The following is a 72,089-nucleotide window of genomic DNA, read 5'->3' on the forward strand; positions in this document are numbered from 1 at the left end:
TGTGATCATCAATCATCATCAAATGTGATCAAGGCAAGTTTAAAACGTTTGTAAAGCAGTGCATGTTTGTTATCAATTACAGCGTTTTCTTTTTTTTCTTTTTCTTTTATTTTTTTACCATCTTTATCACCAAAGGCACATGTCAGCAAAATTATAAAAGAAGGTGCTGCAATCCCAGTTTGTGGATGTCACATCAGGTTTATTTTGTACATTAACATGTATCCTGTCACATTTGCAGTGCAAAGTTAAATGTGTGCGCTGTGTGTGTTTGCATGAACTTTGTAATAACATTGTGAATCATCACAGAAAGGCTTGAATTAACTCCACAACAAATACATCAAATAATCATTGGGAAAGTTCTTACTGTAGTTTTTTGTTCTCACAAACGTTATGTGAGATCTGCTTCTATCATGTCTGTCAGCCGATGCAGCTGAGGTGGAGAGGCACCTACAGCTACAAGCTGAAAATTACAAGCTTTTAAAAGCTATAATAAAAAATCTGATGAGTGTTTTGAGCTGAAACTTTACAGACACACTCTGGAGACTCAAAAGACTTATTAAATCTTGAAAAAGGTTTTTTTAGATTCAACATTTTAGGAATTATTTTTTATTTTAATTATTAATATTAAATTTGGAAATATGTTTAAATGCTATTAATTCTTATACAGGCGATGTTGAATGTCCATCCCTTTATGACCACAGTGTACCCAGCATCTGATGGCTACTTCCAGCAGGTAAACGTCCCATATCATAAAGCGTGAATAATCTCAGACTGGTTTCTTGAACATGACAATGAGTTCACTGTACTTAAATGGCCTCCACAGTCACCAGATCTCAATTCAATAGAGCACCTTTGGGATGTGGTGGAACGGGAGAGTCGCATCATGGATGTGCAGCTGACAAATCTCAAACTCTCAAATCGCAACTGCGTGATGCTATCATGTCAATATGAACCAAAATCTCTGAGGAATATTTTCAGTACCTTGTTGAATCTATGCCATGAAGGATTAAGGCAGTTCTGAAGGCAAATGGGGTCCAACCCGGTACTAGTAAGGTGTACCTAATAAATTGGCCGGTGGTGAGTGTACATTATAAGGGCCAAAAAAGTATTTTGTTTTAAAAATATTCCAATAAAGTGTATACTGATATTCATAACCTCCAGACTGAGTTTGATTAACTAATGAAACGACCGGAAACCTCAATCACACTTATGAACGATAAAATAGGCTAATATTACAAAAGTGTGTGCAAAACTTCAGTCTGAAAATATGAAATTTTAAAGTAAAAAATCTTTAAACGACTAAACATTTTCTGCAATATTAAATTCCCAGCTGGTCTCTGGTGAGTTAATTTTGGAGGCTTCCTGAAGGAATGGGCGGTCGCGCGCATATCATGCAGGTCACGCGCTATATTTATAACAACCTGCGGGCGCTCTTACATGCCAACTCTCGCGCTGTCTGTCAGTGTCAAACCAGACACTTTTACACCACGTTTACCCGGATTCGTACAGGCAGCGGCATCCTAAAATAAGCAGTCTTCTCTTCGCTTTGTCTGCCAGTCGCTGTAGCGTCGCGTCTTAAATAACCGACCTCAATTGATCCTAATATAGCGCGGGGGCAGCGAGCATGCGCAGCAAGACGCGGAGATGCGCACGGAGGAGCTCGACCGTGCACACGCACAAATGGACACTGGCACGCAGGTAAGAGTCAGTAGGTACATATAACCTCTAGCGAGTGTAAACAAGCGTCTGATGCGTGGGTTAAAATAAATACGTAAGGGAATAAAACTGGCTAAAACGACTGAGCTCAACGTAAACACAGTGCTGAAGTGCTCTCAGGGTAATACCATGGTTTTGTTTTCGCATTATTTACTAAAAAGTGCGTTGGTGTTACTGTGTTATAACCTTGTTTTTATTGGTGAGAGGATTTACTTCAAGAAATCTAAGCAAAAAATAGCGCTTTTAAATTACACTGATAGGTAAGTATTAGTACTACGACATATATCTAATACCAATTATAATTTAATTACATAATATTTGTATGGATCATATGATTCCCAGTAATTTTTGCAAGGCATATGAGATAGCAATACAGTTTTTTATATGTTTATTCTGTTTACTGACACTGTTTTGAGAAGATGATGCTAGCATAGGTAGCTACATTAGAAATATGCCGATATTCATCAATGCAATGTTGTGATAATGAACGTATCAATTTGTTATTGTGGGGATTTTAAAGTGCTTTTAATAATTATTTATTACTTAAATGTTTAGACTAACTATCAAAAATATTCAGTGGTGTTTACAACTGCACCAAATATGTTGAAAAACTTTTTTTTTTTTCAAATAATAAAGATTTCCACATGTTAATCTAATCTGGCCTATGGCATGCTAGAAATATTGATTAGAAATATTCAGATTCTTTACAGACCAAATGTTGATGAACACCAGGCCTGTAGCCAGCCTGGTGTAAGGGATGGTTCTTTTTATTAAAAAGTGTACCTTTTTTTAGTTATTCGTCTAATTTTCTATTTAATTATGAGGTTTAAATAGGTTGCATTTTAGTGACATTTTAAGCACTATTTTGTTTTTTGTTGCTGGATTAGCTTGTTGGATTGTCACTTTTTGATGTACCAAAAACATTTCCTAAAGGTTTACATCAATTACACTTACATCATATACATCATATGAGCAATTCCAGCGTTATGGATGTGACATTTGCAGTTCAGTTACATTTTTAATTAATATTGTCTTAAAATATATCTTTTTTGTTGTTACAGTTGATGAAAGTTGATGGCTACTAATGAGGCTAATGATGTCTATTACTTTTTTTTTTTTACTTTATTGTTTTTTTTTTTTTTTTACATTTTCCTACAAACATTTGTTTACTGTAACCATTATTGTCACAATCACCAGTGATCTAATCCTGGCAGATTGCTGGTAAACACACAGTTCGCTAACAGACTACAAATCCACCATTTTGGACTACAAGTTCTAGTCATGCACTACTCACACACACGCTTGCCTGACCATTCTGTTTAATAAAGCTGCCTTTGGATCCGCAGCGTCCACTTCACATTATAATGTATATGGTTGTATATACAATATACAACCCTTTTTTTCGTAACTTGTCAATTTCAGTAAATTTCATCATAAAATATTCAGTGACTATTGCAACACACACACACACACACACAGGTAACACAATAAATAATGTGATAATAAAATAATGTGACACAATAATGTGACATCAAAATTGATTTGATTTGACACACACACACATACACACACGTCCATTATTAATCTGTTTTGTTTCTGACAGGACGATTGCCATGAGGACTGTTTAGTGAACATCACAGGTATGTCAATTCACATTTCCTAAATCATTATTATTTAGATACCCTAGGTTGATATCCTAAAAAAACAATCTTCAATCTAATTTGGTGTGTTTTATGTCCTCCAGACCTGGATCCAAATGCCGAAACTTATATGAACTTTATGAAGAAGCACTGCTGTTATGATGCAATTCCTACCAGCTGCAAACTGGTCATTTTTGACACAACACTGCAGGTTGGGACTTAACATAATTTTAATATTTAAAATAATTTAAATGTGATTTTTATAGAGTTTTATTTTTTTATTTTTTTCTAAAATAGTTTTACATTTATCCAAGTTCTGAAACACTTAAAATGTCTCTGTAATTCCGGTTGCAGCGTCAGCCCCTATTGCATTGCATCTGAAATGGTTGGTTAAGGAGTCTAGTCTCTTAAATCCTGCCTTTCCTTGAGTCTTTACTCTGATCTGATTGATCAGATGGCCCAGTCTGTGGTGATTGGTTGAAAATAAAACGTTCATTAGCATGTAGACTATTTCAATGTGGTCATGTCATTGGCCCATGCACATTTCCTGCTTGTTATCAAACTATTTCATAACCGTAAAAAGAGGCAATTCAATCACAACCTAATGTTAAAACAGCTACAATACCATTATTTATCAATATGTGGCTCTTTTTTGGATTCTCAAAAGCTATAGAAAGTAAAAAATATAAAACGTTGGGACTATTGTTTTTGTTTACATGCCTTAAAATGGTCTATTTCAGCTGTTTCACAGCTCTTGTAAACAATAATACGAAAAGTATACAATGGTGTCAATTTCACCGAATTAATTTGACTATTTATTATTTGCAAGTGCAGCCAAGTGGATTTGATTTACAGCAGAAATTTAAGATATCGATTACAGAAATTTAACTCTTGAGGGTCAAAGTTGATGTTATTTACCAGCAACCAATGAAAGTCTATTATGCAAATGTGTTATAAACCTGTGTAGGATGTATAAACAGTGATTTAAGGTAATATCTGAATAACTTTAATTACTGTTATTAATTTATGCATACAGTATACAGTTGAAGTCAGATTCATTCGCCTTCCTGAATTATTATCAAATATTTTTCCCCCAATTTCTGTTTTAACAGAAAGAAGACTTCTTCAACACATTTCTTAACATAATAGTTTTAATTACTCACTTCTAATAACTGATTTATTTCATCTTTGCCATGATGACAGTAAATAATATTTGACTAGATATTTTTCAAGACACCAGTGTTCAGCTTAAAGTGACATTTTAAGGCTTAACTAGGTTAATTAGGCAAGTTAGGGTAATTAGGCAAGTCATTGTAAAACTGGTTTGTTCTGTAGACTATCGTAAAAATATATAGCTTAAAGTAGCTAATAATTTTGACCTTAAAATGGTTTAAAAAAAAAATTAAAACTGCTTTTATTCTAGGCAAAATAAAACATTTAAGACTTTCTCCAGAAGAAAAAATATTATAGGAAATACTGTGAAAAGTTCCTTGCTCTGTTAAACATCATTTGGAAAATATTTGAAACTGAAAAAAAGCTAATAATCTTGACTTCAGCTGTGTTTGTATTTTATGCACACAGGTGAAGAAGGCCTTCTTTGCATTGGTGGCCAACGGTTTAAGAGCGGCTCCTCTCTGGGACCACAAACTGCAGAGATTTGTGGGTAGGAATGACCCCTTGGATATGTGCGTATTACATTGTGCATACTTGCTCGATTTCACTTTATTTCACTTCATATGTTCGTAGGTATGCTGACGATCACAGATTTCATTAATATTCTGCATCGGTACTACAGATCTCCTATGGTGGGTGGCTGTCTCTTGTTTTCCTCTAATGATATTCTTGTGTTGCCCTTCATAGTTGGAATCTTATTGATTTCGCATTGACTGTCCACATAATGCCGCATGAAACTGATATTGGTATTTTAGTAGATCATAAGACGAGGTGTCTAAAAATAGCATTTGGCCACACTCTTATTGTACACAATTCATTTTCTTACACTAATATTTTAAGTACGGTAATATTGTAAGTTTAAGTATCTCAGGGTTTTGTTCATGAGTGAGGGAAGGATGGAACGTGAGATTGACAGGCGGCTTGGTGCAGCGGCAGCAGTAATGGCAGTGGTAAAGGAGCTGACCCGAAAGGCAAAGCTCTCGATTTACCGGTCAAGCTACGGTTCTACTCTCACCTATGGTCATGAGCTTTGGGTCATGACCCAAAGGACAAGATCTCGGATACAAGTGGCCGAAATTAGTTTCCTTCGAAGGGTGGCAGGGCGCACCCTTATAGATAGGGGGAGGAGCTCTGACACCCGGGAGGAGCTCAGAGTCGAGCCGCTGCTCCTCCACATCGAGAGAAGTCAGCTAAGGTGGATCGGGCATCTGTTTCGGATGCCTCCTGGACACCTACCTAGGGAGGAATTCCAGGCATGTCCCACCAGGAGGAGGCCTCGGGAAGACCCAGGACACGCTGGAGGGACTATGTCTCTCGGCTGGCCTGGGAACACCTTGAGATCCCCCCGGAGGAGCTGAAGAAACTGTCTGGGGAGAGGGAAGTCTGGGGTTCTCTCCGGCACCCGGAAAAGTGACAGAAAATGAATGAATCATTTTTTAAACTTGTATTTGTAAAGTCAACTTACTATTAAGCAAAGTAGGGTATCTATTATGCACAAATCACTTTTCTAAGGGGTTTAAACACAGTTGTGTGGCAGCAGTGTGTGAATATAGCCAACCTCTAATGGTAAAAATTGATTAATTAAATTTTCTATAATCACACTGCAGAAACACTTTGATTGACATTCACCTTTGCACGTCATCAGAGGGAAAGCCCCGCCCATTACTGGTGATCTCTTACTCATTAGCATAAACAGCCCTGAGTGAGAAGCAGCGTCGCCATTAAAGTTTTAAATCTGCTGCATAGCTCCGCCCTCTTTTAAAAAAAAACTGGGAGGACAATCTCATCTGAATTTAAAGCGACATTCACCAAAACGGCACAATTAGCATTAAAGCCCAAAAGGGGCAGTTTCAAAGAGTTATAAAAAAATTTGTGTGTATTAATTGCAGCTAAAACTTCACATACACACTTTAGACTTGTGAAAAGGAACTAAAAAATAAATACTACTATTTACTACTGCACTAAAATAATTAAATAAACAAACCTTTAAGTGTATGCATGCAAGCACAACATATTATAAGTACAAGACCTTTATATTTTATAGGTTTTTGTTTTGTCTTGCAGGTTCAGATCTATGAACTGGAGGAGCACAAGATTGAGACATGGAGAGGTGATTCATTTCAAAGTAAATAATCTGAACTCCACAGGTGATGTTGGGATGTTTACTTCCTAAATGAAAAGACACTGCCAATATTAAATTGTATAATGATTACACCTCATTTATTTACAAATGATTTAATTTAAAGATTACATAAAGTAATAATTTATTTCCATCATAAATGACTGTGGTTTTAATTTGCTATCGCATTTAGTCAGTAAACTACATTAAATAAAAGACAACATCATGTTCAGATTTACTAAAGTCCTAGACAAATATGATAATCAGTGTCAGAAAAAGACAGAAAAAAACACTGTTGACTTCAGCTGTATATAGTATTGAAACACTACCAAAATGATAGTATGTACAAAGGGCTCAATATATCTCACCCAGCTGTCATTGACTGTCATTGTGTAATTCTACAGTAAATTTACTGCATAGTGTTGACTTGCGTTTGATTTTTCCAATGTTTTTATGTCTTTCTCTAGATGTTTATCTGCAGTATCAAGACCAGTGTCTCATCAGTATCACTCCTGATGCCAGGTATTCAAACTGTGCTTTGCTTATGCAAACATTACTGGCACAATTGAGTTTTATAGGTGGATATTTGGCGGCATATAACTGGTGTAAGATGCAAGACAGATATTCTTAATCACATGATGTTTTTCCCCCCAACTTTATATAAAGAAATGACAATATATCCAGGAAAAGTGTGTTGTGAACACTTACGATATCATAGATCTGCCGCTTTGAGACTGTCGAATGAATATTTTCCCTGCATAAGCTCATTAGCGCTGTTATGTATTTACAATGGTGCGAACCGTTATAGGGGTGGTCAAATGTATAATTATATCATCTATTATTTTAATGATTCATAATATTATTTAGGATACAGATCACAGAAAACTACTTCTCATTATTAAAGGGCTGACACCCCTAGCCCTTGTTTTGAAATCCTTCAGGAGGGATCAAACATTAATTAGGGGGGTTGATCCCCCCCAACCCCCCTGTAATTCTCACCCTGGATATATCAGACATTTATTATTGTATGTTTTGACATGTAGAGAGATAAAGAAAATAAACAGGGATCCAAAATGATTGTAAATACACACACACACACACACACACACACACAGACACACACACACACACACACACACACACACACACACACACATATATATATATATATATATATATATATATATATATATATATATATATATATATATATATATATATATTATATTTATACAACTGTTCTGTCTGTTTCTGCAATAGCAGCATATATATATATATATATATATATATATATATATATATATATATATATATATATATATTATAAAACAATTGTAATAATTTACATGATGTTTTTGAACAATGTCTTTTTTTTTAAATGTGTTTATAGATTTTATTTTAAGTTATTTTAGTACATTAAGTTATAATATTTCAGTGGAAATATTTCATTGGTAAATAGATTAAATAAGACAAGTTTACATTTTTTATATATATTATTTGAGTCAATATGAATTTTATTTATTGTATATTTAATTTAAAGGAGCAAATTGTTTAAATTTGTCAACTATAATAACAATGATTAAACGTAAAAGCTCATCTTTCTCATGTCTGTACTTTAGCTACAATTATTATATATAATAATTAGTAAATTATTATTGCTTTGTTTTTAAATTAGTACATTTATTTATTTGTTTTGTTGGTCTTGTTTTGAGTGGTGGTGTATGTATTTATAATATACTGTATATTAAAATATATTCATAATTCTTTTGTGTGTGTGTGTGTGTGTGTGTGTGTGTGTGTGTGTGTGTGTGTGTGTGTGTGTGTGTGTGTGTGTGTGTGTGTGTGTGTGTGTGTGTGTGTCTATAAACAGCCTCTTTGACGCCGTCTACTCTTTACTGAAGCACAAAATCCACAGGCTGCCGGTCATTGACCCAGAGTCTGGAAATGTCCTTCACATACTGACCCATAAGAGGATCCTCAAGTTCCTTCATATATTCGTAAGACTGATAAACTCATTGAAATACACAATTTCACAGTTCATTTTTTTTTTTTTTTTTTAGCACATTCGTTAGTTATTGTCTCCATCACATTACAATTACAAAAGTGATTTTATTTATGGGGAAGCTCAGTGGCTAGCACTGTCGCCTCACAGCAAGAAGGTCGCTGTTTGAGTTCTGGTGGGGTCAGTTGGCATTTCTGTGTGGAGTTTGCATGTTCTCCCTGTGTCAGCATAGGTTTCTTCCTGGTGCTCCGGTTTCCCCCTTAGTCCAAAGACATGCGCTATAGGTGAATTGAATAAACTAAATTGGCCGTAGTGCATGAGTGCATGTAATTGTGTATGGGTGTTTCCCAATACTGGGTTGCAGCTGGAAGGGCATCCACTGTGTAAAAATTTGCTGGAATAGTTGGTGGTTCATTTTTTTGTGGCAACCCCAGAAAAATGAAAGTAAGCTGAAGGAAAATGAAGGAATGAATAAACAGGACACATTTGAGTGTTAATGTACAACAAGCTGCATTACACTTGCATTGTTTTGAGACTTAAAAACCTCTTTCTGTGTTTAATTCATAAATCTCCAGGGAACCACTGTGCCAAAGCCTCGCTTCTTGAAGATGCAGATTAAAGAAGCAGGAATCGGGACGTTCAGAGACGTGGCCACAGTCTCTCAGACGGCCACTGTGTACGACGCTCTGTCTGTGTTTGTGGAGCGACGCGTGTCTGCTCTGCCTGTGGTGGATGATGATGGTACTCTTAAATCAGAGGAAACAAATCACTCATTTGGGTTCATTTCAAACAGTTTTCATTCATTTTCCTTTAATTAGAATGATATATACAGTTGAAGTCCGTCCTGAATTATTAGCCCCCCTGTATGTATAGCGGAGTGAAGAATTTTTTCAACACATTTCTAAACATGATAGTTTTAATAACTCATTTGTAATACAAAACAAATAAGAATTTATTTAAACCAGTGTTTCTCAACCACGTTCCTGAAGGACCACCAGCACTGCATGTTTTGGATGTCTCCCTCATCTGTCACACCCATTACAGGTCTTTCAGTCTCTTCTAATGAGCTGATGATCTGAATCAGGTGTGTTTGGTTAAGGAGACATGGAAAATGTGCAGAGCCGGTGGTCCTCCAGGTTGAGAAACACTCATTTAGAGTAATGATGGCAGTAATAATAATAATAATTATAATTTCTTAATTTTCACATGCTTTTGCTTGACTATTGACTCATGCTCATTTATTTTGAATAAATAATGCCATAATTATAAAATATTATTATTATTTATAATAATAATACATTTGAATGTGTGCATTATCTCTAATATTTTTTATATTCATTTTTAAATCATTTATATTCAATTTAATTTGTTCCTTTTATTAGTAGTATTATTCATGTAATATGCATATTATTAAATTATAATATTTTACATTTCACATAATATAATAATTTATTATTAGTAATATATATTTTAATTGTTTTATCAATAATGTTATTATTAGCAGTACCTGCTAATACATTATTTATTATTATTATTGGTAGTAATAGTAGTATATATTATATTCAAAATTAATGTCATGTCATCATTAACATTTATGTAAATTATTAGCAATATTTCATTATTAACTATATATGGCGATTAGGATTGTTATTATTAGTAGTATAGTTATTATATGCATGCATATTATTATTATTATTATTTATTAACAATTAAATTATAATAATCATCATACATAACAATAAGACTTTCTCCAGAAGAAAAAATATTATCAGACATGTTCAATTCAATTCAGCTTTATTTGTATAGCGCTTTTACAATGTAGATTGTGTCAAAGCAGCTTCACATAAATGGTCATACTATGAAAATTTCTTTGCTCTGTTTACCATCATTTGGGAAATATTTAAAAAAAGAAAAAAATACACAGTAGGGCGAATAATTGTGAATTTAGCTGTAAGTTCAGATTTTTGAACCCGACTTCATGCAGTCTTTAGAATGTTGCAAATATATCAAAATGAGTGCTATCATTTAATTAAATAATGCATCATTTGCACAAGCAAGCAACATTTTATAAAACAGTTTATACACAAAAATATTTAGCTATTTTAATCTAATGATTCAGCATGTCTGTTTACTAATATCTTTTAAATAATTGTATGTAGACATGGGATGATAACAAGTTTCAACGTTTACCGCGGTTTGGAAAAGTCAAAGTTTTAAAAACACCACCATTTTCTGTTATACCGTTCATACAGTATACAGCTTTATTGTTTACATGTTTCTTGCAAATATTTTATTCAGTTTTTTAGGGCAACAATATCTCCAGCAAAAAATAAAACACTCTCCACATCAAAAGCTACTGTTCCAACATAATTTAAATGTTTCTTAAAATGAAATATATTGTGTTGGATAAGGGCAAAAGTTTTAGTTTATACCCAGACATTTAAAAAGAATATATTTTAAAGCATTAATCACAATACTGTGAAACCGTGATATTTTTATCCAGGTTATCATGCCATCAGAAACATACTCTGGCCCATGCCTAAGTAACTTAAGAATAAGTATTTGTCAGGGTTCTGCCACTTTGGTCTTGTAAATTCTTGTTTTGGTGGCAGAGCTCTGACACTACTCATGTCTGGTCCTGTTTCTGTCTCTGTGTGCGCGCGCGCCGTCGCTTGATGTGGCCGCGCACGCTCTGCGTCCCTCAGACGCCTGCGCTCTTGTACTAGTGTTTGTGTTTGTTCTGTCAGCAGCGCGCTGCTTTATTCTCAGCGCCTCCGTCTAGTTGGTTTCAGTTTTGGTTGGCGCTGAGATGTAGCATGCGTGTTGCTTATGTGTGAGCGCACGGTAAGGTGTTTATCTATCGTGTGCTCGTGTCTTGCGTCTCTTTTCAAAGCACGTGGCTTGGTGTTTACATTGTGGTCACGTGCTTTGTCGTGTGCTTCAGTGTTGTGTTTGTTGTCATGAACATGCGGTTAATGAGTTCTCTCATTGGCTGCATGTTCTTGTTCTGTTAAGTGAGCGCATGGCTTGTGTTGTCTACACTCCCCGTGTTCCTGCTCCAGTCTTGCCTTGTCTTGTCAGCCCAGCTAAGTTTGTGTGTTTTGTTAATGTTTTCCCCCTCGGGGTAGTTTTGTTTTGCCTTTTATTTTTAATAAATACCCATTGTTTCTTTGCACTTGAGTCCTCGCTCCTTTTTCCCCTCACTGACCGTGACAGTATTAGTACTTAATGGAAAAGACACTAGTAGGCACAGTACTAGTAGAATAAAAATAGATGCTCAGATGATTTATAGATTAAATGTTTAAATAGCTTGCCTATCTTATGTTAATGGACAACACAAAATAATAACATTTTTACTAGCTTTTCTGCTTTTTTCAGGTAAGGTGGTCGCCCTGTATTCCAGATTTGATGTGATCGTAAGACTTTTATTTTGTTATTTTTAGACATTAGAATCAGCACTGACTGATAATAGCCTGATGATTTTTGTGTGGTGTGCCTCTGCTTGTTTTGTCAGAATCTTGCGGCCCAGAAGACCTATAATAACCTGAGCATGAGCATGCAGGAGGCGGTGCGCAGGAGACGCTGCTATGTGGAAGGAGTCATTAAATGTTACCCTGACGAGACTTTAGAGACTGTTATTGACAGAATAGTCAAGGCAGAGGTGAGGATGGGGTTTCTGAAATGAAAGTCTGTTCTCAGATAATATTTCCATTCATTCATTCATTTTCTTTTCGGCTTAGTCCATTTACTAATTAGGGGTCACCACAATGGAATGACCCGCCAACTTATCCAGTGTATGTTTTACGTAGCGGAAACACCCATACACTCTCATTCATACACATAAACACTACGGCCAATTTAGCTTATTCAATTCACCTATAGCGCATGTTTTTGAACTTGTGGGGGAAACCAGAGCACCCGGAGGAAACCCACACCAACATGGGGAGAACATGCAAACTCTACACAGAAATGCCAACTGACCCAGCTGGGACTCAAATCAGTGACCTTCTTGGTGTGAGGCGACAGTGCTAACCACTGAGCCACCAATCCGTTTTTTTCCCTTTTCATATATAAATTTAAATAATATTTAATGAAGTACAATGATAAAACAATATAATATAAATATTTATATATATATATATATTTTTTTTAATATATGTTTCTTTTTGTTTCATGTTCAATTCAAGCAACGAGTGGTTTTAGCAATTACATTAAATAGTTCATTTAGTTGTTTCTATTTGTCTATGTCTGTGATGTTGAATATGTGTGTGTGTGTGTGTGTGTGTGTGTGTTCAGGTCCATAGGCTGGTGCTTGTGGACAGAGAAGACGTGGTTCGGGGAATAATCTCTCTGTCAGACCTGCTGCAGGCCATAGTTTTATCCCCAGCAGGTATTGACGCTCTTTTTTCCTAAGCTGAGAGGAAATGTTTGCTCCTGTTTCCTCATCTAACCAGCACTAGTGTCCAGGTAGGCTTTACTTTGCCTTCCTAGTCCTGCTTTGCCAACACATGCATTGCTTCTGCTGATAAATCCAGTCAAATGATTGAACACAGAGACCGGCTTATTCTGCCTTAGTTATTTTACACATTTTTGAAATACAAGTACATCAACAAAAATATATACAAAATATGTCAACGGGAGTGTGAAATATACATGATTAAATTTAATTATTATTATTATTATATTTTATTTTTATATTATTATTGTTGTTATTATTATTTATTATTATTATTATTATTAATATTAATAATACTATTATTATTATTATTATTATATTTTATTATTATTCGTATTATTTTTATTTATTATTATTATTATTTTATTATTATTATTATTATTGCTATTATTATTATTATTATTATTATTATTATTATTATAGTAGTAGAGAAATGATGATGACTAATAATGATAATAGTAATAATAATTCCTTGACTTACTTATGCTTGTCCCTGACTATTGACTCAAGCTTATTTATTTAGAACAAATAATACATTCATAATATTAATAATAATAATATAAATGTTGTTATTATTATTAATACATTTAAATGTGTGCATTATCTTTAAAATCTTGTTATACTCATTTATAAATCATTTATAAATTTGATTTAATTTGTTTGTTATTTTTATTATTAGTATTATTAATGTAATATGCATATTATTACAATATAATTTTTTCACATCTCAGATAATATAATAATTTATTATAAGTACTATTATTTTTTATAGTTTTATAACATTTGAATAATTTAAATGTTAATTTCATTATTATTATTAGCAGGACTGGCTAAATCATTATTATTTTATTATTAATATTATTATTAATAATACATACGCAATACACACATCATACATAGATACACACACACATACTGCGGTATGTTTTAATTAATGTTAAAATGTCATAATATTTATGTAAATATTGTTAACAATATTCTTTATTATTAACCACACTGTAAAGCTATTATTATTGTTATTATTATTACTATAGTTATTAAATTTATTCATATTATTAATGTTATTATTATTATTATTGTATTGCTATTGTTATTATTATTATCATTCATTCATTTCCCTTCGGCTTAGTCCCTTATTTATCAGAGGTCGCCACAGTGGAATGATCTGCCAACCATTCCGGTATATATTTTACACAGTGGATACCCTTCCAGCTGCAACCCAGTACTGGGAAACACCCATACACACTCACATTTACACTGTGGCTAATTTTGTTTACCCAATTCACCTATAGCGCATGTCTTTAGACTGTGGGGGAAACCGGAGCCCCCGAAGGAAACCCACGCCAACACAGGGAGAACATACAAACTCTACACAGAACTTGGCCTAACCGGGACTCGAACCAGCAACCTTCTTGCTGTGAGGCGACAGTGCTAACTACTGAGCCACCGTGCCGCCATTATATCATCAGTTTTAATAACAACAGTAACGAAATAACAACAGTATTATATTTGTCAACAAAACACACTTCCAGCATTTAAGCATTCAACCATGAGTAACATGTAGTCAGCGGTGTTCAAATGTTTGACTGGTACTGTGAATTATCTTACACAAATAACCTGTTTTAATAAAATATCCACTAGTAATTATTAAATATGATATCATTTGATTATGGTTGTTTTATTTATTTTTTCTCCATTGTGTTACTGCTCAACTAGTGAGCAATGAAGATAACTGAAAATCTCTCTGTGCAGCATTAATCATAGTAAGCAGCCGATGAATAAAGTACTCCCAGCATGCTTTGTGAACCCATTGTTGTCTGTTTGAGCACTGAATGAGGGAGAATGGACTGGTGGGTTCGGGATGGGAACAGAAAGCTCAGTCATGTCATTCTACGGTTTGTCAGTGTTTTCTCTTATCCTGTTTCAGGTTTGTAAAAGTGGATGAAATATGACTGCCAGCGAGATTAAAGGAAGGATCTCTTTTTTTTTTTTTTGTACACAATTACATTGTAAAATTCATGGATTATGTAGAGTGTGTAATATATTAATCAACAAATTTCTCATTTAAATGAGAGATGCTTTATTATGATAAAGTACTGACGAAACCTTGCTTTGTTTTAATGTATGGGCGAGCACACACGGGCTGAGATTTTGATCAAATTGATCATGGAGTTTCCTCTTTGTGCTATCTTATGAAATGTACAGTCAGATAATCATGTTTTTTTTTTAATAAACTGTTCCTCGTGCTCTTTTTTTGTTTGATTGGTTTGTCTTCTCGACAATTAACATTATATAGGAACCAGAGAGAACATCTGTAAGCATCTGTTGTGCTTTATTTACTGTATATGTATATATAAATATAATATGTCAGTACACCATGCAATTTATTTACATGTGTATAGTTAAACATAAATGAAATGTAATTTAATTATACACACACACATCATATTAACATTATACATATTAATATACAATATTAATATGTGTGAATATAATTAAATTACATTTCAATTATATATTAATAATATATATTTATATATTAAATTATATATTTATGCACAAGACAGAAGTTCATGTACAGTTGAAGTCAGAATTATAAAATTATTAAAATGGTTTTTAAAAAAATAAAAACTGCTTTTATTCTAGACGAAATAAAACAAATAAGACTTTCTCCAGAAGAAAAAATATTATCAGACATACTGTGAAAATTTCCTTGCTCTGATAAACATCATTTGAGAAATATTTTAAAAAGAAGGTTTTCTAATATACTTACATAAATACATTTTTTGTTGTAAACAAATGTATACCCATGGAACATACCTATATGTGTGTGTGTGTTTGTGTGTGTGTGTATATACACACACACACACTCACACTTACCGGCCACTTTATTAGGTACCCCTGACCAACTGCGCATTAACACAAATTTTAATCAGCCAATCACGTGACAGCAACTCAGTGCATTTAGGCATGTAGACATGGTCAAGACGATCTGCTGCAGTTCAAACAGAGCATCAGAATTTGGAAGAAAGGTGATTTAACTTACTTTGAATGTGGCATAGTTGTTGGTGCCAGACTGGCTGGTCTGAGTATTTTAAGAAACTGCTCATCTACTGGGATTTTACACACAGCCATCTCTAGGGTTTAGAGAGAACGGTCCTTCATATAAAAAATATCCAGTGAGTGACAGTTCTGTGGCTGCACATGCCTTGTTGATGCCAGAGGTCAGAGGAGAATGGCCAGACTGGTTTGAGCTGATAGAAAGGCAACAGTAACTCAAATAACCACTCGTTACAGCCAAGGTATGCAGAAGAGCATCTCTGAACACACAACACATCCAACCTTGAGACGGATGGGCTACAGCAGCAGAAGACCACACCGGGTGCCACTCCTGTCATCTAAGAACAGGAAACTGAGGCTACAATTCACACAGGCTCACCAAAACTGGACAATAGAAGATTAGAAAAACCTTGCCTGGTCTGAAGAGTCTAGATTTCTGCTGCGTCATTTGGATGGTCGGGTCAGAATTTGGTGTCAACATGAAAGCATTGATCCATCCTGCCTTGTATCAACAGTTCAGGTTGGTGGAGGTGGTGTAATGATGTGGCGGATATTTTCTTGGTACACTTTGTGCTCATTAGCACCAATTGAGCATTGTGTCAACCCTACAGCCTACCTGAGTATTTTTGCTGACCATGTCCATCCCTTTATGACCACAGACTGTGTACCCATCTTCTGATGGCTACTTCCAGCAGGATAACACGTTATGTCATAAAGCGTGAATCATCTCAGACTGGTATCTTGAACGTGACAATGAGTTCACTGTACACAAACGGCCTCCACAGTCACCAGATCTCAAGCTAATAGAGCACCTTTGGGATATGGTGGAACGGGAGACTTGCATCATAGATGTGCAGCTGACAAATCTGCTGCAACTGCTAGATGCTATCATGTATGGACTAACATCTCTTATGAGTATTTCCAGTACCTTGTTGAATCTTTGCCACAAAGGATAAGGCAGTTCTAAAGGCAAAAGGGGGTCCAACAGAGTTAATACTAGTAAGTTGTACCAAATAATGTGGCCAGAGAATGTATATGTATATAGTAGCCACGCTACTGAGAAATGTAGTTAAGCTAATAGCGTCACTGCTTCTAGCGACGCAACTGCCCAACACTGTAAACCGAAGGATGCTAATAGGACTTTTAATTTGCCAGTAATCTGGGTTAAGCGCTTCCGGTGAACTTTATGGCAAAGGAAAAATCTGCGCGTTTAAGGTCTGTTTTCTTTAAAAATCAGCGCTCTCCACTGGCTGAGTGATATCCGATATAAAGTGGGTCTCAGATTGTACAAGAAGCACTGCATTAAATTACATTTCCCCCCGCCATGTATTTATAATATGAGCATTTATTTTACCCCAATATATTCAATGGAGCTGCGCTACCCTGCCGATTCTGACGGGCGAGTGCGAGTAAAAGGCCTTTTGTCTCGTTTTACGCTTGAACAACTAAATGAATGCCAAAGTTTATTTAACTGGATGTATTTTTATTAACATTACAACATCAATGCTGTAAAAGGAACCGTATAAAATGACAGAAAAACTCACAATAACAGGTCACCGGAAGATTATAAGTATGGGAACAACACTAGCTCGGCATATACCCTATTATATTAATCTGTCTCCATATTCTACTGCATCCCAGAATATTACACAGCACCAAAAATGTAAAAAATATATAGTGAATATATTTAATATGTTTTTGTCCACAGCAGACCGCAACATGCGTGACGCAGCTTCCCGACTCTGTGTGCTCCAATCAGGTGAGCCCTCTTCAGTGCTCACCATGACAACGAGACAGCAGTGACGTGTCTTTTAAAAATTTGCATCTGCATTCCTATAAAGCTCTTCGGTTCTCATTCGGTGTAGTCAGTTCGCTAGGTGTTGCTGTTTGAACTTGACCAAGGTGAGTTCAATACTGACGGTACGAGTGGAGCCACGCCAATCTCACAATGTCTGCTTCGTGAAGCTTCACTCGGGCCCAACTGTGCTGTAGTTCCTTGCGGTTTGCGTACATAAACCCAATATCGCAAAGAATATTACGTGTTTGTTGCTCGAAATGTGCCGCCGAGCCACATCCAGTGAACACTGGCACGGCCTGGCGCCCGGTTTACTCGTGCACTTCCTGAAGCGAGGCGCCCTTTGAGCCCTAGGCAGGGAACAAACAAGCCCTGAGGACCCCCAGGGAAACACGGGAGGCCGGTAGTGGGACCTTGCTGCGAGGGTTATGGTGGGTGGGAGCAGCAGGGCCCACTCATCGTCTATTTTAAACTATAGTTTCAAACTTTAGTTTACTATAGTTTGAAATAGAAACCATGGTAACTGTTATGATTTAACTTTATGCAAAGAGCTTAGAATGACCCATGACCAAGAGGTGAGCGCCCAGCAACAGCCCCGTATTCCGCCATTTTGAAATGAAAGCGATCTCATTGCTGTCGCGATGGAAAGCAGCTGCTTTGTTTTTAATTTATTTATTCAAAAAGCGTGTTAACGCTGTGATACAACCTGAGAGATGGCAATACAACACTTACTATCAAAAGTGTTGATAGTGTTGACAAAATGGTCGCCGCGCCATCTAGTTTCCCTTTCCCAAATTGCTCTAGAATGTCGCCTCTTGGTGATTCTATGCTCTTTGCTCTATGTCTGACTGTTGTAATATTTTGCTTTGTTTTTCAGCTTAGTTGTCGTGCAAAGGACAACCGTTAAAGACAACAGTTGAAGACACCGCGGATAATATAAACAAGCGCGTATATTATAATGTTTCCAGGCTGTTTTCTGAAAGTTTATCTTGTTTAGATAAGTTTGCAGGTCAAACAAAATAAACTATACTCTTTCTAAACACCTGCCTCGTGTTTTATTTGTCCTCTACAGCAATACACTGGCATATAAGTCTGTTGAATGCATTTGTATGCAACATGGTTTGACAATACAGTAGTCTAACAAAAAGTAGTTGTTATAAATGTCCCTTCATTAGTCAACATTTGGTGTAACTTAAGTAATAAAAGTTAACCAAATATGTCCTAAGATATAACGGCAATGTTATAGTTGTTACATAACTGTATTTATTATTATTCTGTATGTATTAAACCAGCAGATTTACTATATATTTAACATGTCATGAACTTAATGTTATTCAAAAAATTGCTTAATAATGTTGTTTTGGTTTTATATCAACCTACTGTAGGTTTTAGGATGAATACAGCAGATATAGGCTACCCATATCATAATATTGTTAGTCAAAGTTTTTTAATGACCCAAATCAAGTAAAACGTCTCTTACTCAAGTACTTATAGCATGCAAAAGTCACATTTGAGTGTATAAAATACAGTTTCCAACAACAAAATTTTGTCTTGTGAAAATGACCAGTGTGGTGGTGAGGAAAAAGTCAGTGTCAAGTTATATATATATATATATATATATATATATATATATATATATATATATATATATATATATATAATCTGTTTAACCCAAATCAATGAATAATTTAATGTTTGTGAAACAAAATGTTAAGTTCATGCTGCGGCCAGCAGGGGTCACTGACGGGTGCGGTAAACAACAGTAAGCACGTGATACCGGGAGAGCCTGTTAGATCCTCCGTGTGTTTCTGTTTTTTCTAATAATCCATGACGAGCCTCTCCTGACCAAACCCGTCATCATCAACACACACACAAACAACACTGGACGAGCTACAATGGCGAGCAGACGGGCCTCGGTGTCCTCCTGCTCGGCGGGTCTGGAGGCCTGGTTCCCGGCGCCCGGTGGCGCGGAGGAGGAACCGGAGCTGCGGCGGCTGCGGGAACGTCTGCGCGGGTGTCTGTCGCAGTGCGAGCCCGCGGTGGTGCTCCTTCAGCGGCTGCTGGTCTGGGAGAGGCCGCTGCACAGCATCATCGCCGCGCTCGCCCTAAACACACTCTTCTGGTGAGAGAAAGAAAGCTGTTAGTTTGTTAGTGTTGAGTAGTTAGTAAACGGGTTAATCTGCTAGTTAGTCGATGCCTCTGGTCGAAGTTTACCGTATTTGTGTTGTGGCAGCAGCTTATTAGCGCTACTCTTACCGTGGTATTACTGCTGTCGTTCTTTTGACATGTGCTGTGGTGTGGAGGGATAATAACATTAGAGGACTGCCATACTGTAGTTTACATAAATATACAGTAGATTATTTACATTTTATTACAAGCATTGTAAGTGATTATAGATGTCATTACGCATGTGCTAACATTAACGTTAGAAGAATACCATGGTAAAATTAGTTTACCGTAGTATACATAAATATACAGTAACGTTAGTACATTTTATCGTAAATATTGTATCGTGAATATAGATGTCATTCTGTATGTGCTATTGTTTAGTATAACGGTAAAAGAATACCATGTTTACCATAGTGTGCATAAGTAAACGGTACATTTTATGGTGAATGTTACTGTGGTTTAGAATAACATTAGAATTAATATATATTAGAATAGTATACATAAACATATACAGTAGATTATTTGCATTTTGTTATGAACATCGTATGTGAATATAGTTTATGAGAATAACATTAGAAGAATACTATGTTTACCATAGTATGTGCTTTAGTGTACAGTAGATTTTACAGGGAGTGTTGCTGTGGTTTAGGATAATAACAGAAGAATACCATGTTTACCGTAGTATTCAAACATTTACAATAGATTATTAACATGTTGTTATGAACATTGTATGTGAATATAGTAGGCATTCTGTATAGGCTGGGGTTTAGGATAATAACATTAGAATTATACCATGTTTACCGTAGTATACATAAATATATACAGTAGATTATTTGAATTTTATTATGAACATCGTATGTGAATATAGTTTATTACAACAACACTAGAAGAATACCATGTTTACCATAGTGTGCATAAGTATACAGTACATTTAATAGGGAGTATTGCTGTGGTTTAGCATAATAACATAAGCCACGAGTGATTGAGTGAGCAAACTTTCGTTCTGCCCAATCCGAAGTGCACAACCAAACTATGCAAAACGCCCACAATAGAAAAAACAAACAAACAGGAAAGCACGGACAAGTGGGATGATGGCATCTGCCACTTCAGAAGCATTAATAGACTAATTAATATTAAAGAAAAACAGCCCGTTGGTAATACGGGCATATCTTGGTTTCAAAGTCACAGACCAGGTAATTTGTAAGAGCTGTCGCAGAATTGTTGCTATAGCACCAAAGGCAGCTTACGAGGAGCATCTTGCTAAAAAGTCTAGCCAGTTGACACATTGTTGTTCTTCATTGTTTCCTGTTCCTCATCTTGGTTGTTGTTGTCATCTTTGTCCTGATCTTCATTGTCTCCTTGGTCTTCGTCATCATCTTCTTTGTTGTCTTGATTTTAATCGGTTTTCTTCATGGTCTTTGTCGTCTTAGGTTGTCATTTTCTTGGTCTTTATGGTTTTCTTCTTGGTCTTTATCATCATCGTTGCTTTTCATCTTCATTTTCTTGGCTGTTATCTTCTTTGTCTTGGTCTTCTTCGTTATCTACTTGGTCTTCATGCTCTGTCCTCTTGGTTCTCATCTTCTTGGTCTTTGTCTTGATCTGGAACTTTGACGTTTCCTTGGTTTTGTTCTTCATCGTCAGCTTGGTCTTTATCTTCTGGGTCTGCTAATTGTTCCTCTTGGTTGTCATCTTCTTGGTCTTTGTCCTCATCTTGGTCTTCTTACTGTTCCTCCTCATGGACATCGTTGGCTTGGTCTTCTTACACTTCATCTTGGTATTTATGGTCTTCCATCTCAGTCTTCATCTGTTGTTTCCTTGGTTTTGGTTTTCCTTCCTCTTGGTTGTCATCTTGGTCTTTATGGTCTGCATCCTCATTTTGGTCTTCTTACACTTGGACTTGGTCATTTTGTCAACTTGGGCTTTATGATCTTCTTACTCTTCCTCTTGGTCTTTATGGTCCTCGCCTTATTCTGCCTCTTGGTCTTCTTACTTTTTCTCTTGGTCTTTATGGTCCTCGTCTTCTTACTCTGCCTCTTGGTCTTCAGGGTCCTCGTCTGCTTAGTTTTCCTCTTGGTCTTCTTACTCTTCATGGTCTTCATTTGCTTACTCTTCCTCTTGGGCTTTATGATCTTCTTACTCTTCCTCTTGGTTTTCTTACTATTCCTCTTGGTCTTTATGGTCCTCGTCTGCTTACTTTTCCTCTTGGCCTTTATGGTCTTAATTGTCGTCTTTGTCTTGATCTTCATCTCCATCTGGGTCTTCATCTGTCGTTTTCTTGGTCTTGGTCTTCTTCGTTGTCTTCATCTTCTTCATCTGTCAGAGTCAGGGATAGAACCCGGGTCTCTGGCATGAAAGGTGAGCCAGTTACCACTGAGCTACTGGGAGTCATATCTGCCTGACATTTTGAGGAGTTACAAATGGTTACCTGTGTTTACTATGGTGAAAATGACACCACAGTTATTTTATTATTATCCAGAATTGAATGCGATGAATAAAGCTAATGTGTGAATAAATGCAGCATGTGATTGACATACATGTTGTGTTTTTGTGATTGGATTAGCCTGTAATGCTCTAACATAAGTGTGTGTCTTGTTGTGTTTGTTTTTCAGGCTCCTGTCCTCCACATCCCTGAGGCCTCTGTTTCTCCTGAGTGTTTTTCTCATTGGTTTGACTCTACTGGAGAGATGGAAAGACAAGCTGCCACAGATCACCGGTAATGCATTAATACAATAGATTAATAGCCACACATATTATGCATAAAGACACACACTGCATAGTCAATTAAGATGGCATGCTGTATTTAAAGGGATAATTCACCCTAAAATGAAAATTTCCGTCATTTACTTTCACTTGTTGCAAATCTGTTTGTGTGTCTTTCTTCTGTTGAACACAAAAGAAGATGTTTTGAAGAAAACTAAAACCTGCACCCATTGACTTCCATAGCAGAGAAAACGTTACTATGGAAGTCAATGCAGGGTTTAAAGTGTTTTAGGCTATTGGTGATTTAGTGTACAACCAACAAACTAGCCTTTTTTCCATTTGGCAAAGTACAGTATTAATAGTTCTTATGTAATATCAGCTTTTAAAATAGCCTACATAATCTACGAATCAAACAAATCTGAAGATTTTCTTGATTTTTGTGTAATGATAACTCCCAACAAGCTGAGGCTTTCATTTTACAGCTTATAAAACGTGTATGCAAATGTCAGCACCAATAGTCGAGTGGTACTGTGTCCTGTCATATAGCACCAATGTGTTCACAGAGACCCGAGTTCGATTCCCGCCTCGAGTTCTTTTGCAAACCCTTTCCCTCTCTCTGCTCCCAATGCTTTTCGGTCTGAAATCTCTACTGTCCTATCATAATAAAGGTGAAAACCCCCTAAAAATATACAAAAAATAAAAAACATGTATGTACACACAGTAACCCGTGCAAACACACATGTCTACAGATTTATTTTGCCAAAGAAGCAAAAATAAAGAAGGATATTTCTGGTCACAGTTTGACACAGATGAGTTGACATAAACCAGCGCTGATGTTGATGCTGATGTCCTCTGTGCTGCATGGAGCAGCGTTATAAACTTAACAAGCAGGCTGTTGATGATTTAGTGTACAACCAACAAACCAACCTTTTTTCCATTTGGAAAAGTACACTTATTAATAGTTCTTATATAATATCAGCCTTTAAAATAGCCTACATAATCGATGAATCAAATAAGTCCAAAGATTTTCTTGCTTTTTGTATAATTATAACTCCGCACCAAGCTGAGGCTTTCATTTTACAGCTTATAAAACATGTATGCAAATGTCAGCACCAATAGTCGAGTGGTACTGTGCGCTGTCATATAGCACCAATGTGTTCATGGCGACCTGAGTTTGAATCACACCTCGAGGTCTTTTGCAGATCCTTTCCCTCTCTCTGCTCCCAATGCTTTTCGGTCTGAAATCTCTACTGTCCTATCATAATAAAGGTGAAAATCCCCTAAAAATATTATTAAAAAAACATGTATGCAAATTAATGCAATATCATATCTAAACAACAAAGTTGTTATAAAAAAGTCAACATATGAGCCTCGAGGTTCATTGCTATTTTCTTTCATCACACTCAGGGTGCGCACACATGAACCGCGAGTAAGACGGATAAAATAAGTCATAATCATAAGACATAATCTTTAATCTAAATACTTTTATTAAAAATGTTGACAGAGGTTTTCGTGAAATAATAATGACAGCAAAGCATTAATTAAATGCATATTTTCTGTGGAGGGATCGATTTGAGGTAGTCTGATATTTTTATTTGAAGGAAGAAAAAACATGATTGGACAAACAGCAGATCCTCAGCCTCCTCCACTGAACCAGCTCCATCTTCTGGTCCAAATGTCTAAAAAAGAAAGAGTTTGCAATGAAATGACTCAGGAAAAAAGTATTGACACATGAAGAAAGGAAGGTGTAGAAAGGCAGTGAAAACCTCGATAGCAGCTGAAATCTCTCAGTAGTTCTTCAGCAACCCTCTGCCCTTCCTCATTGTAAATGAATATTCACTGCTTCAGTCCAACATCTACATAAGCAGGAGGATGAAGATGAAACCAGAGTGGACATTTCAGCAAGATAACGATACAAAACACAGCCAAGGAGACTCTCAAATGCTTTCAGAGAAAGAAAATCAAGCTGTGGAATGGCCCAGCCAATCACCTGACTTGAATCCAATAGAAAATACAAAATAAAGATCAGATTTGATAGACGAGACCCACAGAAGCATCAAGATTTTTACACTCTGTTCAAGTCTGTGAAAAACTCACACCTGAGCAATGCAAGTGACTTTATTCTCAGTATGAGAGGAGTCTTTAAGCTGTGATTTTATATAAAGTATTAAATGCATTTCAGTTTTAATTCATTATTATTCCTAAGAAAAAACATGATTTGTTTAATACATATTTTCCCCGCTTTGTGTAAATACAGTGTATAAATATATATATATATATATATATATGATGTAAGAATAAAAAAAATAAATATTAAAATATAAAAGAAAGACAAAGCGTTACACTATATTTAAATATAAATAATAATGAATAAATATAAAATATTTAACAGCTCAACATATTACAACTTTGATAATAATAAATATGTCTCCATTAAAAATTCTATATTATGTCGGCACCAACAGCCTAGTGGTTAAGTGTGCTGACGTGTAGCCTGATGGTGCTCATGGCGACCCGAGTTCGATTCCCTGCTTGAGGTCCTTTGCTGACCCCTCCTTTTTCTTTCTCTCCTTTCGCTCCCAATACTTTCCTGTCTGTAACATCCATTGTCTTATCCAAAGTAAGGGTGAAAAAAACCTAAAAATAATCTTTAAAATTTATATATATATATATATATATATATATATATATATATATATATATATATATATATATATATATATATATATATATATATTTATTTATTTATTTTTTTTTTTTTTTTTATTAATTAAAAATCTATATTATAATAAGTTTTGAGAATACAGATTTGCATGACAGGGACATTTGCATATTCAAATGTATTTAAAAAAAAAAAGAACTAATATTTGTTTGTATAATATTTCACAATTAATTTTTAGTATTTTAATTCAATTAAATAAACTTAAAAAAAACACACAAAAATCCTCCCAGAAGCGCTTGAACTGAACAAAATGTGTTGTCAAAAATAATCCAGTGACACAATGTTTTTTCAGCCAATTAAAATGCACAAATTACAGTGCAGCGTACATGTATATACCCTGCAGAATCACCATGATGCAATTTCTTTTGAGAATTGCACAAACATGCTATCATTAGGAGCCTTGTGCATTCACAGTGTGTGGCTCTTGTATTTTATTCTCACTGATTGTTTGCTCTATTCTCTGCAGCGTGGCGTCCAGAAGCGTCTGTCATTGAGCGGTATGTGTCTTCAGTCATCTCTACATATCTCAGCAGCACCCTGTTCTCCTTTAAGTGTTTGCATCACTTACATTCATCATTTAGCCTTTGCTGTGGCCTCAGATTGTTTCCTTATCTTAGTTAAAACACAAGTTATTTTCATCACCCTTGCCATAGAAAATGCGTAGTTGTATATCAGTGCTGTTTTTAATGTTATAACCATGTTAGTAAAGGTTTTTAAAATGTTTTTCACTTATTTTTCAAGTGCCTTGGACTTAGTGTTTTGTTTTGTATACTTTAAAGCGGTAGCTCTCAACCACATTCCTGGAGGACCACCAGCACTGCATGTTTTGGATGCTATCTATGTCTGTCAAAAACCCATTACAGGTCTTTCAGTCTCTGCTAATGAGCTGATGATCTGAATCGGGTGTGTTTGGTTTAGGAGGCATAGAAAATGTGCAGAGGTGGTGGTCCTTCAGGAACGTGGTTGAGAAACACTGCTTTAAGGACTCTCTTATCCAAAGAGCACAGATACATATAATAAATACTGTAATTACCAATACATTAATTATGCAATTCTGAGTCTGCCTCATACAGATGAGTGGGCTTGACAAACCACTTGTAGAAAACACCCTACATCCCTTTGAGGTGTACACAAGTTTTGCACATTTGCACTAGACACTTTCTTATGGGATGTTCATACCAGATGCAGCTTGCGCAGATAGGACGTGCTGTTCATGTGACTAATCACACCCCTACTAGAGCAAGCTCCTGATTGGTTAACGCAGCACAAATGTCTGCCAAAGTTACAATTGATCAATTTGAGTTTACTCTACAAGTGGATTCGCATCATAGGAGGGGCATCTGTCTGCCCGGTGACTAATCACACCCCTACTAGAGCAAGCTCCTGATTGGTTAATGTGGCCCGAATGTCTGCCAAAGTTTATATTTTTCAACTCGGCTATTCACACGTAATTAGGCAATTGAACACTTGAGTTTACTCATGTGCACGTCAAATTCACTTGATTCGCTTGTGAAATTTACTTCACAATAGACGTGGATTTACACGTGGTTTACATTTTGCAACTTGGTTATTCACACGTAATGGGACGATTGAATATTTTGAGTTTACTCGATGTTTGCATGTCAAATTCGCACCATTTGCACATGAAATTTACTTCATGAAAGATGTGGATTTACGTCATGGGTGGGGCATCTGTCTGCCTGGTGACTAATCACACCCCTACTAGAGCAGCTAGAGTAGTCTGTCGGCCAAAGTTAGAGCATTTCCCGCATATCGCGAACTAAGCGCGTCAAACACCCGAAGCGCTCAATTCACACAGTGTTATTTAAGCAAGTAGTCTAATTGCGTCTTTGCATTAATTTAAAATGAAATCACTCACGCTTGACATTTCATCCGTGTCTGGTGTGAACATATCATTACAATCATGCCAAATCTCAAAATCTAAGAATACTGTGCAATTATTTATTTATATTAAGAATATATTTTCATTGAATGTTTTTAGTGCAAAACATATCAGAAATTTACATCGAGTTATAAGATATTAGACATCATTCATATCATTTGAATCCTGACCCCCACATGACATTTATAATAAAAATAATAAAATACAATTAGGTTGTAATTAAAAAAATCAAATAAACAATAAAAAAAAGCCAGATTACATATTTTTTTTTTACCAAGCTGAGTCTAACTGTGCATTCACATCGAAAGCGGTGAGAGCGTCCAAGGTTGCTCTAGGCGTCAACGCTGTCTGCCTTCAGCTCCGGCATTGATCTCATATTTAAAGGGGCCGTTGCAGCATATCAGTTACATTCCTGCATAAAAATGCTTTCTAGCGTGAAAATGTTGCACAATTCTTATCAAATTCATATAACAATGCAAGATCAAGTTGAGTGTGATCTGGCTTTGCTCCGCTTAATTATCCAAAGTGTCTATACAATATGTCTGAAATATCCTGAAGCAGCAATACTGTTTTGTACTGTCGTGTGAGATTTCCGCTTTTTTAAAGATAAATGTAAATAACATTAATGCACATCAATAACTCGCCAGTAACTTATTAAATGCATGTTCCTGTAAGAAAACACTGTAAATAATGAAAATCTGGCAATCGCAATAATCAAACCCTTGGGAGCAACTGCGATCGGAACCAAAGATCGCAGGTCTGTGTTCTCTGAACTTCTCTCAAGCGGTGGACTTCTTCATTCTGATTGCTTGCCACCGAACTGCGTCATAGCTCATTACCATGAAGTTGACTTGATTTCTGCTCTCCTCGACGCCCATAGCGATGAAGACATGCCGCGCTGCTCCTCGCCGCTTATCGCCGCCAGCTCTTATTGAAAATGAGACGCTCTTGCAGCTTTCGGTGTGAACGTACGGTAACAGACAAGCTTTTAGTCTTAAAGACTTTAAATAAATAAATAATCCTAGGTCAGATAATGAAGGAAAGGTTTGTTCTTCAAAGCTGTGAACACTTATGAAGTGTACCTCACACAGGTAAGTGGGCTTGACAAACCACCTGTAGAAACACTCTTCTCTCTCTAAAATACATCTCTCTCCTTACTCTAGCTCTTAATTCTCTGAGCACTAACAGTTCCTTTGTATAATTAGCTCTTCTTGTGTGTATTGCCTTTTCTTGTTGAATCGCTGAATGCCTCCTCAATTGTCATTTGTTTTGGTCAGAAACGTCTGATTTAAATGTAAATGTTCAAATGTACTCCTGAAATACCTAAAGTTGATATGCAAGTTAATTTGTGTGTGCTTTTACAGAGAAGCGCTGAGCGATCAGCTTCGTCTGCTGAGTGTGGAGGAGCTCAGCCATCATCTTGCAGAGAGTTACCTCACCTTCAGCCTTTACATCCAGGAGATGCTGCAGTACAAGCGGCAAAACCACGGCAAGGTGGGGCGAGATTTTAGACTTTATAACCATAGCGAGGGCTCTGCAATATGACAGGAACACTCTTTTTCCATTCAACGGGTCTCCTGGTCTGATGGTAGCATTTTTAGCTTAGCTTAGTCCAGTATCAGAATTCTGCAGATTTTTAGCCCATCATTGCTTCTGTTTATTTACTTGTGTAAATGTGTGTATGTTTAAATTTTATTCAGTTTTTAAATAAATTTCAGTATAATTATTGACTAATATGAAAATGTTCATATAATTTATGCACAAATAGATCGTGCTATTCATGTGACTAATCACACCCCTACTAGAGCAGGCTCCTGATTGGTTAACGCAGAACGAGGAATGTCTGCCAAAGTTACAATTACAACTCGGCTATTCACACATGATTACAATTTGGCGATTAAACATTTTGAGTTTACTTCACAATAGACGTGGATTCACATCATAGGAGGGGCATCCGTCTGCCCGGTGACTAATCACACCCCTACTAGAGCAAGCTCCTGATTGGTTAATGTAGCCCGAATGGTCACATTATAATGGTCAAAGGTAGGTTTTTAAATAAATTAAAAATCTATATTATAATGAGTTTTAAGAATACAGATTTGCATGACAGGGAAATTTGCATATTCAAATGTATTTTAATAAAAAATAAAGCTAATAATTGCTTGTTTAATATTTCACAATTTATTTTTAGTATTTTAATTCAATTAAATTAATAAAAAAAAACACACAAAAATCCTCCCAGAAGCGCTTGAACTTAACAAAATGTGTTTTTAAAACTAATACAGTGACACAATGTTTTTTCAGCCAATTAAAATGCACAAATTACAGTGCAGCGTACATGTAAGCTCCTGATTGGTTAGTGTGGCCCGAATGGTCACATTATAATGGTCAAAGGGAGGCCCACACGAAATCTGCTCGCGCATAATTCCGTAGATTTTTAGCCCATCATTGTTTCTGTTTATTTACTTGTGTAAATGTGTGTATATTTAAATTGCAATACAATACAGTTTGCAAAGTAATATTTTTTTTCTTTTAGTAGATATCTTGGTCCCACTTTGTATTAAATGTCCTTAACTACTACGTACTTGCATCAAAAAATAAATACAATGTACTTACTGTGTTCATAATGTATTTGAGAACACCTGTGGTGCTCTTGAGTTGGGATAGGGGTTGGGTTATGGACATTTTTGGTGGTGTGGGTAGGTTTAAGGGTGGGTTAAAGTGTAAGGGATGGCCAACAGTGTATTTACAAATGTAATTACAGAAGATAATAACAGATGTAATTACATACATGTATTTAATCAAGCATAAGTACACAATAAATACACGTATTTACACAATAGGTACATTGTAACAAACTATTAATTCCTGTGTAAGTACATATTAGTTAAGGCCACTTAATATAAAGTGGGACCAATATCTTAAATAGAGGACTTTGTTTACCAAGTAATGTGGATCTAATTGGCTTTGCATTGTAAACATTAAATACAAGTTAAAAAAGTATTACTTTTTAGTTCTTATATTAAGGTTTTAGTTATGATAATCACAAAATCATTTCGCACGAATCTACAGATTTTTAACAAAATTCTCCGCATAAATAGCAAAAAATATCCGCAGATTGCGTCTGGTCCTAGTCATAGGTTTGTGTTCAACTGTGTATCACTCAGGTCTTCCGCATGCTTTTAAAAAGTATTAAAAGTTGATAAATAAATTTAGAGAAATTTAAGACCTTTAAAGTGTTAAAAAGTCTGGTATAATTTTTGATTATACAATTTATAGTTGCTAAAGTTTGCCTGAATTTATCTTCTTTGAATTTTGAGAAGCTGTGTAGTCTGCGATATCGCTGAAATCCTGTTAGATTTGATATCATCGTAAGGGGCTGTTTACACAGAATGCGTGTTTTTGTCTGCAATGCACTACTTTTCTATTGTTTTTCAATGTGAACATGCGTTGGACAGACGTGTGTGACTGTTAAGCTCGCTGTGTTTTTTTAGACGGCTGGAATGATTTGTTCTTACCGCTGTTTAGACTCCTGATGAATAAGGGACTAAAGGAAAATGGATGAATAAATGAATTCACTCATTAGTGATTGTTGTATTTACCCTGTCACTGGTTATTTGTTGCCTATAATATGATTGGCATTGATTTAGTCTCAACACTAAGGTGTTACATTCTGATATCGTACTGAATTCAAAATGATGGAATCTAGACGTCCTCATATTGTCAACCCAAGCTCATTCTGGAAACGTAGCCCCGCAGACGTTTCTGGAGACCGCGATTTACGTGGCCGGAGGTACGTAAAGGCTGCGTTTGGTTTTTTTTCGAGCGAACGCTGCGGGGCGGTGTGGCGCCGCTCCGCCCCTCCTCTTCGCGCTCGCCTCCGAGTGGAGGGCTTTCCCGACGCAATCAGTTTGTCCGCCTAGCTCACAGCGTTGCGTCGGCGGGGCGGAGCGGAGGCCCCGGACGAGGAGGAGGAGGAGGAGGAGCCGACCGCGGTGGACGACGACCGGGATCAAGTCCGGGTAACAGCAGGTTCCGGAAATCAGGTGAGACGAAAAACGGAATCCGAAAAATGAGGGCTAGAACGCGGCAGGATCCGAAAACGCGGTCGAAATCGAAGACGAGGGCTTTTGCTTTTTTTTTTTTTTTTTTTTCCGATCCGGCGGCTTTTCGCGCGAGAACGGCTTGGGCGCGAACATATTGTATGTTCGCAATATGTTTGGCGGGGTTGCATATTGTAATCATATTTTATATCCATAAATTGTTTACTGATCAATCGTTTTGTTTCTCCTCACCAGTTCTGCATCATGATGTGTTCAGGATGTTTCACGATGGCTGTAGTTGGACATTACATTCCCGGGGTTATGATCACCTACATCATATGTGAGCAGACGTCCTTCGGTTGCATTTGTTTCTTTATTTCTATATGTTACTTTTACACAATGCACTGCTGCCTTCTTGCACTAGCAACTCAAATTACACAGCACTGAGCTGTTCAAGTCCACCACTGCACTTCCATACTATATAACATGTTGCATTGCTGTATATTAAAGGGGTGGTCCACTACGCTATCATATTTTAAACTTTAGTTGATGTGTATTGTTGCTGTGTGAACATAAACAACATCTCTGAATGTAATACACTCAAAGTTTAATGCTAAGGAAGACATTGGCCTACAGCAAATGATGTTTTGGGACAACATCTGGGTTAATGATGTCATAAACCCTTCAGGTTACGCACATACACCTCGCGCACCCAAGGGGCGTGGTCAGAGGTGGTGTAATATTTTAAAAGAGACGCTTCCTAGTGATATGGAGCTGATCTGCGATTCACAGCACACTATGTTAGCTGACCAATCAGAGCCTCTTGAGGGCGGGTCTTTAGAGGAACTAGGAAATATTACAGTCGTTTTCATGTTAGCCAAGTAGCTGTATGTAAACAAAGTAGGATATGTGAAAAGATAACATGAATTTCTACAAATAAAACATGAGCACACATTGCTTTGCACCCCATAAACACAACCAAGCCTTAAAATACACTCTGGATCACCCCTTTAAAGACTCAAAATAAAAATACTACTTAAGGAAAATACATTAGCAGCATTTCTATTCTAAAAAAATAGTCAAATTATACTACAGTGGCTTAAACGATATTTTTCATGAAGCTAAAAAGTGTATTTTAGGATTATAAAAATGTTTTTTTTATTAATTATTATTTTATTGGATTTTATGGTCAGCAATGCTGAATTTATATTCTCAAAAAGACATTTACAACAAATTAAATTGTTTCTGTTTGAAATTAAATGTATTCCTGTGATATAAAACTGAATTTTCTGCATCATTAATCCTCAGTGTCACTTTTCTTCAACAGTCATTCAATTTTTGCTCATTTGCTTTTTGAAGAGACAATCATTTATCAGTAAAACTATTATTTTTTTCAATGATTCATTGATCGAAATGTTTATGTAAAGTATTTAATTGAAATAGAAATCTGCTCAGTCTTTTACTGTCACTTTGGCTCAATTGAACATATTCTTGCCTAATAAAAGTATAAATGTTTTCTGAGCGGTATTGCACATCAAGGTTACCTCTGTGTTTTCTGTGTCCTGCATTAGTGCTGAGTGTGCTGCTGTGGCCGCTGGTGGTTTACCATGAGCTGATCCAGAAAATGTACACCAGACTGGAGCCCATACTGATGAAACTCGACTACAGCATGAAAGGAGACACACAGCGCCGCAAATACGACAAGAGAAGTGAGAGTGCTGCCTTTATTTTGTGTCCTAGGTTGCTGACCAATTTTGTTTAAATCCTTAAATACACATACTTCAACAAAATATTAAGTACTTAATTGTTTTATTTGATTAAATAAAATTATTTAATAAAACGCAGCTAAGTGTTTTTGTGCTTGTACTTTGGCTAGTTTTGACCATAAGACTAAAAGCACAAAGAGTGCTGTAGGATTATTCAGTGATTGACTCTTTCATTCAAATGATTCATTCAAGACAACTGATTCATTTATAAATGAAGAAAGTGACTTTCTATATGAAAGCGACTCACTTGATTCGTTCAAAAACAGATTCATTCAGGAATGAAAACCTGCGGTGCAGCTCTGAGATGCTCAGATGTCCTGCAGATTATTCTGACCATAAATAATATGTCTAAAGTTTAACTCTATATTCATTTCATTCATTTTCCTTCAGCTTACTCTTTATTTCAGAGGTTGCCACAGCGGAATGAACCGTCAACTATTCCAGCATGTTTTACGCAGCCAATGTCCTTACAGCAACCCAGTACTGGGAACACCCATACACTTATCGGGTTCTTCAACCGCTGAGATCATAGTTACAGGCTCTTTGTACAAAAGCGTGTTGCTGTTGTTAGCATGTCACTTCTTGCTAGACTTTGCTTAGAAAAATTGTGTGTGTGTGTGCAGAGATGAAGAAGGAGCAGGAAGATGGTGATGAACCGAGGGCAGAGACGGAGAGCGAGAGCGAGGAGGAGTTGTCCTGCTTCGCCCCTACTGTGAGTATCCTCTGATACAGGCTATGTTTCAGGAGCTGGAACAGACCAAGCTGATGCCAAACAACTAGCTTTGACGAAACAAACCTTGTTGCCGTCTTGTGTCGGCCATGTCTGGTCCTTTCTGGTCCAAAAAGCTGCATGTGAACACAATAAACAGATGGGGGCCGACTGAAACAAAAGCTTGTTCTGCGCAGGGATGAGAGTTTGTGTCTTTCTGCGCCTGTTAGGGACAGTAGTTTTCTCATTGCACAAAGGGAAAACAGAAGATTAAGGGCTCTATTTTAACAATCTAGGTGCAAAGTCTAAAGCACAGGGCGCAAAGGCATTAAAGGTGTGTCTGAATCCACTTTTGCTTTTTTAAGGACGTAAAAATATGCCCTGCGGCGCGGAACATGGTCTAACATGGTTGTGCTTATTCTCTTAATGAGTTATAGGTGTGTTTTGACAATAAACCAATCAGAGTCTCATCTCCCATTCCTTTTAAGAGTCAGCTGCGTCGCGCCACAGTGCATTGGCTATTTACATGGCGGACTTTGTAAGTGGAAAAACTGAACACTTCACTACCGAGAAAACAGTTAAACAGACCATCTGCAGCACAAGGATAAAGAACGAGCCTCCTCCATTCGGCCTTTACTTTCACTTTCTCTTTTTCTCTGTCATGGATAAGAAAACGGTACACACTCCACTGAAGACTTCCATTACTTACATATTTAATTTAGTTTATTAAGCTCAAAGATTTATTTCAAAACTATTTCTAAATTCAGTTCTAATTTCCAGCAAAGGAATAAATGAACAATAATAACAAAGTTTGTTCAAAAAACTGAGTTATATCCAAACACACGTGTTATTCTTATGCCCCATATGATCGAAAACCATAGGTGGACAAATCTAAGCTTGTTTTTAATAAAACTAATAATAAATATGCATATAAATAATAACAATAACTTTATATAAAAGCAAATTGTCATGAATAAACTAAAAAATGCCCTCGAGATGAGGCATGGGGGCAGTGGTTTTTATTTTTACGTAGAAAATAATATTTTTTGTAACATTTTATTCCTTTAATTTTTTTTCCTATGTAAAGATATTTGTGTTTTGCTGAAATCCTGTGTGTATTAAGCAATGTGTTAGTGTTTAAAGCACATAACTAATGTGCTCTGGGCTAGACTTTAGACCACTTTCAGCTGTTCTATTGCACAGTCTACAATGCGCTTTAACCAGGGCTTAATTTGTGCCGGAACACGCCTGATCCGGATCCGACACCTCTAAAATCTGATCCGGCACCTTATTTTATCCATCCCCCTCCTCAACTCTCCTTCTGCCCTGTCCGCTGTTCACTTTCACTTTCTTCCGCGACTCCCCATCCCTCTTTACTTTCGTCTGCAACAACCCCCTGCTCTTCACTTTCATCCACGACCCCCCTCTCCACCATCCAATGCCCCACCATTCCACCCCTAACCTATCCTCAGTTACATTGCCAGATCCGTTACCCCGATCTGTTTCGGGACTTCGCAATTCACAAATTAAGCACTGGCCTTAACACACCTCTTTTCTAGACCGGGACACCCATGAGTCCACAAAGTGGCGCAAATGGATTTACTATTTTAACAACCAGGCGCAAAGCGGGAAAATTAGGGTTGCGTTGGTCTTAAAATAGCAACACGTTGCGGCAAACACGTCTTGCGCCTTATTGCGCCTGGTGTACAATAGGGTCCTAAATGTGCAAAGTGTAAACAAAGCAGAATTCAGTACCATTATCACAGTAATTGTCACTCCCCATGGAGGAATTTGCTTGTACAAAAATGTCTGATAATCTAATGGTGGATTCCCGCCAGACGTGGATGAAATGTTAATCGCGAGTGATTTACATGTTAAGTCAAAGCAAAGACGTGATAGACATCCTGCTGTGCAGTTGGAGCAATTGAGATGCTGTGAGTGATGCGATTTTATTTATTTTATTGTGATTAGTATTATTATTATTTTTTCAAAATGTTAGCATAAAACAGCAAGAATAGCATTACAGGTATTTAAAGGAAAAACAAATAAATCAAATTTAATGACGCAATTTAAACAAATGACGCGGTGCGAATTAAGTGTTTTGGGCACATTGGATGTGAACGCCCCGTCATAAGTTATATTGTTTGCAAATTTTTGGGAAACGTAGCAAAATTACAGCTACTTTGTGTTTTTTTTTAATTTGAATTGTTTACTTGGTTACATCACTGCAGTGTTTGTTGCTGAGTAACCAATCAGAGCGCTCTCTTTAGCTGGCAAATGACTTGTTAAACACGGCAAAATAACACTAACCAATGGCCTGAAATAGCCCAACGGCCAACTGTCAGCTTGATGCGTCCCCGCCCTTATGACCACAAGTCAAACCTGTAGCCCTTAAAGTCCTAGTAGTCTGTTTTTTTGTCTTTCTACTATGGAAGCAACACAGCTTCAGTCAGGTGAAAATGAACGTGTGATTTTGTTAGGTAAATAAACGATATCTACAAAGGTACACTATACAGCCACATTTGTTTATTATACAGTATATTATAGGTACCCTCATTTGCGTTGAGTTGTAAATGTCCACACCGCACATACGGTAGAACAAAGCATCTGTGAATGTTATTCATGCAACTCATTGAGCCATCAAATCACTTGTGGATTTTTACAGATTTTTTTCAGAACTTAAAAAAAAAATAAAAAATTTTAAGCATTTATATGTGTTCTTACTGAGTAAATGTATTAATTTATTGATTTGGACTGTGGTGTAACTGATAGCTGTGTGTTGGCACAGGTGGATGTGAAGACCACGGCTCTGGCGATGGCCATCACTGACTCGGAGCTGTCCGATGAGGAGGCGTCCATACTGGAAAGTGGAGGATTCTCAGTGTCCAGAGCCACCACACCACAACTCACAGACCTCTCTGAAGGTACTCTTACAACTAGACATCTTTATTGCCTGTAAAATAGATTGTGCTGATACATTTAGTAGCCTTAATGGAATGTTTTGCGGAGTCAGGCTGATTCAAATAAGTGGCTCCAGAGTCAAGAGCTGCATTTATTTTCATTGATTGTACTTTTTTTTTTGTAATGCACTTTTTTATTTCATTATGTAGCTTTAGAAGAATATTAAGTTATTAAATAATAGAATTACGTTTAATAAATTGGAAACCTTTTGTAGCATTATTTTATTCTGAATTATTTCCTGAGAATTGTGTGTGTGTGTGTGTCTGTGTGTCTATGTGTCTGTGTGTATAAATATATAATCTTTTGCTTTGTTTTTACGTAAAATGAAAACTGGAGCGTGCTCATGGCATGATCTGCCTCTCTTTTTTATGTTTGCCCTTTGATTAAGCAGTGAGAGAAGAAAAAATGCACTGAGATAACTGCCTTATCACTCATAATGATGATGCATAAAATTAAAATGAATATAAATTTAAGATGAAAGATGATGTGAGAAAATGACATTTAAGAGAGTAAATGACAGTAAATTAAAGTTTGACTTGGTCCAAACATCCAATATTTTTCTTGGATAAAGTGATGAAGTATTTATGTACGTATATATACAGGTATGTAGATATGTAATTTGTCACTTAGGAAATTCCTTTAGCAATTAAATGATGTTTACATTGTTTTGAAATCTCCCCTCTCCATCTCAGTCAACCTAATGCTGTGTTCACACCAGACGCGGAACGCATGGATAAATCCTACTAATTGCACGTAAATTGCACGTAAATTAACTTCTAAATAAACTTGGATTTGCGTCATGGAAAGGGCTTCTGTCTGCCTGCTGACTCTAGCTTTGTTGCTAAATGGCCGACATGGGTTTTATTGAGACAGTAGCTGTGCTTTATGTGCTTTAGGAAGACTGAAAAACAGTGTAGATTTGTTTGGGATCCTGATTTCTGAGGTGCACCCAGCTCTGTGAGTCAGAGTACGCACTGGGGTCTTAAAAGCATTGAAAAGTCTTAAATTTGATAATCTCAAATTAAGGCCTTAATAGCCTTAAATTTGGTATACAAATTCTTGAATTTCTTAACAAAGGTCTTATTTTATTTATTTATTTTTGCCTTTCCGAGAAATAAAGTTCATACAATTACAAAATTAACTGTTATTAATGTAGGCTAATTAAAAAATTCATGCAGCGTAACGTTGAGTGCATCTCGGGCTCCACGTCATAGTAGAAAATGCGTCGCCATAGCTTACTACGGTGAGGGAGGCGTGCGCGAGTATTTACAGCGCTCCAACTACTTAAAAACGCAGAAACTGATCAATTTCTCTCTCTCTCTCTCTCTCTCTCTCTCTCTCTCTCTCTCTCTCTCTCTCTCTCTCTCTCTCTCTGTGGCCCATTTGACTTGATGGCGTGACTTTTCCTTTCCTCTCGGCTGTTACAGCGATACTTCTGGTATAGAGGTCGGTAAATCGCTCCCGAGCGAGCAAGCGCACACGCGTGTATGTGTGCGTTCGGTAAATCGCTCCTGAGCGAGCAAGTCCGTGTGTGTGGGAATGAGAGAGAGCGTAATGCTGTGTGTTGCTTGCTTGGTGCTTTGTGTCTATGTGTGTGTATGTTTATACAGACAGCTTGTTACAGGTGTGTGTTTATACATCTGTCGGAATGGGTACGAATTTGCTATTGAATTTCATTTGAAATGGTACAAAGGTCTTTAAAAGCCCTGAATTTCATTTAGAGGATCCGGAGGGATACCCTGGTGAGTTCATCAACATCTCCAGAAACTATACCTGGATGATGGAGGCTTTCGGTGGGGATTCTGACTGAGCCGAGCCCAGTTTGATAAACTGTTGTCTGGTGTCGGCAGGAGGATTTCCCCTCGGCACACCAACAACAGGCGCTACATCATAATTAGGCCCACACGGAATCTGCGCGCGCAGAATTCCGCAGATTTCTGCAGATTTTTAGCCCATTATTAATTCTGTTTTTTAACTTGAGTAAATGTGTAAATCTGATTTTTTTTAGTTTTTATTCAGTAATTTATTACTTTTTATTTAATATATTAAGGGTTTAGTTATAATTCTCTTCTGGATACTCCCAAAATAATTCCGCAGAAATCCGCAGATTTTTACCAAAATTCTCCGCAGAAATAGCAAAAAACGTCCGCAGATTCCGTCTGGCCCTGGTCATAATCACGCCCCTACAAGAGCAAGCTCCTAATTGGTTAACGCTGCGCGAATGTCTGCTGAAGTTCAGATTTTCCAACTCAAGCGTCAAACGTGCAAAACGCTCAACTTGCACTGCCTTATTCGCACGGATAATACCACAACATATCTATTCGCGTCTTTGAATCGGCTTAACATGTAAATTACTCGTGTTTGATGCTCATCCGCGTCTGGTGTGAACGCAGCATAAGAATGCCTCTGTAATCATTACCTTACGTTTCCTCAGCAGATCTTGACCAACAGAGTGTGCACAGTGAACCAGAAGAGGCCTTCACTAGAGACCTAGCAGAGTTTCCATCAGTAGATGAACTTCCCTCCATTGAACCGGGCCTGTTTCACTTCCCACTGGGCGTTCTTGGGTCTGATCCGACAGGAGCATCCGGCTCCGGGGAGGAAGCACTATCCCCTGCTAGCCTCCTTATTCAACACTTAGCATCACCGCTACACTTCGTCAACACGCACTTCAATGGACACGGACAAGCAGCGGCGGGGACGGTGCCACACCAAAGCATTGTGGGTACTCAGCGAGAGAGTGTTTCCAGACCCGCTCGCTCACTGGAAGCCCTCAGCGAGGAAATCGTAAGCACGGCTATATCCACCGTAGTACAAAACACTCTTTCTGCCCTCCTTCGGTCAACGGAGGCAAGCGAAGGTTCGTCGATGGATTCGTTTCTTCCGTCTGAAACGCCTCCGTGTCCAATGGAATCACCGATTGAGTCACCGTCCCAAGAAAACGAGGAAGAAGCAAGCACCGAGGAGCAGCCGGACGTTACGCTTGTACCCCAGGAAGAAGAGGACTTTGAGCTTCTGGACCAAAGCGAACTGGAACAGATGGATGAGGGGGAGGGGCTCGGATTGGACGTGGGTGGGGCTTCCACGGACACTCCCCCAAGCAGTCAGCAGCATGCAGAGCGGCAGGATTCCTAGCTTCCCGTATTGGAAACTGTTTCTTTTATTTATAGTCCCTTGTAGATAGCATATACTGACACACATGATTCGTGGAAGGGAATGTTGCCTTTTTTCGTTGTCATTTTGTTTTTCGGGAGTGAGATCACTGTGATTGTTTTGGTGAATGTCGCGTTTCGTTAAATCAAACCAAAACCGCCTTCAGCCTCAAATCAGGCCAGTCAGATTTCAAAAGCGACCTAAAAGGTGTTTATTTTGATGAGGAATATATAAAAAGAGCCCTCTGGTTTATCAATCCCACACTGACTGAAGTCATTGGGTTTAATGGGAACACCATGGGAACAAACCATATGGGCCGAGTTTTATTTGCTTGCCAGTGCTGTTTTTTATGTGGAAGAAGAGAACGAGCAGGATATGATTGCAAATTCTCAATGAAAATTCGGTTATGTTATAGATTTTTTTTTATATATATAATTATAGCTGAACTAATATATTCTATAATATATACCTATGAAGTGGATGGTCTTATTTATTCAGATTGGTTAGAGGGAAGAATAGTTTGCTATTAAATAGGTTTCAAATAAATAATAAAGTTGCAAAGCTTAAATTCTGGAAGATATATTTTTTAAAATGTGGCTGCGTTCAAATTAGGTTTTGAAAGTTGTTAATAAAATTAATATTGCATTGTGCCATTTTTATTTACAGTGCATCCGGCAAGTACTCATAGCGCTTCACTTTTTCCACATTTTTATTCTTATTCCAAAATGGATTAAATTCATTTATTTCCTCAAAATTCTACACGCAATACCCCATAATGACACTGTAAAAGAAGACTTTTTTGAAATTGCAAATTTATTAAAAATAAAAAAGCTCAAAAATCACATGTATATAAGTATTTACAGCCTTTGCTCAATACTTTGTACCTCAATACCTTTGGCAGGCTCAAGTGTTTTTAAATATGATGCCACAAGCTATTTATATACCACAGCCATTTTCAGATCTCTCCAGAGATGTTCAATAGGATTTAGGTCTGGGCTCTGGCTGGGCCACTCAATGACATTCACTGAGTTGTTGTAAAGCCACTCCATTGAAATTTTGGCGGTGTGCTTTGGATCATTGTGGAAGATGAACTATTGCCCCAGTCTGAGGTCAAGAGCACTCTGAAGCAGGTTTTCATTCAGGATGTCTCTGTACATTGCTGCATTCATCTTTCCCTCTATCCTGACTAGTCTTCTAGTTCCTGCTGCTGAAAAACATCCCCACAGCATAATGCTGCCACCACCATGCTTCACTGTAAGGATGGTAAAAGCCTGGTGATGAGTGCTGCCTGGTTCTCTCCAAATGTAAGGTCTGGCATTCACTCTAAAGAGTTCAATTTTAGTCTCATCAGAGCAGAGAATTTCGTTTGCTATGGTCTGAGAGTCCTTCAGATGCATTTTGGCAGATTCCAGGTGGGGAGTAGTTTCCATCTGGCCACTCTACCATACAGGCCTGATTGGAGGATTGCTGCACAGGTGGTTGTCCTTCTGTAAGGTTCTCCTCTCTCCGCAGAAAAAAAGCTAGAGCTCGGACAGAGTGACCATCAGGTTATTGATCACCTCCCTGACTTAGGCCCTTGTCCCCCGATCACTCAGCTTAGATGGCCCCCAGCTCTAGGAAGAGTCCTGGTGGTTCCAAACATCTTCCACTTATGGATATTGGAGGCCACTGTCAGAGCAGCAGAAATAAATTAATTTATTCCATTTCTTAATAAAACTAACATAAAAAATGTGGAAAAAAGTGAAGCGCTATGAATACTTTCCGGATCCACTGTGTATGTGTGCATATATACATACATACATATATATATATATATATATATATATATATATATATATATATATATATATATATATATATATATATATATATATATATATATATATATATATATATATATATATATATATATATATAGAATTTTACCAGATGACTTGAAAACTGATATTTGGAAAGAAGTTAATAAATTGGATCGATTGGGATAATTCTGTAGAAAAGGTAATTAAGCACAAAATGCAATAAACAAATATAGATAAAGACAAAAGAACAAAGACAAAAAGTGCGATTTAATAGTGTTTTTTGGGTTTCAGGGCAGTCAAAACGGATTCAGGTACAGAATGTGAATAATCAATTGCAAAATAACACTGCAAAATTATTTTTATCAAATGTCAAATGCCTGAATACTCTGAACTCTGTCAGGCATTGAAAACATGTTCAACTGAAAAACTTCCACTCCATTTGGTTAAACATGAGACTATATACAACTCTCATGTGTTCTGAACAGTTTCTCCTGGTCAAATATAAGCATAACTCAAAATTGCATTTCCTGCGATGTGACTAATGCAGATGAGCACATTGTGATATCCATACTCAAACGACATACAGTATTGTGCAGCCCTAATATATATATATATATATTCTTTAAAGTACTTTTTTCACATAAAGATGATTTTGAATGCACACATTAGCAGTCAATGTTTTTTCTATTTTTAGGATTTTTCCCTCCACACCATGTAGAACACAAGAGTTTAACCCTAATAACCATATTTTCATGTTCACAATATTGAATGCACTTTTGAGCTATTGTTTGTGTGCAAATTCACAAATTTTGCCGCACCTTTTTCTTTTTTCCTGATTTTTTTCCAAGGCAAAGGCATTACCATTCAAAAGTTTTAGGGTCAGTATAATGAGTATAAATATTTTTAAATGCTCTCCGAGAATGCATTCAAACAATCAAAACATATAGGAATTGCTTATTTAATTTTCCAAAACTTTTATAATTCAAATTAATTCGGTTCTTTTAAACTTGTTTTTTTTAATTCGTCAGCGAATTCTGAACAATGTGCCACAGAAATATTAATGTAATGATGATAATTCAGATTTACTGTCAAAGGAATAAATACAATTTTAAAACTACTTACTAACACTTCACAATTTTACAGTTTTTACTGCATTTTTAGTCAAACAAATGCAGCCATGGTGATCATAAAAAAAGTGAAAATCTACAAAAACATAAATCTTCTGAATAATACACTACCTGACAAAAGTCTTGTTGTCGATCCCAGTTGAAAGAGCAACAAATAATTACTTGACTTCTAGTTGATCATTTGGAAAAGTGGCAGAAGGTTGATTTTTCCATTGAATCATCTGTTGAACATCCCAATCATTCAAATACTGCAGAAGATCTACTGGAACCCTCATGGACCCAAGATTTTCATAAAAATCAGTCAAGTTTAGTAAAGGAAAAATCATGGTTTGGGATTACATGCAGTGCGAGGGATCTGCAGAGTGGATGGCAACATCAACAGCCTGAGGTGTCAAGGCATTTGTGCTGCCCATTACATTACAAACCACAGGAGAGGGCAAATTCTTCAGCAGGATAGCGCTCCTTCTCATACTCCAGCCTCCACATCAAAGCTCCTGAAAGCAAAGAAGGTCAAGGTGCTCCAGGATTGGCCAGCCCAGTCACCAGAAATGAACATTATTGAGCATGTCTAGGGTAAGAAGAATGAGAAAGCATTGGAGATGAATCCAAAGAATCTTGATGAACTCTGGGAGTCCTGCAAGAACGCTTTCTGTGCCACTTCAGATGACTTAAGATTGCAGAGATGTATGGATGCAGTCCTTCAAGCTCATGGGAGTCAGACACAATATTCATTCTCTTTCCACTGCAGCATGACTTTATATTCTATACTGGACATAATTTCTATTTAGTGACAAGACTTTTGTCTAAGCAAAGTCTGACCTTACTGTTCATATTAAATAATTAAAAATCAAGACATGATCATATTTTATTTTGGTCAAATAAGCGTCATCTAGAGGCCTTTGCCTTGCATATACACCACTTCTGACTTCAAATGATCAACTAGAAGTCAAGTTATTATTTGTTGTTCCTAAAACGAATAAGCGACAAGGCTTTTGTCAGGTAGTGTACACTGTATTGCATTGTAAAAAGCTCATCAAGCAGACACGGATTGCCAGAAATATTAAAATGACGAACAAATGGAAGTTTGGAAAGAGTCGACGCGTGGTCTTGACTGAATTAGTTTCCCTTTTTTAACTGACCATTTACAAGAGGGGACTCGGAAGTGAATGAAGGAGCCTTATTTGTATCTGTCTTTGTAAGATGTACACAATATATCGTCAAGCTATTTGTAGAAATCGACAATGAAAAAGCTCAAACGGCGTATTTGGGATTTATTTTTAAAGAACTTGATTTTTCATTTGTCCTCATGTCTGTCAAGGGTCTGAGTGACACTGAATGAACATAAGATTTTATGATCCAATATATATATATATTTTTCAATTATTAATCATATTAAAGGGAAATATCTTTTAAACTGGAACTGTGTATATAAAAAAACAATGTATATATCCAATAGGATGCATCATTCTTTCGCACACAAAGAAGGTTTTCCAGATCTGTTTAGTGTTTGGATGCAGGTTGACATTCCTTTAAAGGTTCAATTGATTATTGTACCGTCGTCTTCTAACCAGTCATGATGTGAAAACTTGATTTTTTTGACATCCGGGTCAAACATGTTTATGCTGTGGTTGTATTTTAGTCTAGGTGTGGAAAAAAGAGAATTTCCCCTCACATCACGGCTGGTTAGGACGGTGTTTTTGCTCTGCACGATTGTCGATACCCACAAACATACACTTCTGATCCAGACTGCAGAGATTTGTGTTTTCAGATATTTACAGAGAGGTTAAGTTTGTGTAATAGTGATTGTGTTTTGCTCATGCTGTTACTGCTTTATGATCTATAAAAAAAAGCACTTAGAGCGTTTAACTACAACATGTTGTTGAATGTCATTGTGTTTACTCTCACTCGTGTTTACTAAACCTCCTGGTGTCTCCTAATATGCAAGCATAGGCTGATTCGCCAAACTTCAAATCTGTGATATTGAAATTAGCCAAATTAACTCATTTAATTTCTTTCTAAATTGTTTTGAAAGTCTCTTATGTTCACCAAAACTACAAAATAAAAAGCTGAATAATACATCAGTATTCACAGCCTTTGCTCAATACTTTGTTGATGCACCTTTGGCAGCAATTACAGCCTCAAGTCTTCTTGAATATGATGCCACAAGCTTGTCTCGCCCTGTCTTTGGGAATTTTTGCCCTCTTTGCAGTACCTTTCAAGCTCTTTCAGGTTGGATGGGAAGTGACGGTGTACAGCCATTTTCAGATCTCGCCAGAGATGTTCAATAGGATTTAGGTCTGGGCTCTGGCTGGGCCACTCAAGGACATTCACCGAGTTGTTGTGAAGCCACTCCATTGTGCTCATTGTCCTGCTGGAAGATGAACCATCGCCCCAGTCTGAGGTCAAGAGCACTCTGAAGCAGGTTTTCATTCAGGATGTCTCTGTACATTGCTGCATTCATCTTTCCCTCTATCCTGACTAGTCTTCCAGTTCCTGCTGCTGAAAAACATACCCACAGCATGATGCTGCCACCACCATGCTTTACTGTAGGGATGGTATTAGCCTGGTGATCAGCAGTGCCTGGTTCTCTCCAAACGTAAGGTCTGGCATTCACTCCAAAGAGTTCCATTTTAGTCTCATCAGAGCAGAAAATTTAGTTTCTTATGGTCTGAGAGTCCTTCAGATGCATTTTGGCAGATTCCAGGTGGGCAGTGGCTTCCCTCTGGCCACTCTACCATACAGGCCTGATTGGTGGATTGCTGCACAGGTGGTTGTGCTTCTGTAAGGTTTTCCTCTCTCCACAAGAGAATGCTGGAGCTTAGGCAGAGTGGCCATTAGGTTATTGATCACCTCCCTGATTAAGGCTCTTGTCCCCCGATCACTCTGCTTAGATGGCCGCCAGCTCTAGGAAGAGTCCTGGTGGTTCCAAACATCTTTCACTTTCACTTCATCTTTCAGCAAAGGCTGTGAATACTGATGTACATGTGATTTTTAGGTTTTTTATTTTTAACAAATTTGCGACAATTTCAAAAACTCTGTTTTCACAGTGTCATTATCGGGTATTGTGTGTGGAATCTTGATGAAATAAATGAATTTAATCCATTTTGGAATAAGGCTGTAACATAAAAAATGTGGAAAAAGTGAAGCGCTATGAGTACTTTCCGGACGCACTGCATATCATCAAATGAGACTTTTGGTGTATATATATATTTTTGATTCAATGACATTTTAGTGGGTGCCATAACAAATTTAAATATATTTATTTATTTATTTATTTTACCCAACACAGCTGGTAAAGGTTCTGAAACAATTGAGGAAATGGTAAGTCAGTCAGTTTTTTATTTTGGGGTGAACTATTCCTTTAAGAGTACCCCGCATTTTAAGTGAGTCAGTTTTATTTTGGGGTGAACTATTCCATTAAGTGTACCCCGCATTTTAAGTGAGTCAGTTTTTATTTTGGGGTGAACTATTCCTTTAAGTGTACCCCGCATTTTAAGTGAGTCAGTTTTTATTTTGGGGTGAACTATTCCTTTAAGTGTACCCCGCTTTTTAAGTGAGTCAGTTTTTATTTTGGGGTGAACTATTCCTTTAAGTGTACCCCGCATTTTAAGTGAGTCAGTTTTTATTTTGGGGTGAACTATTCCTTTAAGTGTACCCCGCTTTTTAAGTGAGTCAGTTTTTATTTTGGAGTGAACTATTCCTTTAAGAGTACCCCGCTTTTTTCCTTTATCTAATAATGCTCGCTGTTGAGTGCTGACTTTAAGGCCCTTAAAAAGTTTTGACGTGCCCTAATATTTGTGCTTTTCCAGTTACTTGCAGTCCTGGACTGGTGAGCATATGAGATTTATTTCAAAACGTACAAAATGCTATCTTCCAACATTTTGAGCGGTAGCGTGTTTTAGTGTGAAATATTTGCTGAGTGTGCTGTGAGAGATGAAGCCAGCATGTGAGGTAAGGCTGTGTTAAACTGGCACCAGGACCCGAAACAGATGGTCACTGCTTATGGTCAGAGGTGACTGTAATCTCCATAAGTAGACACAGGCGATAAATCTCTGAGAACCGAAACATTACTGAGGTCGCCGTGTTAACAGAAAGTGTAGCGTCAGTTCTCTCCCCGTACACTGTTAAAGTAGGTGCAGTTTTGCGTCAGAGTCTATATTTTACAGTCTATGGTCAGAGCCAGATATTTTTCTCCCAATATGGTATTTATATTTGCTTTAAAGCCACCGAATTTCATTAAGAATAATATTTGTTTTGAATCCCTATGTAACCATGACATCCTATTGAGATAAGTCATGTCATAAGTCATAAGATAATGCTTTAGTGAATTAAATTTACGAATGTATTTAAATTAAATCAGATTTATCAATAAAATGTATAAATTTTTAGCGTTTTGAGCGATATTTAGTGACTATTACAATTATGCATCTAATTTTTTTTTTTTTAGGCTACAGCTGAATGATATTTTTCCCAGCATTGATCATTGTAAAAGCGCTATACAAATAAAGCTGAATTGAATTGAATTGGCGTGATTGCAAGCTAATATTGAAGAAAGCTATTTCTTATTATTATTCTTACTACCCCCGCAATTGCCTGATTTTTATATTCATTTTAAAACCTTTTGAACGCAAATTAGAATGTGTTGGTATTTATTTTCAATCCCAGACAATCCTAGATGCCTTTTATTTAATGTTTTTGAGCTGAAACTGATTCTTTAGTACAATCTAAGTGGTGCGGTGCAGTTCAGTACACTTTTATGGCCATTTCCACTGTCAGAAGGTATCTAAAAAGTAAACCGTAGCACTTTTTTTGACAAAAGGGTACCAAAAGGCTGAGCGAGACGTGCAACTGAACGCTATTGGTTTACAGAGATACGTCACTTGCTTGTGCAGCTACCCAGGAGAATGAAAAGAGGAACTGCCATGTTTAAAATACAGTCGAGACATCACACCGTAATAATACATACATATAATAAAGAGTCATGGTCGACCCAAGCTCAAACAAATCTTGTCATCGTCTTGATGATCAGCCACAAAGCCAAGAAGAAGAGCAGAATCTACCCGGTGCCCCGTAGTTGTTTACAAGTCTGTTTACAAAAACAAATGGCTACCACGTTTAATTCCATGTTATTAATAAGTCGAAATCACATCTTAAAGGTGATCAGAGTGGAAAAAGGATTACGAATGTACAAAATGTGCATGAAAACCGAGACATTCGCTTGCTCTCTTGTGTGTTATTATGTGTTATTATGACTGGCATCTGCATCTACTTTTGAAATAACAAACATCTTGAGTAGATGAAAATAACGCATGCATGATTATTACTTTACACCACACCCACCAAAAGAATACCATTGGTACCCTTTTGGCAGTGGAAACGCAAGCCTGATAAGTGTGACCTGTACCTTACCGTACTGTACCACTCAGTGGAAACGGGCCAGAGTGATTCATAAAATGCAAATGCTTCCACACGTTTTTCCATCTTGATGATACATTGAGGCATATTGAAGCGAAGCTATCCCGTTGAACCACATTAAAAACAAAAGTCTTTAAAGAACTAAGCTGATTGATTTTTTTAATAAGCTATATTCATCAGGCTTGTCATTGAAATATTGTCTAGTTAACACAATTATTAATTTTAGTTAATAATAGTTAGTTTAATTAACATAGTATTGTAGAATAGTGACGTTTCAGCTTCTGGAGAGAGGTCATGCATCATTCTTCAGTGTTTTAGCAGCCATGTCTCTTTCCTAAAGCAAACAGCCACAGAAAACAACTTTGATTAACCACTTAAAATAATTCATTCACTTGTTATTTAATGGCGCTGTAGTCAGTTTTGCTAGAATTTGGTTAAAGAACAATTACTGACAAAATTACATGACAGTTTTTGCTGCTTATACTCACCATTCGAAGTTCATCTGCACAAGCGTCAAGATTTACCCTTAACTCATCTGTAACAATAACATCAGACCGCACTGACCAATGACCATCTGTAAAACTGACAGGCATCGAAAACACCAGACCTGCTGGAATCCCAAACTGCCCTGCAGATTTAGAAAGATCAGAGAATCCATTTACAAGCATTAAAATCTACATTACATACTGTATTATATTTATATAAACACTCACCACCTTTATTAGTTCACCTCATTAATATGAATAACTAATCAGCCAATCACCAAGCAGAAACCCAATGCATTTAGGCATGTAGTTGTGGTCAAGATAATTAGCTGAAGTTCAAACTGAGTTTAAACAATGATTTAAATGACTTTGATTGTGCAATGGCTTGTCTTGAGTATTTCTGAAATTGCTGATCTGTGGGTATTTTCACGCACAATCATATTTTTTTAACAGAGAATGATCCAAAAATGAGAAAATGTTGAGTGAGCGGCATTCTGTAGGTGGAAATTCCGTGTTGATGCTCTATCCTTCGGCTTAGTCCTTGAGTTATCAGGGGTCGCCACAGTGGAATGAACCGCCAGTTACTCTTGCATATGTTTTATGCAGTGGATGCCCTTCCAGCTGCAACCCATCACTGGGAAACACCCATTCTTTCTCTCATTCACACACACACCTACTCGCTATGGCCATTTTAGAGTGTGCCCCCTAATGACAAGACTAATTCTGCTCATTAACAAAACAACAGTAATTAATAATAATAATAATAATTCCTTATATTTATATAGGACTTTTCTAGACACTCAAAGTGCTTTACACATTGGGGGAATTTCCTCATCCACCACCAGTGTGCAGCATCCACCTGGATGAGGCAAAGGCAGCCAGATTGCGCCAGACCGCACACCACACACCAGCTGATTGGTGGAGAGGAGACAGAGTGATGAAGCCGATTATGATAAGGGGATAGTTAGAAGGCCATGATGGACAGAGGCCAGGGTTAAACCCCTACTCTTTTCGAAGGACATCCCAATTAAACCATTAAAAAAAACTGAGATCTGTAAAAGAGCATCTCTGAACATAGGCTACAGTAGACCACATAAGCCTTCAAAGCAGACGACGTACAGCAAAATAATAATAAGATTGAGTTCACTATACTCGGATGGCTCCACAGTCACCAGATCTCACTCCAGGAAAGCACCTGTTGGATGTGGTGGAATGGAGAATTTGCATGATTTGGATGTGCAGCCTACAAATCTGCAGCAACTAAGTGATACTTTCTTGTTAATATGAACCAAAAATATATGAGGAATGTTTCCAACACCTTCCTGAATCAATGCCATGAATTAGGTTCAGTTCTGAAAGGAAAATTGGCTCCAAATGAGTACTACCAAGGTGTACCTAATAAAGTGGCCGGTGAGTGTACATAATCACAATTTATTTTCCAACCCCAGTTTAAAGATGATCGAAATGATCTTGCCTGTACTGAGCACACCCAACGAGAAGACTTCCTCTGGAGATTCTGCATTATTCCAGGCTTTTAAAATGGCCAATATTGCATTAGTGGTTGATATCGCTGTGGCCTTGTTGGTCTTTGATGAAATTGTGGCTCGATGTTTATGTAATAAACTCCTAAAGTCTGTCTTCAGCCATTTCCTTATAAAAAAGAAAGAGAATTACAATAATAACAAATAAAACATGCATTTAAACCACTTAAGATGAGTATTGAACGCTCTTGCAGATTTTCAAGTATTGATTGCTCTCGCAGATTTATTTACTTACTGATAAAACCGTGCCCTTAATAATGTTTGATAAATTGATTCATAATGAAACTGCATGAAAGGGATATATGGCTTGAGTTACGCACTAAAAAGGTCTTTACCAATCATAAATCATTTCCATAACGTGCTGAGAAAAACCATCTGGTCCCCGAATTGCGCCATCATATCTGAAAACCTTCGCCCTCTGTAGGTCAATATGGAAACTGCCACTGATGTTTCCCCACACAATAACATTAGTGATGTCTGGAAAATGAAAACAATAAAAATTGAAATGTTATGCATGCACAAAGTAAAAATAAATGTATAAAATAATAAAATAAAATATCATTTAAGAGTATATATATATATATATATATATATATATATATATATATATATATATATATATATATATATATATATATATATATATATATATATATATATATATATATATATAAATATATATATTATTTTTATATATTATTTTTAAATATATTTTATTATTTTGAAAATTATACCAGTTAAATTTTAAGCATTGAGATTATATATGTTTATGTTTATTTGATGATATATACACACACTAAAAGCCCCTAACTTGCAAACCACTAGATTTTACCCAATTCACTTAAATCTTTTACATATTTAATGTTATTTAATTTTAATTATTAGCATATTTTTACATATTTTAAGAACAGGTCAGAAAAATTAGGCTATTTCATTTTACATAAATAAATCTCTTATGGTGAATGACTATAGAACTTGACATCTATTTTCCGTAAAGTAATTTAAAAACATTACAGTGAACATTTTACTTGTATTTAATAGGATTTCTTCGTATATAAATAACATATACACTTCTAAAGGAGAACAAAAATTCTACCTGATGTTTTGACTGACAGCTTCTGTGCAAGCTGAGTTCTGGCCTCGTATTCCAGTTGCGTTGTCATTGCCACAAAGTTGCGCGGATCAATAGAGGGTGCGTTTTCAATCAACAGTGAACACTTCATATTAATGAAGAAATCTCCTGCCACTAGCACCCTTACGTCTTTCTGCGCGTTCGTCTCGATGAGTTGCCCATAGCGATGAAAATGTTCCGCTACCTGGTCCTTGTCATTCTGCTCATCATTATATTCACCTGCAGGCTGCTGGTCATCCAAAAAAATAATGAAGTGGGCTTCCTGGAATGCTAGCATCTGGTCTGAATGGATAGTTACTTCATGGAGCCGAGGTATGGCGAGGTCCACCGTTTCCATCTTGAGTGCTTGCAACATTTCCTCAGAACCGCTGGTGTCCATGAGGTGAAGGCTGAAGATGGGCAGACCTGAAAACAGCCCCGGGGTGAACAGGTGAGGAATGAGGCTGTAGCAGACGGGGTTCAGAGCACTGAAAGATGGTTTTATTAAGTTAATTGTCATGCTTTTGAAATATAACACAGAAGAGTCTTGATTAAACATCCTCCACCTGCTGATCCAGATGTGCAGAGGCCTGAGAGACTTGAGTCGATGAACTTCCTCCTCCATACACAGCTCTTTGGTCGCTTGATTCTCTTCTGCAATTTTAAGCATCAGATCAGAGTTCATGTCTGAGGTGATGTTATAATAACCCTGCAGGAGAAGACAAGCAGTTATCTACACAAAGGACATGCGTATATATTGCATAGAAATGTTTTAAATCAATTGTGTTTTGGCGGTTTAAACGACTTTTTATCTCGTTTTACGCTTGAACAACTAAATGAATGCTTAAGTCTATTTAATGGAGTCTATTTTAAATAAATTACATCATCGATGGTGTAAAAGAAAACTTATGAAATTGAAAATAGTCACTCCAACCTTTCACCGGAAGTTTATCGATGGCTTAAAAACACTTGCTGTGCATAGAGCCCATTAAAATAAAACTAATTTCAGTCACTATGAGCTGAAATTAATTGAATGATTTGTCAAATTTTGAGTTTTATCTTGTGGTCTAGATCAATAAACAGTATTGGAGTGTTTTACTTAAACCAATTTATTGAACAAATTCGTCACAAAGACGTTACTGTAAAGCAGCAGCAGTTTATTTCTCAAATAAGTAAACAGTAAATTCTCATCTCAACTAGCAAATAGTTTCTAGTTCAGACCAAATTAACACATTTAATAAGCACATTTAAAAAAAAAAAACAGCCTAAATATTCTCCGCTGTCATAACTTTTTTTTTTGGGGGGGGGGGGTGTGTCACTATAATAGGTTTCTCTGATCGAACTATCAATTACATTATTAAAATTGATATTACAGTTTTTCTCAGTGGCTTTGGCGCGTTTCTCACAATACTTTTAAACATTTGCACAACAGTTAATGCATTTCTCAAACCAGTCATTTGTCATTAGTCATTTGTCCACATCCTAGTAGCAGTTTCTCATTCCTTTCAGCAAATTGCAAATGCTTTCGGACATACATCAGTTGCTTTCATACAACTCTCTGCTATTCATTATCATTTGCTTATGTCATGTTAGTCAAAATTAACTAAACTTGTGAATGCTGAATAGTCATTCCATAAAAAACTCATAGTTCTCATTTCATTACTTGAGTTTTCACATACAAAAACGTTGAACTAGTTGTCAAAAACTGTCAAGCAAATTTTATTACAGTTTTTCTCAGTCGCTTTGGTGCGTTTCTCACAACACAAGTGCATTTCTGCACAACTGTTAGTGCATTTCTCAAAACAATAAGTATAAAATGCAAAACCTAGATGATAACCTGCAAAAGCGTGTCACATGCTCAAAATGGATAGTTCATTCCTCAAAAGCAAGTATTGATGTCAATCAAAGTGTCAGTGTCATCAAAATGAAAAGTCCTGACACCATTGTTTATGAACAAGATAGTCAAATGGCTTAGTCATGTTTTCATTATGACCGTTTACTCTGTACAGTTTTTCAATGCAAAAAAAGTCAGATGTTAGTGACACTTCCTGAAAATGCTCAAGACAGCACTATATACTATTAAATCTAAATTGAACAATTTGATGAATGGTGTTTGAAACATATATATTCAGGATCTTCTACTCAGATTCCTCACTATATGCAGTGATGTCTAACTGTACTGTAGTTTTCAAATGGCTGTGCAAATAGTATACCGTGCTGTCTTGAGCATTTTCAGGAAGTGTCACTAAAATCTGAATTATTTACATTGGAAAAAATTCACAAAGTAAACGGTCATAATGAAAACATGACAGCCATTTGACTACAGTATCTTGTTCATAAACAATAGTGTAAGTACTTTTCATCTTGATGACACTGACACTTTCATTGACATGAATTCTTGCTTTTGAGGAATGAACTATCTATTTTGAGCATGTGACACGCTTTTGCAGGTTATCAACTAGGTTTTGCAGTTTGTACTAATTGTTTTGAGAAATGCATGAACTGTTGTGCTAATGTAAATGGCGTTGTAAGAAATGCATCAAAGTGACTGAGAAAAACAGCGACAGATGTGCCAATAGTTTTGCAACAATACCTAATTTACTTGTCTATAGCTATATTACATTTTTTTTTCAAAATGGTTATTTGTATTAACATTAAAAATGATGTTTTATTTTAGTAACCCAATCAAACCTGAGCATGCTCCAGGAAATCACTGAATCCTCCGAGCAGCATGCCTTTCCCACCACGATCAATCAGCTCCCTCCATACTAGAGGAGAGCTTGAGTGTTTCCAGCCAATAGATGCGCAGGTGTCCTCCAGCCATTTCTACACAGACAGATGAAGCACAATGAATAAAACAAACACAGTAGTCAACATTCAATGTGGATCTTTTTTTTTTTTTAAACTTTCCTAAAACAAAAATGGGTGTTCTGAATGATGAAAGGTCATGAACCACTTCAAATGTTGACTAACGTTACTGTATATCAGCCATTGATGTTCAGATTTCAGCATGTGTACAACTGATTAAAGAGCTCTTAAACATCCAGGTTTACCTTCCAGTCATCGGGCGGCACAGGGATCTTGTGGATGTGAAAATCAGGCAGGTTTCTTTGCAGCACATCAGCAAGAAGCTCAGCCTTTGCATAATAAGGACAATCAGCCTTTCCTGGACAGATGAGAGAAGAGTTTTTTTACTAGATAGATAGATAGATAGATAGATAGATAGATAGATAGATAGATAGATAGATAGATAGATAGATAGATAGATAGATAGATAGATAGATAGATAGATAGATAGATAGATAGATAGATAGATTGGTACGTAGGTAGTTAAATAGGTAGATAGATAGATAGATAGATAGATAGATAGATAGATAGATAGATAGATAGATAGATAGATAGATAGATAGATAGATAGATAGATAGATAGATAGATAGATAGATAGATTGGTACGTAGGTAGTTAAATAGGTAGATAGATAGATAGATAGATAGATAGATAGATAGATAGATAGATAGATAGATAGATAGATAGATAGATAGATAGATAGATAGATAGATAGATAGATAGATAGATAGATAGATAGATAGATAGAAAAGAAGGAAAACAAAAAGAAGTAGATAGAATGATAGATATTTAGAAGAAAAAAACGCTCTGAAAGTTAAATAAATTAGTCACAAAACTGACCAACCCGCAAGAACAAACTTCGCCATGTTTGTCCAAACCCAAGCGCGTCCAGTGTTGCTAAGTAACCGTCTCTGAGTGGAAATATCTCGGATTTACTTTCCGTTTGACAAATACATATATATGAAATATAATATGTTGTATTATGCTAAATTAATATGTCATATAGCAAGTGTATTTAATTATTTAAGCTGAGTGTTTTTTTAAAACCGTAATAAAAAAAAATCACGTGATACTGAAAGCGGAACTGTCGTGTGTTATGTGCGTTGTGCCCTCCCTGCTCCTGTCATGGCTGCGCTCATGGTGAAAGCGATAGACATGTGAACGCAACAATCAAAGGTAAAATAGTTTTTATTAAGTTTATTAAAGCTCACGGAATAGTTCAAAAATATAATGTGCTGTAATCGCAAACGTAAACACTTAACCAGATTGCTGTACAGCTGTAGTACGGTATTTTAAGGTTTCCGTACAAGGACATTATAAGGAGATGTAATCACAATGCAGTGATCCTCTTTAATGTTATGTATTTGGCTTGATTATTGTATTACATTATGTCTTGCAGTTTTTATTACATAGCCTCAATACAGATTGTATTGATCTGTTTACATGTCAAATGTTTGTCAAATGCCTATACATAAATATAGATGTATTTCTTTGTTATTCAGATTTAACAAGTGATCCTGTCAGGTGCATTTGAGGAAACTAACAGCCAAAACAAGTGAGTAAAACATTTTAATTATTAATTAAGCCACAAATGCCATGATCTATTATGATTTTACATTATTTAAAGAGATCTCTGATTCACGTTTTCATTTATTAAAACAGGTCACACCATGTCTGAAGCTTTAATGAATCCCTCTGTCAGGAAAACATGAATGTGTATAAATCAGGCTTGGATATGCTCAGATTAGCTCTGAAATCCACATCACCGTGGAAATGTGACTCTTTTATACGGACACAGGCCTCTTCATGCTATAAAATCATTAGCATTGTTGCATCACCTCAGTTGGGGAGAAAAAACACACACTCTTTCAAACAAATCCGGTTTTACAGTCAACACAGTAGTCAAGATGCTGTTGATCTGCAGGTTAAACAAACCACAGAGGCTTTTGAAGTCTCTGATCAAGCGGACAGCACTCCTTTCAGTGCTCATTTACAGAAATGTTCTTGCCCCACGGATGTGTTGGATGCAGTAAAGCAGTTTCCAGCTTCACAGAATGACCTGAGCAGCATCTTCTCACGCATGCGGGAGAGCACCAAGAAGATGACTGCAGAGCAGCAGCGCTGTGAGCTCCAGCTGATGTTTGAACACCCGGGCTTTAGGGAGGTCTGTGAGCGGGTGGTCAGTGATGCCTGGAGGATGAGGTGTGATGATTTGGCTTACACTCTGCTGGCCATCATCAACCTGGGAGTTTCGCAACACACGCGGATTGTGCAGACGCTGCTGAGAGTTGTACAGGTGAGGGGGGAAGCTGTGCGAGAATTGTTTTTCTTTCTTGCTAATCACATTGTTTTGTCTTCTTGGGTGATGATATAGATATTCACCAGTCAATGAAGCAATCACTGAAAGTTGTAGCATTTGCTCAATTTTTACTTTGCTGTTTTATAAAATAAAAGTTTTTTTTTCAGAATTTCTTCCTAAATCATGCTTTTTAAAAAAAACATTTTTTTTATTTTTATGATTTTATTGAATGTTGAAATGAATGTTGAATTTTGATCATATTGAATGTTGATTTTTGTTTTTGTGAAAAACATGGTTCTCTACCATTTGAAGGTTTTGTTTTTTAGTTAGTTTTTTTTTAAAAGAACAAATTACATTTACAGGGCTCAACAATAAGGACTGCCCGGGGCCAGCATGCAAGTCACTCTGCACATTATACAGAAAGGTTACTGGCCCGATCGGGCTAGTGCTACCTTGTCACTAAAGTTTAATTTGGCTGCGACTGTTTGTCAATTGCGTGCTTTCATGCCCACACGTTTGTTTCAGAACCTATCTCGTTTGCCCAGTAAGTACAGTTCGTGGCATATGTGAATCCCGCAATCGTGGTCGAGTCTGCGCCAAATCAATCGGTCTGAGATCGCCAGAATGAGCGATCACAGTGTATTATGGTTGTTTAATGGCCATGTACAATATGAAGCTATATGAAGAGCTATATGAAGAGATGATGAGTAGGGCAGGATGTCATTTCTACTGGCAAATGTGCGTTGCGTTTCCAACCAATCTCACGGCAATTCGTAACTAATTCGTATGATCTAATTCGTAAAATTTAGTACGATTTGCTCATTACCCAATGATGATTGGGGTTAGGGGTGGGGTTAGGTGCCACGCCTCCTTTTTAAAATTGTCCATTTTAGTATGACTGAACTCGTACAAATTAGCCACTAAACTGACAAAACGTAAAATACTTGCGTTTCCTCATGAGATCAGGCTGGCGTTTCATGTCTAATATGAAAGTGAAAGCATACTGAAATATTACAGAGTGCTGTTTATCTGTTGAATGAAAAAAAAAATTGACAGAATTTACCATCTGATAATTTTTCCATATTTTAATCTTATATTTTGTATTATGCAAATTGTTTAGTTCATTTCGACAACTCGAAAGAAAGATCAACATTGATTTATGATCTGACTGCAGTCCCGGTGTTGTGTTGTGATGAGTCTACATTAAAAAAAAACTCGAAGGCTATAATTGATTAAAGCATAGGCTAATATGATTATTATGTTGATGGAACAAGCAAGAACAAGAAGTGAAATGCATTTTAAATCTAGGTTTACAAATAAATGAAAAATAAAAATATTGACAGTATTATAGACTGATGTAATGAGCTGATTTCTAAAATTAGGCATTTTGGTAGGTTTTAAACAAACAAAAAACATAAAATTGTTGTAGTTTTCAACTAAACCATTCACTTTAATTAATCTAATCAGTATTGTATATAAAATAAATCAATTTTAAATTGTCAGTTGTATTTAAAGAAAAGTTATGCTGAGTAACTAAATGGCGAGCTTCTTTTTTTTTTTGATGGGGCCAGAGAAAATTTTGTCAGGGCAAGTAAAAATCTGAACCACTGGCCCGATTGGCCCTGTAGAAAAAAAAAAATCCCTAGTGTTGAACCCTGATTTATTACCTGTATTTTGGTCTATGAAGGACACATTATATTGCAGTAGAGAAATTTTTGAAGTCTAAATGTGGTTCCTCCGAGCTTTATATTCAGCAAAGATTGTGAAAACGCATACTATGAAAATATATTAAGAAATGAAAAAAAGTTTATACTGGTTACCAATAACAAGTGATAACAACTGAGCACCAAATTAGCTTATTAATTTCTGAAGGAATGTTGGACTAAAGATTTAAGATTGAGGTGAAAAGATTTGCATAACAGAATTAATTATATATTATTAACAAAATTATATATTATTAACAAAATTATATATATATATATACACACACACACACACACATATCTATATATATATATACATATCTATATATACTAAAAGCAAAATAACAAAAATGTGATATATATATATATATATACATATATATATATATACATACATACATACATACATATACATATATATATATATATATATATATATACATACATACATATTAGGGATGGGAAGATTAACCGATATGTATCGATACGCGGTCATGCGCGTGCACGATGCGAGTGCATCGGTAGAGCAGCAGAGGATGAATGAAATTTTGGAAGCAAATCGAGATGCATCGGTTTTTGCGAGATGCATCGATTTTTCCGAGATACAGCTTATATATTTAATATAGAATGTATTTTTATTTATTAACAAGTGTTGTCAACTTGTTTTTGGCGCATAATTTAATCGACCTACATAAAGTAAGCCTTAGCAACGAATTTGCGGATGTGCACACACTACAACTCAGTGTATCAGGTGTGCGGATGAAGCTAGTGGAGCGCCCTCAGAAAGCGCGAGAAGCAAAACGAACATTTTATTCCCCACTGAGTTTTAAATCTAAAGTATGGCAAGCAACATTATGGATTGAGGATGGACGACATGACAGGACAGATGCTATTTGCAAAAGTGTGCCGCGCATCTGTAAAATACGCGGGCAGTACGACTAATCTGAAATCTCACTGGAAGCGGCGCCACGGTGTTGTTGTGGAAGCATCTTCCAGTGTTTCTGCATCCCCGGCTTTCGCACTGCTTCAACCAGCTCCAAAAGTGATGAGAAAAGCATTGCAAGTTTTTTTTCCATGCGCAACAGTTCTGCTCGCTCTACGCCAATAACGAATGTTATTGTATTGTTCATCTGCAAAGATATTCAGCCTAGTGTCACGGAGAACGAAGGTTTTAAACACCTCCTCCTGTTAATTTTTATTTAATTATAATAATATTAATAATAATAATGATAAAAATAATTGGGTGTCACGGTGGCACAGTGGGTAGTTTGACCACCTCACAGCAAGAAGATTGCTGGTTTGTTATATTTTTATTAGCCTGTTGTTTACAGTGACAGTGATGTTTCAAAGCAGCATAACACTGCTAGTTCACCACCTTAAGTTTTGAATAATCAGTGGCAAAATATATCTTTGTAAAACTTGTTTTCATAGTTGAAAAGTTAAATCACAATTCTTGTTGTGCAATGGTAAACCTTTATGTTGAAAGAGTGCAAATATATACATATATTTTTAATATATATTGCACTTATACATTCTGTTTATCTTGAAAATACTTAAATAATATGTGCTATATGTTCTAAAATGGCCCTCTACTGTAAACTGACACTCTGGCTCTGAGAGAAAAGCCAGTTTGTAAAAAAAGTATTGGTTTTGCTTGGTTTATAAATAATCAAACTCATTCAATGGCACAGCATCCTCTTTCACATAATCTTATAAACTTGATCTAATTAGTTAGTGCTGAAATATCGCATCGTATCGTGATATGGGTGTGAATCGTATCGTGTTGCATCGCAATATGTCACAAATGTATCGCTAATATATCGGATCGTATTCTTTGTATCGAGATGCGTATCGGATCGGCATTATAGCTTAGATGCCCAACCCTAATACATATACATATATATATATATATATATATATATATATATATATATATATATATGTGTGTGTGTGTGTATATATATACATATATATATATATATATATATATATATATATATATATATATATATACGTATATATATATCTATATATGTATATATATATATATATATCACATTTTTGTTATTTTGCTTTTAGTATATCCTTAACAGGACCATCTTATTAGAATCCGAATAAGCAAAAGGTATGTTCACACATATGAGGAATTTGTTTTTGTGACCGAAGCTTTTACAGTGCAAAAGAAGGACAGAGACAGGATAAAAAATTTTAAAATATAGTTTTAACAATTTTAATTTATTCAAAAATAAAGTAAATAGTGAATGAAAATATATAGAAATTGACAAGGTATATACAGCTATATTACTATATACAAGCTGTTGTGTGCAAATTGGCATGTAAAGTATTTTTTATAACACGATTGTTTCTAAAAAGCTTTGCATAACAAGGTTATATATGATAAATTTGATGCATTATGTATGTATATAGAGTGTGTTTATGTAATAAATGTTTTAAGATGTGTTTTTTTTTGTATATCCTAAACAGTATAAGCTTATTGTTTTTTGTAAGTTTTTTTAATTGCATTTTTTTGTTGTTGTTGTCAATTAATATTCATTATTTTTTTATTTATATCTTATGTCCGGTATATTTGTGTTAATTTGTATCTTTTTTCCCCTTTTTAGGAGCGTCTGAATCAGTTTGATAATCGATCTCTTTCGGTTTTGGCTGCTGGCATTCAGCAGATGGAGAACGGCAATAATGTTCAAGCCCTGAGAGAAGCTTTAGGGTGAGAACATTGTTACACCTTTAATAATGACCTTACAATGTTACACGTGTGTGTGTTTCTATGAGTTTGTGTTGTGATTTTGAAGGTTGCTGCTGAAGGACCGTGTTCCTGAGATCAGTAATGTGGTTGTCCTGCAGAACATGATGCGTGCGATGGGGAAAAACTCTCCCAAAGAGCTGAAGATGCAGCTGGCGGTTCGTTTGACAGTTTGTTTTTTATGCATATTACCTAAAATGATAACATGTCCAGGACAAAAAGCAAAAATGTAAAACATTTAAATTAGTATATTCAGAATAATTTATCCTTTTAATGTCACAAGTTGATGTAAAATTGCTAACAGCAATCCTTTTAAAATTCACAGTTTTGGCAAAAAAAAAAGCCAGAATTGACAATATTCTTTATTATTAATCTTTTGAAAATGTCATAATAATTCATATTAAAAATAATAATAATTCATAATATAAAAGTTATCCTATTTATATACTTTATATATATGTATGTATATATATATATGTATGTATATATATATATATATATATATATATATATATATATTATATATATAAAATATATATTAAAATATATACATATATATATATATATATATATATATATATATATATATATATATATATATATATATATATATATGTATATATTTTAATATATATTTTATATATATAATATATTAATATATATATATATATATATATATATATATATATATATATATATATATATATATATATATATATATATATATATATATATATATATATACACACACACATATATATAAAGTATAGCACTACCTACTGCGCCACTGCCTCGCCACAACTATAAAAGTTTTTAAAATAAAATTAGTTGTTCACTGTATAAAAGTATAAAATTTCGAAATATTTATATTTATCGTGTAATATATTGGTTATTGGCCTCCAAATGTTAAGTGTTATCAGTTATCGATATTTGCCAAAATATCCATATCGTTGCATACCTTATATGTTTATTTATTTATCTAGGCATTTATTTTTAAACAATTATAAAGCATAAAATCAGATTTAAAAAGAATGTATTGAATTACGTTGAATCTCATTAATGCACTAAAATGCACGCTTCTTTTTCTTTATCAAAATCTAAATTGTTCCCTTTGTGTGACATACTTCATACATCAAAGATTGACAGGCTTCATTGTAAATTTAAAAAAAAAGTTAATTGCAACCTTAATTTCTTTATTTTATTTCTTGCAAATATGACTTTAAATATTTCCCACAATGGCTAAAAAAATGAAATATATATATAATTTTAAACTTCACAAATGCAAAGTAAAAAGTCAGTAAACTATTTGTTATACAGTATATAAATGTACGTGTGTATGTGTGTCTATATATATAAATCCTCATACAGAAATGTCAGAGTGAAGTATTGTTTCATCACAAACCGTTTCTGACTCGATCTCTCTTTATTCTCCCTCAGATAAAGACTCTGTCGTTGGCAGATGAGTTTAGTCCACCAAACACCCAGTATGTGTTCTTAAGCCTGGCCGCCATGGACCTGAACTTCAAACCTCTTCTGAACATCTGCAGCAAGAACATTGCAGGTGAGAAGCACCATGTTCATAAAACTAGAGCAAACAGACTAAATCAAGCCCTGTGATTTTTATTACCTGCAGAAAACGTTCATGAGTTTCCCATCAGTCGGCTTGTGATGGTGTTGAAGTCCTGCTATGAGCTTCAGTACAGGAACTACAGCCTCTTCAGCTCCATCTCTGAATACATGACCAACACATTTGATATGTGGTCCAACAAAAAGGTACATTAATTTATACTGATTAAAGAAGATTTCTAATACTTGTGGAAATGTACTGTGCATATCACTGTGAAAATATAGCATATTTTTACTTGATATATGCGACTTAATTTCTGACACATTTATCGGTTTATTGGGTACCAACTGTTTGTGGTATCAGTCCAGATTTTCATCCATCCCTAAGTAAAAATGTTTTCAAAGCCAGGTTGCAAAAACTTCTACTGTATATATTGATATTATTTGATTGCTGATTTCATGGCAAATTATATAATTTTTTTATTAGCATATTTGAATAAAGTACCATGTGGAGTAATGATGGTGAGTTTTCAGATTTGTCGTAAATTTAAATACAGTTTTAAAATGCATTAAAACAGCAAATTATTATATTGCACTATTATTTTACAATATTATTAATTAATTGATTTATTTATTTATTTGCAGCGGGGAAATAAGTATTAAAAACATCACCATTTTTCACAGAAAACATATTTCTAAAGGTGCCATTGACTTGAAATATGTTGCCGGATGTTTGTAACAACCAAAGAAATCCATATATGCTAAAAAACAAATCTAATTACCTTACAAATTAAGTTTTGCGTAATAAAGTTTAATGAATCAGGAAAAAGTATTGAACACATGAAGAAAGGAAGGCGTAGAAAGGCAGTGAAAGCCCAGACAGCAGTTGAAATCTCTCAGTAGTTCTTTAGCAACCCTCTGCCCTTCCTCGTTGTAAATGAATATCAGCTGCTTCAGTCTAACATCTACATTAGCAGGATAATGATGAAGAAGATGAAACCAGGGTGGACATTTCAGCTAGACAATGGTCCAAAACACAGCCAAGAAAACTCTCAAATGCTTCAAATCAGAGAAAGAAAATCAAGCTGTGAAATGGCCCAGCCAATCACCTGACTTCAAGCCAATGGAAAATACAAATTAAAGCTCAGATTTGACAGATAAGACCCACAGAACATCATGATTTCTACACTCTGTTGAAGTCTGTGAAAAACTCACACCCGAGCAATTCATGTGACTTATTAAATACGTTTCAGTAGTTCAGTACTTTCTCCTTGTGTCATTCTGTACTCATTTTTCATTTTCATTTCTCATTTCACTTATTTATTAATGATTGAAGACATCTATTTATTGTAGTGGCCTGTGATAATGTACATAATTAGATTCAATGCAAAAACGTGTTAGTTAATACATTTTTTTTTAATTCAATGTTTTTCATGTCTTCCAGGTGATTCTCTTGCTATTAACCTTTGAGGATCTCTACTTCAGACCTGTGCACCTGTTGGATGCGTTTGCAGAGAGAATCATCCAGAAACCTGACAGTCTGACCCTGAAAGACCTTCTCAGCGTTTTAAAAGTGTTTTCAATGCTCAATCATGACCTGAAAGAGAGAAAGACAGAGTAAGTCACTGTTTTGAAACTTGATCATGTACATTGCCATTCAAAAGTTTTTTAAATGCATCTTTTTATTTGTATTTATTTTAATGCTTCTTATGTTCACTTTTAGGTTGTCTGTATTTATTTGCTAACCATTATAAGAACAAAATGGGAAATATTAACTGTTCTAAAGTGTTTTGAAATGTAATTTATTCTTGTGTTGTCAAAGCTGAGTTGTTGTTTTATAAATATTCAAGAGCTCACACTTAGCTGATGATTGATTATAAAGCTTGTTTGGCATGCTGTCCCAGGAGAGAGCCTCAGAGCTCATAAGATCCCCGAGCCCGGGCTCCCTCCCGTTTGCAAGGCAAGAGGGGAGTTTGAGCTCAGGTAGTTCTCGAGAACTCCTCTACTGAGTAACTAATAAACAGATAGTGAGTGCTCTTAAGAGATAACTATTAACTAGGAGCATGTCTATGGTCCTGATTTGGGGTAGTTATTTACTGAAGTTGCATGTTTTTAGATGGTGGGAGGAAACCGGAGAACACGGGGGAAACCCATGTGAGCACGGGGAGAACATGTAAACTCCGCACAGAAACGTCGGCTGGCTTGGTAAGGACTAGAACCAGTGACGTTCTTGCTGTGAGGCAACAGTGCTAACCACTGGGCTACCGTGCCACCCATCTAGGGAGGAGGAGTAGGGTGGAAGGGGGGATTCTTCAAAACGAAGATGGCTGTGATATGAAACTTAGGGTATTTATAGTGGCTTAGTAATCGTCTGATTGGTGAATAATAAATTGAATAAGGTGGGGATAGCTGCAAGCAATCATAAGCACGTAATTCTTTCGAAATTAGTTTAAAAATAAACGTCACTAAATGTTAAAAAGCAGTTGTGTTGGAATATACATTAAAAATGAACACTTGCTGTCGCCCTCGGGTCATCCAAGATGTTGCGAAGTTTGTTTTCCCCTCAGTAAATCTATTTAAAAAAGATTAGTTGAAAATATGGATTTTGATTCTTAACATGCAAGTACAATTTGCCCCTTGAGATTAAAACAATCACTATCTGTTTTTAAATCTCCCTTAAAAAGGTAATTCTTTTTTGGTAGTTTTGTTGATTTTTATTTATTTTTTTTTTCTGTTATTTCTTTTGGTTTTACCTTTATGTTTTTAAAATTGTCTCTAAGACCCAATCCCAATTCTTTTTTTGTACCCCTGCCCCTTAAAGGGGTGAAGGGGAAGGGCCTCAAAATGTACCCCTGAGAAATGAGACAACACCTGCACACGTCATCATATGTCATGGCGATCTCTTGCTTCATATGAGATCAGCTGATCGCTACTGCTGTAGCTATTGCAGTTGTGCTATTTTTTGGTATTTATCTTTATGAAATCACTGAAGGCATATATAATGTTATCATAATGATACAATGTGGCAATAAGATCGTAACTGACCTGTGCATTTACACAGTGGCCATATTTAGCTATGTAAACACACAAATACAACATTAACATTATAGCAGACACTGTATACAGCTCATTCCCAGCCACTAGACTTTTCTGACAGGGTTTTCAGCTGTCAGCAAGTGTCAGAATGTTGTGGGACTGCTGTACAGTAGTTATGATTATGGATTATAGATCGCCAAATTTAGCGTTTTTTTTATTTATTTCTTTTTTACATATTTTTTTTAAAGCATGACGCTAAAACATGTATGCGGTTATGAATATATATATGAAAACATGTGTTTGTTTGTTGTTAAAATTTCTAATGATAAAAAAATACTAATTTGTGGATCTCCTTACTTCCTAGTGTAACTATTTGCTGTTGTGGCTCGTATATTTTGAGAAATTTTCTTACCCCTTGATTTCGAGTGTGGTCCCAAAAAGTTTCCGTTCGAAGGGCTATCTAGCCCTTCCCCTTAGCCCTACGCCTTCAAGTTTAAGAGAATTGGGACACCCCTATCCCTTCACGGGAACGCGCAAAATGAGGGGTAAGGCTAAGGAGTAGAATTGGGATTGGGCCTAAATTTTACGCTGTCTTGTGTACAGCACTTTGGTCAGTCTTTTAAATGTGCTCTATAAATAATGAACTTGATCTTGTAAGTGAATGGCTACCAGCAACCATCTTAAAGAACACATATCAGGCAGTTGTGCTGTCTTTTCTATTTAAGTGTGAAAAAAAACACATACAGGCAGATAAAAATGACAATACATTGAGGTCCTATGAAGCAAAATGATTTGCCTGTGCAAGAAACTATTCATTACTTAACCATAATACAATTAAAATTACGATTTTAACCATTGCGTTGCATTTTATGAATCACCAGGGACATGTTTAGCCAATGATATCAACTAATACTGAAATAATTTAAGGGACATTGCGTTCTTTTAGATCAGTTTAACATATTCTTGTTGAATTCAGAGCATTTATTTATGTAAATATCATACTGGCCCCAAGGTTTTAAACAGCACTTAAGCAACAATTTTATAAAAAGGAAGTAAATGTTTATTTATTTAGCACCTTTCACAGAGTGCTTTACAGTAAACGAAAATGTATATCAAAAGAGGTGTTATACACATTTCACAAAAATAAAACAAAATTAGAAAGGTGTTTTTGCTGAACCGGACTGTTTCTGACTTCAGTAAATCTGTTTTTGCTGCTTTCTAATCAGGTTTCTGGACTGTATAACAGAGGTCTTGGAGTCATACCTTCCCAAGATGACTCCCAGTGAGCTGCTGAAAGTGAATTATTATCTGGCGTTGATGGAGCACTTTCATCAAATGCTACTGGATAAACTGATGCAGCAGGAAACCCTGGAACAGCTCCTGCAGACAGGTTCACATCTATGATTCTCTTTCTTTTTTTAAATACTTTTTTATGCAGAAAAAAAAAACAAAAGGTAGAGGAAGGGAAAAAAGAGTGGGACGAAGCGGTTGTCATAGGGGTTACAAGATCAAGTCATAAAACGTATAAATCTTTCTCAAAGGGATAGTTCACCCAAAGATGTAAATGTACACACTATTTACTTTCACTCAGGTGGTTTTAATTCTTTATTTTGTTGAAAAGAAAATAAGATATTTTGGGGAAAAAAGCAGAAAACTGGTAATCATTGACATCCACAGTAGGAAAAACATACGATGAAAGTCAATGGTTACAGGTTTCCAGCATTACATTTATATTAGTGCTGGGCAAAGATTAACCGCATCCAAAATAAAAGTTTGTTTTGACATTGTGTGTGTGTGTGTGTGTCTGTGTGTGTCTGTGTGTGTGTGTGTGTGTGTGTGTGTGTGTGTACGTGTTTTTGTGACATATCAGGACACAAATCTGTAAAATGACATGGGTATGATACAGGTATTACAAAAGGGAGGTGAAACATAAGGACATTGGTGACGTTCTCGTTTCTCAAAATGCTTATAAATCCCACAGAATGAGTTTAATCATAGAGTGAAGCAGCAAACAGTTTTCTGTTATGGTTGGGTTTAGGGGTAGGGTGGGGTGAGGGCAATACAATATACAGTTTAAACAGTATAAAATGAACGGAAACCTATGTAATGTACCCACTTTTCACAAAAACAAACGTGTGTGTGTGCATGTGTGCGTTTGTGCGTGCGTGTATGCGTGTGTGAGTGCATATGATATATATGTGATGCATATATTTGTCTTGTTTCTTGTCCAAACATATACATTTCAAAGTAAAATTAAGTTTATTTTAATTATCTTGTTTGCTATTATTTAGTTTATTTTAAGAAAAAAAAAATCTAAATTTTGATTAATTTCTCCTGAAGGCAAAAACTAAACAATATTTTTACTTGATGTGCAAGAATTTTAAGATATTTGAACAAGAAATGAGACAAAGCAAAGGAAGAAATTATTATTATTTTTTTTTGCAATGATTGTTTAATTTCTGTACCTCAATACTGTTAGACTGTCCAGAAAATTGTCAAATAGTGCTATTCAAACCATCACCTGAAACTGTATTTATATCACAATATTTATTGCATAAAAATAAAATATCACTTAGATTTTTCCAATATCGTGCAGCCCTAAATTACACTGCCACTTTAAGACTGAAGAGACCATTTTGAGGGATGTAAGCAAAAACAATGGTCCCGACGTATTTCCTATTCTACATTTTTAATGTCTATAGCTTCCGAGAACCCAAAAAGAGCATTATAAACAGTTATGCTTGAATTGCCTCTTGTTATAGTTATAAAATAGTTTGATTACATGGGCCACTTACATCTCCACATTGAAATGTTCTACACAGATCTATAATAGTCTACATTTGAAGGGGACCATTGAACAACACCCATTCTTGTCTTTGCATGATATTGAAAAACTCTTTAGTCCTCTTCAAATGTTACTAAACATGTACTAGAGAGGATTGACTAGTAAAGTGCACCATATTTCATCTGTGATCTCCTTTTGTGCTCATAGACAAGCCATCTATTAAAGTCCTGAGATGGCTGCACACGATAGATCTGTGTTTGCAACTGGATAAACCTCAGCTGCCGTCCTTCACGAGCTCCAAACCTCTGAACATCACAGTTCCTGCTTTTGAGGCCACAGCCAACCAGGAGATGCTCAGTGCGGTGAGGAGCATTGTGGGAACACATGCTGTTCAGGACAGTGTGCTGGAGCAGAGCATCTATTTCATTGGTGAGTTGAGACTTACTGTGCGTTCACACTGAGAGCGTCAACGTCGCTCTGGCTGCCCTGTCGACAACAATGTCTGCCTTCACAGCGCCGCCAGTGAGAGCGTCACAATTCGCTACATTGATCTTGTATTTAAAGGGGCTGTTTCAGCAAATCACTTACATTCATAAATGTATGGAGCATGTCACGTAAATAACGTGCTCTCTAGCGTGAAAATGTTATCAAATTAATTTAACTATGAAAGATCAAGTTGTTAGGTGCCGTGTGGCTTTGCTTCACTTATCCAATATGTCCACATTAGAGATGAAGATCTTTGCCCAAACTCGACGGAACCCAATGATAGTATTGTGTTGATAAATATTATTTTAAGCTGGAGATATATATATATATATATATATATATATATATATATATATATATATATATATATATATATATATATACACACACACACACACACACACACACACACACACACACACACACACACACACACACACACACACATATATATATATATATATATATATATATATATATATATATATATATATATATATATATATATATATATACATACATACATAAACAGCATGTTTAACAGTCATTTAATGAAGCAAATAGCACAGATATAAATAAAATAGAGAAAAAAAATCAATCAGTGGTGAGGAGTGACAACAATGATAGTAATGTGTTGATAATAATAATGAAAAAAAAAAAGGACAACAGTAATAACGACTGACAACAACCATAACAATAATTACAATAATGAATTAATTTATAACAAATGAATTATTTGTAGCCTACCGTTTCAACTACCTGACCCGCATGGTCTTTGTTTTACCCATGAACAAATCATAAATAAGTAAAGATAAGCTTAGAAGACAGGAACCAACCAACAATATCTGAGATTTTTGCTAAAATTACCAAGTAAAAGTGTGAAAGCGAAAGATTAAAGCAGTGTACTGACGCTGTGACACGGTACCTGATAGATTCAAAAGACTGAAGAGTCGTCAGATAGAGACAAGATTAATTAAAAATCAGGTTTAAAAACTATAGTGAGACGCGATCCAGCGGTACATCCTTGATAAACTGTACACGCTGACTGCCTGGAGCTCAGACAATCATGTATGCTGCAGTGCATAACAGAGTGTGTGTGTGTGTGTGTGTGTGTTTGGTCACGTGATATGCATTTTAAGCAGTATATTGTGGAAGGAGCGCTTTTCAAAAATGCTAGATGAAACATCATTGATGAAATGCCATTTTAAATTTAAGTATTTGTGTAAACGGGGCCTAAGTGTGTATTTTCAGGAGCGGGTTGCTGCTGCTGGGGGCAAGGCAGAGGATCGCGATGCCGGCTCAGCATCATGATGTCTATCGGCCATCAGCGATGGACGATGGCATCCATCTATCGACCCAACCCTATGCTGTACCATGTCATAGCTCATTACCATAAAGTTCCTCGACGCCCACACCACATACGCTGCGCTTCTCCTCGCCACTTATTGGAATGACTTCCAGCTAATTTGCCGCTCTTGGCGCCTTTGCTGTGAACGCACAGTTAAACTGATTTAGTTTGTTATCTGATAGCAGATGGATTCAAATTCAAACTAAGCCATTAATAGGCAAAATAGTTTAATAATGTTCTTTTTCTTTGTTTTAGACTGTGTTATTACGCTGCCTGGAGAAAAAGTAGAAACATGTGGCCTTCATGAGGATTGCGGTTCACCTGAATGTAACCAAAGGTGACAACACAAGATGACTGTGATGATTATATGAATTAAATAAATAGATATATAAAATAATAAAAAAACTATAATATATGAATATAAAAGTTTCATAGACACATTTAAAGGGACAGTTCACCTTTAAAATTCTGTTATCATTTGCTCAATCTCCACTTCTTTCTTCTGTTGAGAACAAAATATGAGAGTGTTGTAAAAAAACACCCATTGAATTCCATAGTAGAATTCCATAGTAGAATTCCATAGTAGGTTTAGTTCATTCATTAATTTTCCCTCAGCTTACTCTTATTTTTACAGGGGGCACCACAGCGGAATGAACTGCCAACTATTCTGGCATATGTTTTACACAGCGAATGCCCTTCCAGTACTCGGAGTCACCCATACACTCTCTCATTCACACACTTATACACTACGGCCAGTTAGTTTATTCTATTCACCTATAGCGCATGTCTTCGGACTGTGGGGGAAACCAGAACACCTGGAGGAAACCCACGCCAACACGGGGAGAACATGCAAACTTACCACAGAAATGCCAACTGACCCAGCCAGGACTAGACCAATGACCTTCTTGCTGTGAGGTGACAGTGCTACCCACTGAGCCACCATGCCACCGTACTTGCTATAGAAGTCTAATATAGAAGCTGCTTTTTCTCAACATTCTTCACAGTATTTAGTTCGGTGTTCAACAGAAGAAAGCAATTCATAAATCAAAATTAGAACCAAACGTCAATAAATGGATAGTAAATGTTCATTTTTGTGTGAGCTATCTCTTTAAGAGCTTGTCTCTCTCTTTATATTTCTCTATATTTCAGGATTGCAGTGATCTGCGCTCAACCTAATTCCTTTTGCTTCGGTACGACGCATCCTCGAGCCAGCTTGGTTATGAAACTTCGCCATCTTGAAAAACTTGGTTATCAACCTGTCTTGGTAAGTGTGTTAATTCTGTCCGTGCACTAATAGTCATGTTATGGTTTTTGAAGTGTTTGTTCACACTTGGTTCAATTTAAACAAAGTGGCCGTTTAAGTAGTTATTGTGGTGTGCATTTGACAACACAGACTGTACCTCGTGTTTGTTTCATACAGATTGCAAAACCAAAAAACTGTTGTTTTCAAGTGCATGTGATTCATTTAAAAGGACATATTTCAAGCTTTATGTCGATATATTACTCGTGTCTGTGAAGCAAGTATTCGCTGAGATTCCAGTGTGTTTGTTGACCACTAAACTGCTGTAGAAGCCCATGTCTGGTCCGAGCTTTTCCCCTGGAGAATCCTAATGCCGAGTTCAGACTGCATGATTTTCAAAGTAGTCGTGTCACAGATGTTTTCACACTGCATGACTATCTGGGCTAGTGTTTC

At 36.1% G+C, this 72,089-nt stretch overlaps 4 protein-coding genes across 22 annotated transcripts in view; 3 read left to right on the forward strand and 1 right to left on the reverse strand.

Annotated features, from left to right (window-relative positions):
• Positions 1–1,640: 1,640 nt before the first annotated feature.
• Positions 1,641–15,355, forward strand: prkag3a (protein kinase, AMP-activated, gamma 3a non-catalytic subunit). Of its 7 annotated transcripts, none has more exons than XR_012405407.1 (13): positions 1,641–1,698; positions 3,320–3,356; positions 3,461–3,567; positions 4,938–5,019; positions 5,103–5,283; positions 5,716–6,639; positions 7,116–7,170; positions 8,519–8,645; positions 9,226–9,391; positions 12,029–12,066; positions 12,165–12,311; positions 12,947–13,117; positions 15,034–15,355. XR_012405407.1 is itself a non-coding variant. In XM_687502.11 (13 exons), exons 1-13 carry the CDS (start codon positions 1,645–1,647, stop codon positions 15,039–15,041), a joined length of 1,035 nt encoding a protein of 344 aa, XP_692594.4. In that variant the 5' UTR covers positions 1,641–1,644; the 3' UTR covers positions 15,042–15,355. The 7 variants fall into 7 exon arrangements, 2 of the variants coding, with proteins under 2 accessions (XP_692594.4, XP_073805429.1); XR_012405404.1 differs by having other exon boundaries at positions 5,103–5,161; positions 6,594–6,654; positions 14,251–15,355; XR_012405403.1 differs by having other exon boundaries at positions 5,103–5,161; positions 6,594–6,654.
• Positions 15,356–19,752: 4,397 nt separating this feature from the next.
• Positions 19,753–40,831, forward strand: retreg2 (reticulophagy regulator family member 2). 2 transcript variants are annotated; one of them, XM_005160291.5, is made up of 9 exons: positions 19,753–20,083; positions 22,740–22,843; positions 26,019–26,049; positions 28,820–28,949; positions 31,754–31,838; positions 33,070–33,207; positions 33,888–33,976; positions 36,762–36,897; positions 39,369–40,831. In XM_005160291.5, the coding sequence occupies exons 1-9, from the start codon at positions 19,857–19,859 to the stop codon at positions 40,067–40,069; spliced, it is 1,641 nt and encodes a 546-aa protein (XP_005160348.1). In that variant the 5' UTR covers positions 19,753–19,856; the 3' UTR covers positions 40,070–40,831. The 2 variants fall into 2 exon arrangements, with proteins under 2 accessions (XP_005160348.1, NP_001073483.1); NM_001080014.1 differs by having other exon boundaries at positions 19,793–20,083; positions 39,372–40,555.
• A 7,817-nt stretch (positions 40,832–48,648) lies between these two features.
• mdh1b (malate dehydrogenase 1B, NAD (soluble)) lies at positions 48,649–55,311 on the reverse strand. 9 transcript variants are annotated; one of them, XM_073949169.1, is made up of 11 exons: positions 55,257–55,311; positions 54,619–54,731; positions 54,257–54,391; positions 52,132–52,274; positions 51,885–52,053; positions 51,714–51,812; positions 51,551–51,593; positions 50,790–50,931; positions 50,388–50,563; positions 48,917–49,056; positions 48,649–48,762 (listed from the first exon to the last, which is right to left on the reverse strand). In XM_073949169.1, the coding sequence occupies exons 1-11, from the start codon at positions 55,276–55,278 to the stop codon at positions 48,721–48,723; spliced, it is 1,224 nt and encodes a 407-aa protein (XP_073805270.1). In that variant the 5' UTR covers positions 55,279–55,311; the 3' UTR covers positions 48,649–48,720.
• The window catches only part of fastkd2 (FAST kinase domains 2), a 22,374-nt gene continuing 2,094 nt past the window's right edge, over positions 51,810–72,089 (forward strand). The window contains exons 1-13 of one of the 4 annotated variants that reach the window (XR_012405402.1): positions 51,953–52,016; positions 55,915–55,967; positions 56,075–56,708; positions 61,036–61,139; positions 61,225–61,333; positions 62,613–62,736; positions 62,809–62,948; positions 64,186–64,358; positions 64,858–64,946; positions 67,004–67,167; positions 68,770–68,991; positions 70,652–70,733; positions 71,546–71,660. Coding sequence is in view for 2 of the 4 variants with exons in the window: in XM_021475935.3 (XP_021331610.1) it covers positions 56,121–56,708; positions 61,036–61,139; positions 61,225–61,333; positions 62,613–62,736; positions 62,809–62,948; positions 64,186–64,358; positions 67,004–67,167; positions 68,770–68,991; positions 70,652–70,733; positions 71,546–71,660 (1,821 nt within the window). In the remaining 2 variants the exon portion in view is untranslated. Of the gene's footprint in view, positions 52,017–55,528; positions 55,589–55,914; positions 55,968–56,074; positions 56,709–61,035; positions 61,140–61,224; positions 61,334–62,612; positions 62,737–62,808; positions 62,949–64,185; positions 64,359–64,857; positions 64,947–67,003; positions 67,168–68,769; positions 68,992–70,651; positions 70,734–71,545; positions 71,661–72,089 lie in introns of those variants that run through there. The other 3 variants (XR_012405401.1, XM_021475935.3, XM_687718.11) reach the window with 3 other exon arrangements.

Source organism: Danio rerio, chromosome 1 (assembly GCF_049306965.1).
Source record: "Danio rerio strain Tuebingen ecotype United States chromosome 1, GRCz12tu, whole genome shotgun sequence".
NCBI classification, from domain to species: Eukaryota; Metazoa; Chordata; class Actinopteri; order Cypriniformes; family Danionidae; genus Danio; species Danio rerio.

Bases quoted from the DNA above. Each gene is read 5' to 3' on its own strand.
- retreg2 (XM_005160291.5), top strand. From the start codon at position 19,857: ATGGCGAGCAGACGGGCCTCGGTGTCCTCCTGCTCGGCGGGTCTGGAG. The intron at 33,977-36,761 runs GTGAGTATCCTC...GTGTTGGCACAG, and splicing joins TGTCCTGCTTCGCCCCTACT to GTGGATGTGAAGACCACGGC. The intron at 36,898-39,368 runs GTACTCTTACAA...ACGTTTCCTCAG, and splicing joins ACTCACAGACCTCTCTGAAG to CAGATCTTGACCAACAGAGT.
- prkag3a (XM_687502.11), top strand. From the start codon at position 1,645: ATGCGCACGGAGGAGCTCGACCGTGCACACGCACAAATGGACACTGGC. The intron at 7,171-8,518 runs GTATTCAAACTG...GTCTATAAACAG, and splicing joins AGTATCACTCCTGATGCCAG to CCTCTTTGACGCCGTCTACT. The intron at 8,646-9,225 runs GTAAGACTGATA...ATAAATCTCCAG, and splicing joins TCAAGTTCCTTCATATATTC to GGAACCACTGTGCCAAAGCC.
- mdh1b (XM_009305644.4), bottom strand. From the start codon at position 55,278: ATGGCGAAGTTTGTTCTTGCGG. The intron at 54,732-55,256 runs GTTGGTCAGTTT...TCATCTGTCCAG, and splicing joins GGCGAAGTTTGTTCTTGCGG to GAAAGGCTGATTGTCCTTAT. The intron at 49,057-50,387 runs GCAAGATCATTT...CTAAATCTGCAG, and splicing joins GTTGGGTGTGCTCAGTACAG to GGCAGTTTGGGATTCCAGCA.